Source organism: Lotus japonicus, chromosome 1, assembly GCF_012489685.1.
Source record: "Lotus japonicus ecotype B-129 chromosome 1, LjGifu_v1.2".
Lineage (NCBI taxonomy): Eukaryota > Viridiplantae > Streptophyta > Magnoliopsida > Fabales > Fabaceae > Lotus > Lotus japonicus.
The window spans coordinates 119855945-119928033 of NC_080041.1; the positions used below are offsets into that span (position 1 = coordinate 119855945).

The 72089-nt window shown below is 34.6% G+C and overlaps 4 protein-coding genes, 1 long non-coding RNA gene, 3 other non-coding genes and 2 pseudogenes across 15 annotated transcripts; 7 read left to right on the forward strand and 3 right to left on the reverse strand.

The window, feature by feature from the left end:
• The first annotated feature begins 22070 nt into the window (after positions 1 to 22070).
• Positions 22071 to 26532, forward strand: LOC130729864 (uncharacterized). 8 transcript variants are annotated; one of them, XR_009016156.1, is made up of 11 exons: positions 22071 to 22686; positions 22812 to 22969; positions 23140 to 23306; positions 23464 to 23524; positions 23665 to 23766; positions 24311 to 24444; positions 24618 to 24676; positions 25131 to 25215; positions 25391 to 25512; positions 25789 to 25884; positions 26059 to 26532. It is a non-coding gene; the product is annotated as an uncharacterized LOC130729864 (long non-coding RNA). The 8 variants fall into 8 exon arrangements; XR_009016160.1 differs by having other exon boundaries at positions 24392 to 24444; positions 25801 to 25884; XR_009016157.1 differs by having other exon boundaries at positions 22816 to 22969; positions 24392 to 24444.
• Positions 26533 to 27942: 1410 nt separating this feature from the next.
• Positions 27943 to 29976, forward strand: LOC130729866 (uncharacterized). Its single transcript, XM_057581707.1, has one exon. The coding sequence runs from the start codon at positions 28447 to 28449 to the stop codon at positions 29701 to 29703; it is 1257 nt and encodes a 418-aa protein (XP_057437690.1). The 5' UTR covers positions 27943 to 28446; the 3' UTR covers positions 29704 to 29976.
• Positions 29977 to 31103: 1127 nt separating this feature from the next.
• LOC130722251 (protein PLASTID TRANSCRIPTIONALLY ACTIVE 14-like) lies at positions 31104 to 36191 on the forward strand (annotated as a pseudogene).
• A 4302-nt stretch (positions 36192 to 40493) lies between these two features.
• Positions 40494 to 41821, reverse strand: LOC130732542 (12-oxophytodienoate reductase 1-like). The gene has a single exon (XM_057584567.1). The coding sequence runs from the start codon at positions 41761 to 41763 to the stop codon at positions 40684 to 40686; it is 1080 nt and encodes a 359-aa protein (XP_057440550.1). The 5' UTR covers positions 41764 to 41821; the 3' UTR covers positions 40494 to 40683.
• Positions 41822 to 43584: 1763 nt separating this feature from the next.
• LOC130722266 (disease resistance protein RFL1-like) lies at positions 43585 to 44663 on the reverse strand (annotated as a pseudogene).
• Positions 44664 to 45734: 1071 nt separating this feature from the next.
• LOC130729867 (LEAF RUST 10 DISEASE-RESISTANCE LOCUS RECEPTOR-LIKE PROTEIN KINASE-like 2.8) lies at positions 45735 to 48751 on the forward strand. The gene is made up of 4 exons (XM_057581708.1): positions 45735 to 46566; positions 46990 to 47022; positions 47111 to 47134; positions 47249 to 48751. The coding sequence occupies exons 1-4, from the start codon at positions 45744 to 45746 to the stop codon at positions 48508 to 48510; spliced, it is 2142 nt and encodes a 713-aa protein (XP_057437691.1). The 5' UTR covers positions 45735 to 45743; the 3' UTR covers positions 48511 to 48751.
• Positions 48752 to 51443: 2692 nt separating this feature from the next.
• Positions 51444 to 54842, reverse strand: LOC130729868 (rust resistance kinase Lr10-like). Its single transcript, XM_057581709.1, has 2 exons — positions 53855 to 54842; positions 51444 to 52794 (listed from the first exon to the last, which is right to left on the reverse strand). The coding sequence occupies exons 1-2, from the start codon at positions 54558 to 54560 to the stop codon at positions 51683 to 51685; spliced, it is 1818 nt and encodes a 605-aa protein (XP_057437692.1). The 5' UTR covers positions 54561 to 54842; the 3' UTR covers positions 51444 to 51682.
• A 1510-nt stretch (positions 54843 to 56352) lies between these two features.
• TRNAL-AAG (transfer RNA leucine (anticodon AAG)) lies at positions 56353 to 56433 on the forward strand. The gene has a single exon. It is a non-coding gene; the product is annotated as a tRNA-Leu (tRNA).
• Positions 56434 to 62324: 5891 nt separating this feature from the next.
• Positions 62325 to 62397, forward strand: TRNAA-UGC (transfer RNA alanine (anticodon UGC)). Its single transcript has one exon. It is a non-coding gene; the product is annotated as a tRNA-Ala (tRNA).
• A 9117-nt stretch (positions 62398 to 71514) lies between these two features.
• TRNAL-AAG (transfer RNA leucine (anticodon AAG)) lies at positions 71515 to 71595 on the forward strand. Its single transcript has one exon. It is a non-coding gene; the product is annotated as a tRNA-Leu (tRNA).
• The last annotated feature ends 494 nt before the right edge of the window (positions 71596 to 72089 follow it).

The window sequence follows — 72089 nt, forward strand, 5'->3', positions numbered from 1 at the left end:
ATGTTTTTTAAAATAACACCCTAATTTTGCGGGTTAATTTCAACGCCCCTGTCATGATAGTTTTTTCCTCCAAAAATTTTATTTTTAAAGTTATTAACATTAATACACATTAAAATACTGTCAAATGAAAGACATATTCGAATTTTAAAGATTTAAAAAAAATGACAACAATAATAATATTCCGTCTATTCTTTTAATAATGTAATTCAATAATTTATCACATAATAAATTACGATATTAACAACTTAATAAATCATATATTTTTCTTTTGTGAAAAAAGAATGAAAGTACGTGCAAAGGAAACTTAAAATTCTTCTATTAGGCAAGCTTAGTAAAACTCCTCCAAGTGGAGGTTCAAGTTCAATAGATCCACAGCAAGGCAGCATCCATTAGAATTTCTTTATAATCTTAGTCATCAGAAAGCAAAGATATTGAGTCACAAAACTAAGATGCTATTAAAATATAAATAAGTGAACCTGAATAAATTAGAACCTTCGGAGCTTTCCAATAAGGGCTTCCTTTGAATGCCAATGGACCCTGATCTGCAAATTACATAAGGTATAAGTAGGAAAGAAGAAAATAAAGAACCACTTTCGGGTTCAGTAAGTCTCATAAATTCAATCTCATAAATAAAACTCAACGGAAAAAATGAAGCTTAAGAAAAACCACTATTAGAGTCTCCTTTTTTCATGTTAATTGCATCCTGATACATAATATTTACAGCTACTGGTGCGTGATCAAGATTGCATTTGTATATTTTCTCATACCCTAAGGACATTAAGTTCAGCCACTTGTCTTTCATATGGTTCCTGTTAGTTGTATCGACCTCTGATTGGCAAGCACATCCTCCTTACGTACTCCGAGCAGCATCCTAAATCACATTCTTATTGAACAACTCTGATTCAAAATCATGAAGAGAAGGGTTTTTTATTTCACAAAATAGAGAAGAAAATGATAACAAAAATGCCATCAACAAATATCAAGGACCATGGTGGCGGCTCAGTGTGGTTGTGATTAGCAGCGACCCAGGATTTCACTTTTCAGCCTCCGATCTGCTCGAAAATTAGGGAAGAACTCAAAATTATCAAAATAGTCACATCAGATATTGAGTAGCCTAGAATTTTATATTAGTTTTAGCATATTTTCTTTTAATTTACATATGAAAGTATTTTCATGTAAAATGTTCGTACTCATAGGAGCTTATTACTTACTAACTTAAACATAAATAAATAGATTATATGTGACCTCATTTTGTATTGTAGCTCCTGATTTTAAACTTAATTTAGTCGTGTTCTTTCAGTTTTGTTACTAATATGTTATGGAAGGCCAAAATCAAGTTTGTTGTTCCTTTGTTGTGTTGTCTGCATTTTAGCTAAGTTAAGTTTTTGGCCAACATGTCGGACCCGATGTCACAACATCTTGCCTGTGACATCTGTCCCTGCAAAACCTGCAATAAGTTGGCTAGGTTTTCTGTGAAGCTTCGTTCTGATTACTTGGTGATTAAGATAGGGTATTTCTGGAAGCTTCTGTGCGCCGTTCAAGGATTATATTATTATGTAATCAAATCAGTTTCAAAGATTTGATTTGAAATTTGTGGGAGTTTTATTTCTGGAATAGGAAACTTTATAGGCTTAATCCTCATATTAGTCCCTGTCTTTGTGTCGCCGTCTGAACCAGGTCCCTGATCGGAAAAAATTGTGTATTAAATCCCTCTCTTTTAAAAACGTATGGAGCCAGTCCTCGCCGGAGCTCTGAGCTCCGGCGAGTGATGATATGGTATGCTGACTGTGTAAATGAAGCTGACATGGCACTAAAAAAAATAAATTAATTAATTTACACATAATATAATTAACATAGTTAACCTAACTCTAATTCTAAACCAAAACTAATTAAACAATCTTAATTCCCCCCAACTAATCCTAATTCCCTAACCAATTACCCCAACTCATCTTCTTCAGACTCAGAAACACAAAAGCTCACTTGTTCCACCTTCAACTGAAACATTTGACCCACAGTTTATCATCATCGTTTGTTCCAGTCAAATCAACAAGCACAGAAAGCACAAACCTTGTTCTTCCAATTAAGGTTTTGGTCACGCTTTTGGCAACAACAGCAACAACAACCTATGAACTGTTATCACGAGATCCAGTTGAAATCGAGAAAAAAATGAAGAAGGAGAAGAGGAGACAGTGTGAAAAATGTTGAGGGTGGGGGTGGGTTTGTTTGCTCCGGTGAGTGATTTTTTTTTTGAACAGCCAAATTAATGAATAAAAAAGGTAGCATTAAGGGATGCTACAAACCCATATACACAGTAAGCGCCAGATCATTACAGGAAAAACAAAAGAGTACATGGGCTAGTAAAGAGAGAAGACACTAGACTAAAAGAGACAGCAAAAACCAATAAATGAAGCTCCCGTGGGTTTTTGGGGTTCGGTTGGGGGTTTGATTCTGGGTTAATGGGTTTGATTTGGAAATCTAGATTCTGGGTCATGCTCTGGTCTTCCTTCTTCCTCTCCTGCAAGTTCTGGTTATGGGTCATGCTACTGCAACCTCTTTTCATCTCCTCCCCTTCTTCATCATCTTCATCCTCAATCCCTCCCTCACACAAACCAAAAAAACCCAGATCTGAGCAGATTGCATCCAATGCAGATTTCGTGTTTTTGTTTTCCTTCGCCAAAGCTGGACTCGGTGGTTAGAGAAGAGGAACGAGTGAGGAGAAGAAGAGCGGAGGGGAGAAGAGAAGAGGAAGTGGAACGCGATTGAAGATTTTGTGTTTCGTATACCTCAGATTGTGGAATTCCAGATTGTGTTGTGTGAGGTATACGATTGGGCATTGGGATAATTTGGGGGAAATTAGGAAAAGATTGGGAGGAAATTAGGTTATGTGAATTAGTTTAGGGTTAGGATTAGAAATACTTAATTTATGTTGATTAAACCTTAACTTTTTAATTTTTAATTTTTTTTAAAACCACATCAGCATTAGTAATACAGTCAGCATGCCAAATCATCACTCGCCGGAGTTCCGGGCTCCGGCGAGGACTTGCTCCAGACGTTTTGCATTGATGAGGACCTTTTCCACAAATTTTTCCGGTCAGGGACCTAGTTCAGACGGCGACACAAAGACAGGGACTAATTTATATTGAAGATTTTTCTGCAGATTTGTTTCCTACTAACTCCTTGAGTGTTGTGTGGACCTTTGCTCGTCCAAGCCCATCGAAGACAAGGCCTGGATGACTGCTATATATGAAGACCGAAACCTAGTGTTAGGTAGAGAGCTTCTGTTGAGTAAAACTAGGGTTTACTCTTGTCTGTGTTCACACTTGTTGTTCTCTCAACTTATTCATGTATTGATTCTTTTGCTGAGAGTTGATTTTTATTTGTTTGATCATGAGATCTGTCTTTGCTCTTGTTGTGAGTTGTTAAATCATTGTGGCAGTGATTGAGAGAAAGTGAGAGGGGCTCTCATACTTAGGGGGAGGACTAAGTATTAATCACTTGTAGAGATAGGTAGAAAAGGCTGGGAACTGGGACAGTTCTGTTAAGACCTTTTGTGTACAATTTCTCTTAATAGTGGATTATCTTTCTCTTGGGTGAAAACCCTCCAGACGTAGGTGATTTTGCACCGAACTGGGTTAACAATTCTGTGTGTCTTGTCTCAGTTTATGTTCTTTTATTGCATATTCAATTAACTGTTTTGTATCATGTTGTACAAGATGTCTTAGACATCTTGTAGAACATCAGTCCACGTGTGCCAGAATTTCAAAGTTAATTTGTTTTAGCTACGGAGTCTGGAGTTTTTAATTCTTCACAATTGAGGCTTAGATATTTTGCATGTTCTCCACACAAAAAAATTACACATAAAACTAAAAGATTGGTTATTAAGTAAAGCTTTATACCTTGTTAGCTGGAAAATTTCCCGAATTATCTTACCGGATGAGTTAAGGAAGGAAAGCTCTAAGGATGAGAGCCGGACACAATGGTTAATATAGAACAACCAAATCCTATGTTCGTTCTTGATGCTGCATTCTATAGAGATCCCATTATCTCCAGTAAGAAAGAAATCAAACATCTCAAAAAATTTAAGTTAGCAACATAGATTGAATCATTGGAAAATTTCGATTTCTTTATCAAATGAATCATTGCAGACAATTTACGTATTAATGGCATTATAAAAATCATTCAGGAAAGGATCCTCATTTAAATTTCGATTTTCTTCAAATATTATGTTGTAGGTTAAACTGTGAGTACTGATGATGATTCATGATAGTGAGGAGAATCCGATCTTCACCATCATAGAACTTAAGGCACACTTTTAAAATACTTTTAGCAGTCAGAATCAGACAATTTCATTAAGAATCAAGCCCAATGCATGTATAAACAATGCAAAAAATGATTGAGAAAATATTTCCTTTTCCTTCATCAATAAATCCACATTGCTATGGAGCTCCTTGTTTCTCTCATTCAGCTTCTCTCTATCTTCTCATCATGTAGTAGCTGTAGCTGATAAGCTCCTTTAAGAATTATTCCATGAAGATTGGGAAGAACGTTTCCTTCCTTTTGAGAAGAAGAAACTTGATGTCCATGGAATTTTTAAAAAGTATCCATATCTTAATTCAATTTGCTATTGATTGCAAAGTGTGTTTACTTCTTTGTTGGAAACAGTTTCTCCACATTTTCAAGTCTTATAGTTCTTGAAAGAACACATAGGATGATCAGAATGAGTGTCACCATAATGTGCGGAACTGATGTAATTAAGATGACATTCTTATTATTCTTACAATCTTCCAGGAGAATCAAATGGGGCAATGAGATGGATTACAAATATGCCAGAATCAAGTCTTCAAGCAATTAACCATGACACCAACCATATCTCTACTTTTAAGGACCATATTTAATCCTTGCTGCTAATATCAAATTAAGAGTAGATTAAAAGCTCCTTTTTAATGTCTCTACAATTTTCACTTAGGGAGTTTGATTAGCGCGCTCCCAGTTCAAATTTAATTTAACTTAAAAAATAAGTTTGAACATCATATCAGTTATGGCTTCACATATTCTCTTATGACCTCACAAGCTAAAACAAAATGGCTCACGAAGTACCCCAAAGTGAAGGGATCTTAATATCAATTGCTGATACTGCATTTCTTGATGCTGGAGAAGGATAATAAGAGTCAACAATAGAGTTCCCATATGAAATCATGAGAAACATAAGGATAACATGCATTAAATAAAAATGCACATTTTTGTTCCTTTGAACTCAACATGTGATTGGTGATCTAACTCTTACTTTCTTCTCATAAATGCTAGCTTTCCTCTCTCACCTGGATAACATGGACCCTAATGTGCAAAATACTTTACTCACCTGCAACATCTTAATCTGCCAAAAAAATTACCCCATCAATTTACCTTGGCATTCAATTTAAGAAAATGCTGAAATGCAGTGGATAAAGTAGGTCATACAATTGCATTGATTGGGTTAATATTGAAGAACATCGTCATCTTTCTGTGCAATCTTTCACTTGCAGAAAATATTTGTGCAAATGTATGAAAATATTTTCATGTAAAATGTTCACTAATGTGAGAATCTAAATCTTTAACTTGTACATATAAGTTAAAATTACAATGAAAACTTTTGTACCATTTTGTCACTAATAACTGCCATTGAAATAAACAAATGCCATTGAAATAAAAAAATGATTGAAGTGATCGTACCAAAATAAATAACAAAATTTTGTATTTTTTTAATAGGCACGGCTTCATGAGAGATATTTATGAAACTATATCTTCCACAAAATATTTTAGTTTAAATTGCTGATTCCCTATACAACAACGGGACATGTCTAACCGCTCAATACTTGCAAATAGAGACCCAACCAATAAGAACAAACCAATTTTATTTGGGTGCCATTATCGGCGGCTAATAGAGTTGGTTAGTTGAGTCATGATATTTAGATAAATTATTGCACCATAATATACCTGATAACAGATTCTAGGCAATTTAAAGGATATCGATAAATAAAAATGTACTATAAAGAGTTAATTATAGATTCCATAAAAATGCTAGATTCCATTATCATTTACAGTCGATATATGATTGCATAACGAGCGCTGAAAAAACCAATAGCAATGTTATAAAAGTTGATCAAAAATTCTGATACCATAATGCAAGGGGTCTCAAAAATCCTTTAAACCTTCATTAGCATTGGTAGACATAATTAAAGCCTAAAATACCATTTAAATTGGACAAATATGAGTACATACAATGAACTAAAAAAGATGGAAAATGGGCACATAGATGAAAGCATGTCAATTGGTTATATCTGGCACGCATTATCTGTCTCTGAACATCTTCAGCATTGTCCTGTAAGAAGAATGAGCCTCCACTAATCGTGGGCATTTTTCAGCCTTCCTCCTACGCTTTATGAGCACCAATTCCAGGTCTTGAATAGTAAGTTTTTGTTCTTCAATTTCATAAATAACTTTGAGATGCTGCAGCATGTAACCAAGGACCAAATTCTTCATTATAACTATCACAAAAGATGTGAGATAAGAATGAATATATATATTGATATCCAACATTATTTCCCTTTACTCAGTACAACAAACATAAATTCATTTGAAGAACTAAGGAATCACATGAACTGAATACAATATAGACATAGGTACCCTTCCTTAAGATATATTTCATGGGGAATTAATTAGTAAAAATAGCTTTGAAGTACCACTTTATATTATTTCAAAACACCAAAACACCGGGGAGACGAATGAGATTTGTGAGCAAGACAAAAACTAAAGGTGAAATTGGTTGAAAAGGGGTGGTGGGACATAATCGTTGCTGAACTTACATTTGTTTTTGAGATGATAATGGTTCAAAGGGGGTGGTGGTTCGTGGAGGCTGCCAAATTTTATCCTTGTTTCTGAGAATAACAATGCTTTCAACTTAATCTGATATGTAGTGAAGTTTAATCAAGTAGAAAACACTTAATTTTGAGCACCCTAAGAAACAAATTGATAAGAAGAGTTCCTTGAGGATTACACAATTATCACAAACATGAAGACTCTAGCCAACAATAGTTATTACTACTTACTATCATACTAGGGAAAACTTCCAAATGTAGCTATTATCAAGACTTAAGTCTGGAAATAAGCATTGAGAATATAAACATGAAGATCCCACACAACTTGTGCACTGAACATGAAAATGAGCATAATTGTAGCAAAATTTGGAACTATGAAGAATTAAGAAATAATTCAGACCATATGTTTGAGAAAGCCAGAGCCTCACCTTAGCTTAAAATTTTTGATGAGTAAGCCTCTTTTGTATAACCCCTCCAGATTGCGGATGCATGCTGAGCCATAGAATCACTCTACTGCAAGCTAAAATTTATAAAAGCAAAGATAGCATAACTAATCTAGATCTTAATCATTAACAATTTCGTTATCAAGATAAAAATATGTAACCTTCTTTGCTGATTATGGATGATACATACCCCCTCTTTCTTTCCTTCAATATGTTTCTCCAACCTCAGTGTGTTTTAAAAATAATATAATTCTCTCATTTCTCGAAGTGTGTGAATGTGTTTTTGTGAAGATAGGAATGAGACGCAAATCATTGAGAGCTCATTGGTACAAAAATGGATACAAATCAATGTCCATTGAGAGCTTTACATACCTATAAGTCACAGAACACAACACAAGTAGTCCTCTCAATTTCTTGTTCTCATACAAAGTTCATCGACAAAATGCAATAAGATTAAGCAAGATGTTTATAAAATGAAAAGGCTATATCATGAGGGATTTTTATACATTCAAAAGTCACAAATAAACTGAGAAATAATTAAAATACATCTCAAGTAGGATTGTAGGAAGATTGGACGTGTACATTGATACGTGATTTATAATTTCCCTTCATACATTTACATCTATATGTAAAACCCCCTTCAACCTCATTTCAACAAACAACTCAAATGCATAAAAAATAATAATAGAGTCCTCCAACCATCTCTAATGACTCACCTCTACAAATCATGCCCCTCTACACATCTAGGAAGTGGAAGCAAACAAATAAAGAAAAGAAAGGAATACCTTAAGTCACAACACAATAAAAAAAAAAAAAAGAATACCTTCTCGAGTTCTCCTTGGACTGCTTTTACAATTTCATTCTTAGCTCAAAAGCAGAATCTAGTTCAAGGCTTGATCTGGCCAAAGGTAACATAATATGAAAAAGAACATGACTGGAAAAAGAATATATATGACCAAATTATATCACCTTCACCCAAAGGTAAAAATTTCCTATCTGAAAACATTGAGACAAATGTTCGGCGAATATTTCTCTTTGGACAATGAAAAAGAATATGATTGGAAAAGAAAAAAAAAGCATCTGAATATCTACTATTGCTGACCCAACTAAGAGTTTAGCGATGAAGGTATCCTCAATTTCACCACTACATTAAAAAAATATGAAACACATCTGAGCAACATAGAAAAAGAAAAACAAAACAAAATGGGAGTTGTGGGAGCAACAATGAACGTTCAATGCCCGTGGTGGCTAGCCATGACTCTCCGGCTAGCTGTCTTAGTAATTTTACAGCTTCAATACTATCAATTACACTGCCAATTTGGTTCATCTATAGAATAGCTGGTAAAAAATGAAAATTTCCTCATATAGTTAGAACATAATATGATAGTAGTATTTTCATATTGAAATGAAGGAACTTCTGAGAGGGAAGTCATGCAAATCTAAAGATGGAAAAAGCTAATTTACCTTCAACAAAAGAACATTGCAAGCCTCTTCATGAGTGGAAAATCACAGATCTTCTTAGGTACTTAAGTTTTGGTCCCTTCAAATGGGTGACATGACGCTGATCACCAAAGATAATTTTTGCGGACTCATTCTAATAAATCGTTCTTTTCCAGCAAACACACCATCAGAAGCAGCTCCTTCTAAATAGCCACCAATTTTCCTAACACAAATGTACTCTGCAAAGTCAAGTATCTTTCAGCACATATTCATAGGGTATGATAGAGAGAGAATTGATCTTTCATGGTGCTTTCTAAGCTTGATATGAGTTTTGTTATTGTTTAAAAAATAGATGTATAAAAGAGTTAAGTAAGATTAAATAGAGGACAAAGAAGCAAACCTGATTTTGAAGGGGTTCATGCATGACAGTGCCTTGAAACCAAGTCATGCTAAGGGCCAAGATATTTGCATTTTTATTGTTGACATTAGTAGATAACTTTTTACTGGAAGCAACATTCCTTCTCCTAGTTCTTGCTTCTTTGCTTGATTTTAGACTGAAAAACGTGATTCTGTCCATTTAAGCAAGTATATCTTAAATGGATATAAGAAGTTCAAGGACCAAAATGGGGCAGAACTATAAAGGAACCAATTTAAACAATACTAACGTGGAAGATAAGTAAAGTTTGAGCTATGATGAAACAGAGGTTGAATAAAGCAAAAAACTGAGTTAGAACTCCTAGCTAATAAGAAATAACGTGCAGACAATAGCATACAGAACATAAACCAATACTTATGATCATTTTGAAATGAATCTATTCCCTCAAGTCCAATTAAAAATCAGAAATGAGATTTGCTTCTTTCTTCTATGAGCTCGCAATCACTAAAATGTGTGCTCAACTGCTCATGAGTGCCTAAAATACAAAAGCGATTAAGCGACAAACATTCTAAAATTTTGAAAAGAAAAAAAATCTGTATAATAGACAGGTTTTTCAATAATATGATGGGGTTGTTGTTTACCCTTGATTTGGGATCCAATTTTCCAGCCAATGCCAACAAAAGGGTCACTTTCCTTGTAGAAGGGGACCTAGCAAAAGGGCCATCCTGCACAATACCACAAGGGTTATAAAATGAAGAGCTGTATAGAAAAGTCAAATAACATATAAAAAACTACTCAAAAGATTGTTCAATTCCGACCACTCTAGATTAGAACTTGTCCGTAGTACCTTCCTAGTTTAACAATCCTAGAGACATTCTTAAGAATTATGAGCTTTTCTCTCATAGAAGTACTAATCCCACATTCATCGAGAAGTATTTCTACAATGTTCAACGCAGAGTTTGCTTTTCCTAACTTGACACACAACTACATAAACAAAGAACATAAAAGAAGTAAAAAATGAAGCTCTGCTGCCTTAAAACAACTTCTTAGAGAAAGAGAAAATAAAATTAAAAAATAAGCAGCTGCAAAAATAAACAATCAAGAAATTCAGTAAAAAGGCATAGTACCAATCACAGAGGAACATATAACCTTATAATTTCTATAACCTTTTTATCATATATCCCCTTTAACCATATAAAGTAATCAAGTAATAAGACATGGGGAGTTAATATTCTAAGAGAAAAAATAAAGTAATATAGTCACCGGTGTGTTCCATTTAAAATGATGAACTTGACAGAAAGAATTAACAATGGAATTTCAGTTCCAGTACTGACAGAAAAAAAATCAGTTACCGACACAAATCAGAGTCTACAAAATCATGCATGGATGTGTAGTTGAGTTGGATCAAAATCATAACACAGATGTCAGTTATCATATTTTTACAGTAAAAGAAATAGAATGTTTCTGGTGCTATTGGAACTTCCCTTCATTCTTCCCCTTCATTATGATTCTCCTGATCTCCTCTCATATACATTACAAACTAAAAGATTATATGAGAAATGAGGCAGGAAAAGAGACAACATAAAGACTCAAAGCATTAACTAATTCTTGCCTAAACCCTTAACTAATTTTTCAATTCACAGATTGCAGCAAAACTTCAAAATCATAACTGAGATTAAACATAAGATGATAGCTTAGAGACAAAACATTGTTTGTCATTATCAATTTGAAGTAAAACATACACACTGAAAGGTAATTTTTCCCAATAGGAAACTTGAGACTCTTAACATGAAAGACTCTTAATTATCAAAATTATTACTCACCTGCAATCTTTATCAATAGCCCAAAAGCTCATTGCTGCAATTTTTGATATCACAGAAGGCATAATTGTGAAAATAAAAGTTGGGAGGACCCTCAAGTTCATGTCTGCTGTCAAGATAGAGATATTGGTTAAATCATAAACATAAGTATTCTAAAATGTCATATGAATTAATTCCAATAGAGCATGATCAGTGCATATGAGTACCCTTTAAATAGTATAAGGGGAATCTAGTCCATACCTATATAGCAATTGAAATTCAAAGTGGAGTGTAGTCTGAAATTCACTCGATTCTCTTCAGTTTCAAACACATCCCAATGGAGGCTCTCAAATAATTTGCTAACATGTATGATGAATTGTGAAGAACCGACCCTACAAAGAACCAGAGGAAGACATAAACCATTTTGGTAAAACATAAACCAACTTGGGAGCATATATCAACTCGTACCATCTAATCAATATCAACTCTCAATTAGATCCAGGAGTAAATTCAGTCAACAGGAAAGAGCAGGAAGCCATGAACTGCAAAGCCAAGGAAAAAAAACAAAATCTCCATGAAATAACAAAACACATATGAAAAACCAAAGACTGAGATTGTGAGGAATTTTCTCACTAAGAGAATCAGGATTTGCTATAAACATCAAAGCTCTTACCTTTATGGAGGATATGATGTAGAGAATCGGCCTGTATCTGATTTAAGGTTTCTACGAAATAGAGGGTATTGTATCTGATTTAGAGAATCGGCCTGCAAACCCCAAATTTCTCAAAATCAAAATAGAGGCAATAAAATCTAAAATTAGGGTTACTGTAAACCATACATTAATTAAGCCCTGAATACCTGCGATGTCGTCGTCGTGCCGTGGAGAGGAATGAGGTCGGGAGTGCTTGATTTGCGACAGGAACTTTCATGATAGGAAGACATGTTTGACGAAGATCGCGATATGGAAGATGGAAGAACTTGAGATGGAAGAGAGATACAGATGCAAGATGGAAGAATCGAAACGGCGTCGGGTTGAGAAATAGGATGCAAGATGGAAGAACTTGAGGTAGGACTTTTCATGAGATTAGCCAATCAGGAGATGCCACGTATGCGATGACTGGAGTGAGATCTTTTCCTGAATGTATATACTATGGATAGGATATATGAAATATAATAATCTTTGAAAAGTGGACCACCCAATCTAAGCTATCCAACACATACAATGGGCTTCTTCTTTTTTGAAACTTACAATGGGCTTTATTTTGCACATAGATGGGCTAAAAATCAAGAAAATTAGGGCCTGTTTGATTTCTGTTTTTAAAAACAGTTTTCTGTTTTATAAAATAAAAAAAACAAAAAAACTTGTTTGACTAATCTGTTTTTAGAAAATTAATTTAAAAACTGTTTTCTATTTATCTGTTTTAAAAACAAAAAAATCAAAACAGAAAAAAGTTGTTTTTGTTTTTTTATTTTCTAATTTCTATTTTGGAAGGGAGAAAACACGGAGAACTACCTGTTTTGTGTTCTCTCATTAACTAGTGTTTTTGCCCGTGCGCTGCACGGCGAAGTTTATTATTATATTTGACACATCAATAAATTTTTTATTTTGATTATAAACAATTTAAAATATAAAAAATGAAAGAACAATCATAATAAAGATGTAAATATTCAAAAAACATAAATTCGGACACATATAATATTTATACTCATACACCGATTTAAATAATATAAAAATTTTGGAAAAAAAAGAAATTAGTCAAAATCACCAATTCTGCACATGTGACATATAAATGAATTTTGCCTTGAAGATTAAAATACATATATTTCAATTTATTAGATTCTGGACTTACAAAGTGAATCAAAAATACATAGATATATATATAATTGCTCCTAAATTTCTCTTAGAATTATTAACAGTGCACTTAAATTATTTAAAAATAAATTTTCCATGCAGCAAAAAAATTATTCGAAAATGAACCTTTAACATGAAAGTGATTTCAAGTAGAATGTTCTTACCCGTGCACGGTAAATTTTACTCTTATTATTAGGCATGTACCAATACAACGATTCAAAACAAAATTGATATACTAAAATCAATATTTGCAAATGTTTTAGCTGCTATAATAAGAGACTAAAAAAAATGAGCATTCAACTAACCAAAACCACAACGAATATCACACAACCCGCAAAATTTCACACAACTTTTATATATATTTACTCCTAAAATTATTTAAAAAATTATGAAAATTATATATATTAATTTTTATGTCAAAGTATTTTCTTTCAAAGTGTGTGACATAATTTTACATTCACATTAGTTAAAATTGTATATACTTATTCATAAAATTATTTAATTTATTTTTATTTTTTATTTAACATTAGTTATAATCTTATATTTTTATTAATGTCAGTTTACCAATTTTAAACAATCAATAAAAAAAATATTATTACTGAAATTTATTAGAAAATTAATTCTAATTTTAGGAAATTTGCTATTATTAAAAAATAATAGCTTTGAAGTGTGAATTTATTCTAAGAATAACAAATTTAATGTAGTTGATTGTAAAATGTTCTTTCCCGTGCTTTTTCCCGTGCGCTGCACGACGAAGTTTGATATTGTATTAGACACATCAACTAACGGAGTCCTTATAAAGGGAAAAATGAATTTGATAGAAAGTCATGAGATTGAGATAAATTATAAAGCGACATAATGAAGCTCAAAGGATAATTTACATATATTCGTTTAAAGTAGTCATTGTACAATGGATTTAGCTCTTATTATTTAAGCATGTATCAATACAATGATCCATAACAAAATTGGTATACTAAAACCAATATTTGTTAATCTTTTAACTGATAAAATAAAAATACTAAATAAAGATGAGCATTCAACAAAATAAAACCAAAATGAATTTCATATAACCTGCAAAGTTTCACACAACTTCTATAGAAAATCATTTAAAAATTATGAAAAAACTTAAATCAAGTGAAAATTTATTCTTTTATATGATTTAAAATATTTTATTTTTGTCAACAAAAAAATTAATTTCTTCTTAAAAGTTTTCATTATCTGCTAAAACCAAATATTTTCAAGTTTGCATGATCTGCTCAAACTATAGGCAGAGGAAACGATAGACAGGTTTAGTTATTTTAAAACATTAAATTAAATTAAATTTTTTAATCAACTCATTTTACAAAATAATTTTCAGGAACAATAAAAATAAGTCTTTTTTTTTTCCGAAAGAAATCTAACTCCAATATAAAATTTAAATAACGAATCAACCTTTAATTGGGAACTACTTAAGCTAAATCAATTAAATTAAACCATGTGGGAATTCCAAACGTATACTAATGGATAAGCACTCCCATTGAAATGCATTTATGTAGTCGAAGATTAAAGGGTAGTGAAAAATTCAATGGAAAAATTCAATAGAGAAGTTATTGGAAACCCAAAAGATATGAGTAAAGATTCAATGGAAAAATTAAATTGTTTGTAAAGAAAAGATACATAGTGGGACAATTCGAAATTTTATAATAGCAACAGAATCATATTGTTATGATTTGGAAAAAATAACACAATGTCATATCAAATAGATATGATAAGCTTTGGAAAGAAGTTATAAATTTTTTTTTGAAAGTGAAAGAAGTTATAAATTGAAAATAAAGAAACATAAATATTTTAATTAACGTATAAATAGAAGCAGGAAAAAAAGAACAATACTCATTTATTTAAAAAAAACAATAACTAATCAAATAACAAAAAACTTAAATTTCATAAAAAAAAACTTCTTTAGAAACAAAAAATTGTTATGATTTTCTCCCATTATTGGGGAACTTAAAAAAACATGTCATTGCAAATCATATAATAAATAATGATTTTGTTTTATAAAACATGGCAAAGAGAAATTGAAAATACATAGAAAAAACTTTTGTTTAATGATTTCAAAAAAAAAGATAACCTACATGTTACCGTAAAAATAGGAAAAAAAAAATGAAAGATACAAAGTAGGAAAAATATCAAATAAACAACTTTTTGTAAAAAGTTTATTCAAGAACAGATTTGGAAATATAACTCTAAAACATATCTAATGATTTAAAAAAAAAACATATCTAATGAATTTAAAAAAAAAACATATCTAATGAAAATAATACAGATTGACAACTGTAACCATTGCATCAAACAAAAGGATGAACATAATATCAGTTGAAACATTCATTACATCCAGGTACACAGCTCATAGAGCAACTTGAAATAGAAAACAAAGAAAAGAAGAAAAACTAAATCAAGGATCTTAAAAGGGTAACCACAGCTCAAAGAACCAACAAAATACATCAAAAAATAAAAGCAATATCAATAATAATACATTTCCTCCTTGACAATCTTCAATGGCTACTTGCTTGCTAAATCAGTTGCAATGGCTTCAACGTCAATAGGGATGAGACATTTAGAAGGAGGAGAATCATGATCCTCAACTTGAAGGGAGTCCTGAGAGTTGCCATTGACTGGGACAACAACTTTCATATATCCATCAACTTCAACTTCCTTTTCCTGAGTCTGAAAACATTAGGGAAAAAATTTAATAAGTATATAATGTCTAGCAAAAATTAAGTAATTTGAAAACATAAGTAATCATAGGACCTGCTCATTTTCGGATTTTGAGATGAACATCCCTGCTATTTTAATCTGATTAAAAGCAAGAGGGAAAAACACAAAATCTAATTAGTAAAAATAGAACACACAGGAACAACACTTTAAAAAAAAACTCATCTTTTGTAACATTGTTTCCCAACAAAACAAATATGAAACTAATATACATCAATCCTTATAGATAGAAACCTATAAGAGATTGAATGAAGGAACTTCTGCAGTAAAAAAAAAAATACACTACAGTAAAGAAATGAGAATGGAAAATAAGAAATGTCAAAATTGAATACCTATAAGAAATCACTCCTGCATATAATTCCACCGCGACGGTTTTGTTGGAAGGGTAGGATGTGTCAATTGTTGAGTCATCATCCACTTTGAAAGCCATTGCAAAATTTCAAACAACAGAGATTAGGAAAAGGAAGACAGGGTGGCAAGAGGACTGATGAGCAGATGAGAACTAATAAGGGTCTTATATAGAATTATCCAGCCAGTGCAACATTTGGACTTCTTCAGGGTTTAAGAAAATGTAAATATAATTTGGGGTTTTTAATAATTGGGCAGTAGGGTCTGTTAGTGGGAATGAACATCGTTTATTGGACAATAAGGGGGGCAGATCCAATTGAAAGAAAAGGAATACAAACAGTCTAGGAAAAAAATTTAAACAGGGGAATAAAGGGAAATCCATTATGTATTTTAGGAATTTGGCAACAGGAACTGGTAGTGGGAATGAACAAATGTTACTGGACAATGAGGGCGGCAAATTAAATTAAATTGAAAAAATAAGAACACAAACCGTCTGGGAGTATCTATAAACACTTCAAAGGAAGAAGCTAAATGCTACTGTTCACTAAGAGAGTTTTGTAGCATGTATGCTGGTGCACCGTAAGATCCAATGCTGGCAACCTTTTTGATATTTTTAAATGTTTCTGGTATCCTTTTTGTTACTTTATGAGGTTTATATCATGTTTCTGCTTTCTTTTTTCTACTTTATCTGAATTTGCTGCCCATTTTTTCTACTTTCCTGAACATGATGAGCTTTTGCCTGAATTTTACTTTTCTCTTCTCAGACTACTACTTTTCAATACCTGATTTTACTTTTTTGCAACTTTGCCTCAATTTCCCTATATAAGGCACTCCAATTAAACCTCTATCTCCTTCCTTCCCTTCTTTCTCTCTCTACTTTCCAGCACCTTCTGGCTCGCATCCGTAAACACTCACGCAGAAAGGGAACCGATGAAAACCCTTAAATGTCCACAGTATCAGCGAGACCAAAATCGCCGTCACTCCGACCAGTTGAGAGATGCTTCCTTCGATGTCCATATCTGGGAAACTCCAAATTGAATACTGTGTACGATAATGATCTCGCTGAATATAATCCTCTGCTTGAAATTGTGTTTTTGTGTCATTAGTTTTAACTCAGTGAGGGGTCGCAGAGTTCAAGAACATTCCTGGACCAACCCTTCATCCAATCCTTGCAGCAAAGTTCTGATTACCCGATGCAAGGGATGATCAGTTCAGTTTGGTGATCCTTTTCAGATATGAAATTTCACGGATACTTCACATGGAGACTTAGAGGGACTTTAGAAAGCATATCTTGAGGCACTTCTTACTCAACAAAAGCAGCAATATGAACTCCCACTCAACAGGTAAGAATAATACTCATTTTTCTTTCCTTATCCCTTATTACTTAACCATTGATTATGTTCGACATTGATTTCATTGTTTTGTTGGCCTATGACAGCATCATGACAACTAATAATGCCATATTTATTCTTACATGATGGGTCTTCAGCAATGTTACTGCTTTAATTGTCTAAAGGGCTCTAATTTTTGTTACTGCTAGGTAATCCAAAGCATTCAAAAATAAAGAATTTCAAAGAGCTCTTATTTTTATTATTCATTTTCTGATAAATTTTGTTTTTCTGGATTGATTTTTGAATGGATTCTACAACCAAGCCAGAGATTGTTGAAGATGCTACTGCTTTTGTAAGTGGTGAACATGTGATAAATTTCAGAAATTATCACATGTTGGGGTTGTTTATAAGTCAGTGGACTCGACTATTCCAAAGAAATTTCCTATAGGTATCTTCTTTGTGCTTTTTGTGCTTTAGTGTGTGTCTTGAGGTTTATGTTTCCATTTTGATGGAGTAGCTGATCTGGAAAGTACAGTACATAAGCTCTCAAAGGGCCTAGAAGAGCATGCAAAGGAATACCAGGTAAAAGAATCTGATGAGATAATATTACCAGCTATATGATATCTACTGGTGAAGTTCATTAGATAAAAGTTATTTCTGCTGTTGCTCAAGATTATTCATACTTCATAGGGTGTTTTAGCTGCAACAGCAGGGGTAATGACGATAATTGCTTGGAGGATCCTTTAATTTTTTTCAAATTATAGGTCCAGTGAAAAATATATCTTCATTTTATGACTTCAACCTGGTGTTTCAAATCATTCACAATCTTCTTTAATTGGTGAGAGAATGTGATATAAATGATTTAGTATCAAATGACACCAAGTTCTTATTGGATTATTTTTTTAAAATGATAATATCTGGAACAGTTTAAAGGCTAGAACAACCACATATATATGCTTCTATTGCATATGTTCACCTTATTACAACCCAGGCTAGATTAAGAAGAAGAATTATTAGGAAGAACAAATCTTAATTTATCTGTCCTGTTCAATTGAGATTTAGATGTTTTATTAGTTCCTAATTAGATTCAAATGTTTTTTGGCCTCTTGCTTTTAACCAGAGGAAAATGTTGCTCCTTAACTTGTGTCAGTGACATTTAAAACCTCCCGTTCAAATGCTACATGTATAATTAAATCGGGTTTTTGGGTTTTGAGATACAAGGTGGTTCCAAGTTTGATGGGTAAACCACTGATTCATCCCTCTTTAGCAAAATATAATACCCCAGTGGATCAGAATTTGCTGCGATTGAAATGGCATCTTCTTCAAATCTTCAAGCTTCTTCTAGAAACATTTGTACCTTGAATGGGAGATAGTATTTAAAGGCCAAAGAAAAGTTCCAAGTTGATTTTTTTGTCTACTTGCATCTTGTGAGTATTTTTAAGTGTTGAGTTGGATACTATTTAATTATTGTTACAAGAAGAGCTAATTATACGGTTCCATGGAATCTTGATACCCCCATAAGATGTTCATGAGACACTAATGCTGATTGCTCAAATTCTACTGCAATTATTCCAAACTGTCATACATTTTGACAATGATACTAACGACTTGCAACAATGGGAGTGATGGGACCAGCGGCAAGTGGAACCGCAGATTCTACATTATGTGATATTGATGAGCATGCTCCAATAGAGGATTCTATGACAAGCCACCAGTAAGAAAATTCAGAACAACGTCAAAATTACCCTTAAGAATCAGAGGTAGGCATCGACAAGAAAGAGTTGTCAAAAACTATACAACTTGGAGAGACTAGCCTCAGGTGCTCAGAGACTGGCCATTCTTAAAATGGCTCTACATGACTTGACGAAGAAACCAGAGATAGAGAAGAGAAGCAAGGAGAGTAACAGATCAGGCATGAAGAGAATTTGGAAAAATAGGAAAGTTACAGTTTGAGGTGCAAAACATCCAACATATTTTGCTGAAATGGCATATGAGACGAACAACAAAGGGAAAAGCAGGTTTTCTTGAACTAGCTCCCTGAAATTCTCACATCAGTTTTTATGATTCAGGAGCATATATGTTAATTATCTGGATCTTTGGCTTTAATTTTGAGATCAGGTGTGAATCGTACACATGTGAGAATTCTCTCATATTTTCTCATGTTGGATTTTTTGTGTATTTCTTTCTCTTCATGTGTATTAAATAGGTTGGACCACATCAATGTTCATGAGAAGAGAGATAAACACAAAAACTTCGACATGAGAAAATTCTTAAATGAGAGAAACCAAATCCATCAATTCCTAGCTTTGAAGATGTCAATTTTCGAAAACATGTGTGCAACTTTTTCATTTGTTCAGTGACATCTCTGATAGAAAATTGTTGATTCTGGTTGTTGAAAAAAGTGTGGATTAAGACTAATGCTTAATTAGAAAAAAATGAAACAGGGACTAAGATCAATGCAATAGGTGTTGTAAAAAGGGAATTGGTTAATCCGTGACCAATTTCTCCACACGACACGCACTATCGTAATCCCACTAATGCAAAAATTACAAAATAAAAATATAACTCACGGGAATTAGTTTTTATAAATTTGTTAAATCATTTTGAAGAATTGTAATATAACGCTTTATTTACATTTTCAGCTTTTAATTTCTTAAAATTAATGAAAATTATACATTTATTTATTTAAGATTTTAATTTTAATAATTTCACGAGTAAATGATTTTAGAAAAGCAGCAGTTCAAGCGTGTAAACCATGTTGTATGGGGATAAAAGTTATAAACATAAGCATGGGATATAATAAATGTTTTTACAAATATTTTTTTTAGAATTCTAAAACTATTTTTAATATTAAATATTTAACAAATATAAAAATATTACCGAATTTAGCAATAAGTTAAAAAAACAATTATAATATGTTTTAAAATTCCAATTGTATTTTTAGTTATTCGTATGTTATTTTAAATTTGAATAATAAAAAATAAAGTCTCCGTGCATCGCAAGGGATACTAGGGCGTTTGTTATAAGTTATCAAAAATCATACCCGGGTAAGTGGATTCCCAGGAATATTATGATGAGAATGTTATTCCCGGGCATCTTTTAAAAAAGTGTTTGGTTGATAAATTCAATTCCCAGGTATGTTTTTAAAATTTATTTAATTAAAATATTTAAAAATATAAAATTTGAAATAAAAATTATAGTTAGTGGGAAATAACTTCCATTCCCATGGGAATGCAAGATAGCCATCCTTGAAGCCAGGAATCCTGAGTTGCTGAAATGAACTAAAATCTTTTCCCCGGGAATGTCCCATGCCTGGGTATCTTTTTTCCTAATCTTATACCAAACAAAGGAATCTGCATTCCCACACCCATCATTCCCGGGAATGTTTTACATACCCATGTAACAAACGCCCCCTAGTTATTGAAACAATGGGGTAGAGGGAAATAAATAGATTGGGGATGAGAGCCGCATGTTTAAATCAAATGGAGGAAAAAGGTTGTTTAAATCGATTGGAAATTGGGAGAAATTAAAGGGGAAGGTTGATGGGAGAGAGAAAACATAGAAGGAGAAAGTGTGCAGTTAGAGAATGAAAAAGGAGAAGCAACGAATTTAATGGGAAGGATCATGAGAGAGAGAAATCAGAGGAGAAGAAATTGAATTCAGTTGCTACATAAAGGGATCTATTTGATTTTTTTTATGAAAAATCTAAATGAATTCGGTTACTACATAAAGAGTTATATTTTGTAACAAAAAAATGAGTTATATTTGATTTTTTTTGTGAAAAAATGAATTCGGTTGCTACCTATTATTATTTTATTTGAAAAAAGTTATATTAAAAAGAGATCACATATGATGAAAGTTAAAATTTTTGAATTCGGTTGTTATTATATCTCCGTAAGATTTGATTGAAAAAAATGATTTAAAAATTGGGTAATTGGGATGTATATTTGAAGGGAGAAGAGAAAGGAATTAATGAGGGGAGATAGTGGGAAAAAAAATTGAATTGGGGAAAGGGATGATGGGAATGGAGCTACGTTTAATGCTGAGTGTGTTGTTAGCCTTGAAGATAGAGAAACGTACTGAATGAGGGAGTGGTTTATTTATCATGTGAAAAATAAATAATACTGAAAGGTTTGGAGAGAAGGAGAAAATCACTTCTTATTGATTTGATTTTTTTTAATTTGAAAAAGTATTTGTTTATCTGAATTTCAATTACTAATTCAAAGTTTCCAAGAAATCTATAACAAACTATTAAGTGCATGATATCTGGAAAGATGATGGAAATTTATTAATAAAAAATAACCTAAATTTATTTAAACCCATAATTTTCAAAGGAAAAAAGATCCAAATATATTATTTTAGGAAACTATATAGTATGAATTTATTTATTATCATTCATTATAATTAAAGTACAGATAAATATTTATTAGTAAAAAATAGCCATATGAAAGGCTTCATCGTGAATGGGGAACAATTAAGAAAAAACAAATAGTGGGATTAAATGTGAAGATAATCACATGCATAAAATAATAGAGGAGGGATAGTGGGAGAGAGAAATGGATAAATGAATGAATAAAAACTAACAAAATAATAGGGGAGAGATAGTGGGAGGTTGGGAGGAGAAAAAGATAAAACACATTGATGATAGAGGGGATAAGAGAGGTTGTATGAAATCAATACATTATCATCAATCAATCATCAATACATATATTAAAACAGAATCACTCCAAGAGGTTTTTAGCTGATGTGTCAGCTCCTCAAATATTTAGCAATATTTTATTCACCCACCTTGAATAAACTTCAATATTTTATTCCCCACTCATTATTTTATTAGAGTTTATTCCCTTCATCCTTCCTATCATCTCTCTCCCACTATCTCATTAATGCTTTTTCTCTTTCTCATCCCCCAACCTCATCAAATTTTTCCCAGACTGTTTGTATCCCTTTTTTTTTCAATTTGGTCTATCCTCATTGTCCAATAAACAATGTTCATTCCCACTAGCACCCCACCCCAATCCGTCTTCCATTTACTCCTCTCCAGTTTCCAAACGTCCCCTCCTCGATATATTCTGCCACCACCGCCCCTTTGCCCTATTGTCTGTGTGCATTCCCACTATTCTCTCTAACTGCCATTTTCCCTCTCATCTCCATATCAGAACCCTTCTCCCCCATACTCTACTGCTAGATTACATGCAACCTCTCTTCAAGCCCAAGAATTAATTTCTCTTCTATCGGTGGCTCTCCTCCTCATCCCTCCGTTCACTTCTCTGTTGCACAGTATCCCTTCCCTCAGATTATCTCCATTATCTCCAAGCCCCATTCACGAGTGAGAGAGGGAGACAAAAAATGAGAGAACGGATCGAAGGTGATTCAGAGTTTCTGGGTTCGTTGGCTTCTTCTCTCGCTAGCAACGAATATGAGATCTCCGTTGGGTTCAAGCTGTGAAGGTTTTGTTTTGTGCTTCCCTCTGTCGCTGCCAACATCTCTATTAGGTAATTTCCCATTTCACCATGATCTACTTTCTTCCCTTCTTTTCTTGCTTCCATGTTTTTATTCTCTAAACCCCTTTTGTGTTTAGTTTGCTTAACCCTAATTGAATATGCCTTATCCTTCGTAGTTAGACCCAATGGCTCTCTCATCTGTTAAAGCTTTAATTTTAGTCTTCACATAAAGCTCTGCTCGCGATTGGAAGGGAAAGGGACACATTTTTGGGCAATTAACACCATGATTATTCTCCTCTGGAATTGTATCAATTATTTCCTTTCTAGAGGAAAGGTATAGAGTTATCTAACCTTGCAATTTAGAATTTTTCATAGCTTTGGATGTTAGGATTCTTCTACAACCTAATATTTATAGATTAGTTTTACTTTGGATTTGCTGAAAAATGTACTGTAAATCAATAAACTAAGGTATGTATTAACCTTTGAATGATGGGCCACATTCAGGAGAACAATATGGCAGATCTTCCATTGTGACAATTGGTCCATCATAACTTTTCCAATCACATGGGCAAAATCTGCGGTGTATCAGCAGGCCGGAGCATTTTCAGACTCAGCAACTTCTTCCAGAAGTTGCTTTTGCTCCGTTGAAACACAAGACTGATTTTCTTTATGTATATCTTTCACTTTTTCTGAATTGTAATTTGTAAATCTATGTTTATTTTTAAAAATACTCCTATCTAAACCCTAGGTTGTTCTCCTTTCTTCCACGTTCTGAACCTAACCTACCACATTATGCTTTCTAATGAACTTTTCCTTTCCATGTTTCAGGAACTACAAATTTGACAAATCAATCCATTTGTAGGATTACTGGACATGTGGCCGATTGGAGGTGAGAAAATGACACTGAGTTTAAATTATTTCAATACCTTTTTAATTCTTTGAACCTAAACTGACAATGATAGATTTATAAAAAAAGTCAGCATTGCAGCTACTACACTTCCGGAAAATTTATACTTTTCTTTCAATCAGTTTTTACAGAACCAGAAATAACAGATAAATTTATAAGGGTGATGCTTTATGGGCATATGGATAGGACTACAGGATCAATGGTGTGGCTGTGACTGCCTAGGGGTAAGTATGTGCAAGTTATTTAGTAAAATCTCCATGATAATGCTATACCGGCATATGTAATCTCTTTTTGAGTTGGGACAATAAATCCCATCAACTCTTAAATTTAACATTGAAATTTCTAATTGAGAAATTGAAAGAGCAAATTGATCGGGCAAAATAAAAGCTAAATATCTATTGCCGCCCCCCTTCTTTTGAATAAAATCTCTATGGCCGCATATAGTATTAATCACTCATTTCTCCACCTCTCAGGAATTTGGAGGTATCCCCATTATTTTATGCCAAAATTAATTATTGAAACAGATTGTTTAGTTCAATGAAAATTGATTGATTGTTTTTATGAAGAAATTAAAGGTAACTAAGAGAATGCATAGGAAGATTAATACACATGTTGAGCTTCTCTCAAGTTCTTTCCATGAATTATCTTTGGATCTGTTCATCTCATTGGGTTAATTTTTCATTTGTGGTATATCAAATTGTTTTTCTCTTTTTGTTTGGTGGTCACACTTGATGATTTCTTTATTTTTTAAACTTCATGCTTGGACAGGTTAAAATTCAAATTAATTTAGTATTTGCTTGCTGTTCTGACCACTGACAACTTCATCATGGAAAATGTTGCTTTGTGTAGTGATACTTTTTTTCATGAAGAATGATGTGCAATTCAAGACCTGGAAACATATGGTATATTTTTGCTTATGGTTGCTGGGATTAGTGATAAAGATTCCTATATTTTGGGCTTTCTACACATATTTTTTTTCCCTGTTTGTTAGAAACTGTTAAAGCTATTTTTATGTTTTGAGATATGTTTCATTTTGGTTAAATGGGATCTTAACGCTCTTGACACTACCTTCTAGGTATACTGGGGAAAATGCTCACTGCTTTGAACCCTGTTCTGTTTACGGAAATGAAACAGGTAAACTTCGTCATGGTCTTCCCTGATTTCTTTCATAAAATTTGAAGTTTTGATCATTTTTTCTGATTGTGAATTCTTTTGGGTCTTTGAAGGTGGACCATGTCTCATTCTAGAAGCTCAAAGCTTAATATAACATAATTAAAGAGAACATATCTATAGAGTTTTCAACGCTGGCTTCTTTATATATTATGGATTTTTAATTGCTCTGTTTAAAACTGGAAATTGACTTATCTCATTGTCATATTTTTTTCCACTGGTAATTGTTACAGAATCCTTTCCAAAGGTTTGCACGTAGTTTACAACTAATACTCATGTAGTTTATCCATAGAAGGATAACAAGGAAACTCATACCTTTCTTTTTTTATTAATTAGTCTTAAAATTTCCAGAGTTTGAGATGAGGCCTTATCAATAGGCTTAGAGTGTTTCCTTTATTATTGATATCGTTGCTTACAGGATATTATCGATGGGTGTTTGATTTCTAAAGGGGCTTGGAGGGATTCATTTTGTGTTTGGCAGCACTCTTGGAGCTTTTTTCCTGGTAAGGTCTCTAGACAATTTAGTTTTGAATGTCAAGAAGTTGCCATTTTTTGTCTGAAGCATGGTAGTCAAAATCATTATTTTTCACATTTTCAGTTTATCACTCCCTTGATTTTGATTTTGTTTTCCTGGAATGCATTAATCTGAAGTCGTTTTGGGTTGTTGCATTGAATCAGTTGTGGTATTCGCGAGATTCACCCTGTCCACCATGGCAGACGCCACCGTGCTCTCCTTAGCTGGATACTGCTACGACACTGTTTTGGACTGGCTGTTGTGTTTTCACGACATAGTAAACCAAGTACTACTACACTATACACTGCCACTGCATTTATTTTATTTTAATTTCATTTTTCTTTTGTGGTTAATTATTAATTATTCCACAGAAAAAACCACCTTTTAAGAGCAATTTCATGACTGTTAAGAATGTTAAAAGGTTTTGAAATAAGCACTAGAATTGGTATGATTTCAAAGTCATTTTATTTACTTTAGGACAAATGCTCTTTTGGCAATACTAAATGATTAATATGATTTCATACCCATGTATCTTACGCTCCTTTAATTTTCTCCCATTGAGTGTGATTGAAAGATGGAAAAAGGAACGGAAGCTCAATGTTATCAGAATGAAAATAAGAGCTTAGAGGAATGCATATGATGGTTGAAAGAAGAATATGTGAGAAAAACTTTTTCCTTCTGATATCTGCTTTTTGTTTGCATATATAATAGTGCCAAAGATTTATATGTAGTGATTGACATGTTATATTATAATATGTATTTGTTTATATTTTTTAAAGTAAGATATATGGCCTGTGATTTATATGCTTTTTGCTTCTCTGCAATAATCCAGGTAGTTCCACATGAGAAATAGAGGGAGTTGGGTTTTGTGTTCAGGTTCACAGCTACCACCCCAAGAGCATGTTTTGCTGTGAGTTGACTTGGGACACAGCTTTTTCCTCTTCCCCGACGAGCTGCCACAGCTGCAGAGAAGAGAAGTTGGACCTTCTCTGAATTTTTAGTGTTCTTGAATGTTTTAAGAGTTCATATTTTGTATGTGAAAGAGAAGAGAAAGTCAAAGCAACATAACAACCAATGTTTAATGACATCTGAAAGAGCAAGAGAAATAGCTAGATCGTGAATATATTAAGAGCAATTGTTGTGGGTGTTTTGATTTTTTAAGCTATGGGTGTATGCATATGCTGACACCTTTGAATTCAGAGGAGATGATTAAAGGTAACTTTGTAATTATGAACCATGGTGAAACTTTAATGACGTATGAGAATATTTGGCATTATTCTAATAATATATACTAATTTCTCAGGAATCCACTATGGGTAGTCATTATGTTCTCATTTCTTAACTATACAATGCTTTGATTATAATTAACTAAGTCAATAACTGTTCTCATTTCTCAATCATAATACAAAGCTTATTATCAATGAAAGAGAAATGTAAATAGTGTTTTACTTTGCCAAGAAAATTATAATCTTTTAGTAAGGCAATCACCACTATATTTCATTCACTTATGCGTCACTTTAGGTGTATGTTGGATTCTAAGTTTTGAATCTATATAACTATATATACTTTATAAAAGAGCATCAAGAGAGATTCTGCTTATGTGTCGCTCCCAGATTAATTCTCTTCAATGAAAGTCTTACTCAGCCAAAAATTCTGCGTGTAAGGCTGTTACTGGTCACTTTTGTTTTCTGACGTGTCGCATTCTCCTTCAATTGAGTTATGTGGGCTCCACTCCCTTTCTCCTTCTCCAATATGCTTTCCCTTTCTCCACTCACTGCTATTAATTCGTCGGCATCCCTCTTTTGCATGCTTTAATCCACCGAATTATTTAAAGCTTTGGCCAATGAAATTGGTTCTTTCCCCAATTATTCAAATCTCCATTAACTCTTTATTACCTCTGGATATATGCCGCCACCCTAATCTTCCAATCGAAATTTCCTGTTATTTCTTGATTTTGATATCACGTTGGAAATTACTCTCTTACTAGCCGTCACTGTTCTTTCTGGCCAATTAGAAGTTGTATTTTCCACTAAACCCTTTATGCTTCATCGATTATCTATCTGCAACAGCTTAAAACCCTAATCCTAAATTGGTTGTCCTTCAACGCCCTAACTGTCCAATCTAATTTCTTCCCTTAACATTTCAAAATTAAATAATATATTATTGGCATTAAACACTAATCCTATATAGTATATTATTATTTTCTTTAGTGTTTACATTTATTATTTTTGATAATTTGAGGGTAAATACATATAAAAGTATGGAAATTCGATACTAAAAATATGCCTTGCAGAGAGAATAGAGAGTATTAATATATATGAGCAAAATTTACCGTGCACAGTGTGTCTAAAATTGGTTAAATTGGTGTATGAGTATGATTGTTTTTTTATAATCAAAGTATTCACTGATGTATCAAATACAATAGTGAACTTCACCGTGCAGCGCACGGGTAAAAAACTCTAGTAAAATATAATAAAATAATGAGTGGGGAATAAAATATTACAATTTAATCAGGTTGGGGGAATAAAATATTCCTAAATATTTAAGGAGCTGACACATCAACTAATCACTTCTTGGAGTGATTCTGTTTTAATATAAGTATTGATTGATTGATGATGGCACAAATGTAATTATTAGCCATTAGAAAAATAAGATTTCTAAGTTGAACGCTCCTTCCTCTGCTTTGCTTCTCTGATTTTTCTCCTGTTTCAAAGTCCCCTACCCAATTTCACGGTCTGATTCCACTCTACCCAATTTCTCAAAGATCCAGGTTCGTCTCCCTCTCTCTTTCTAGTTCTACTGCTTTTCCAAAAAAATTAACAATCTTCACCTCTTTCTCCTCATACACTACTTTTCAATTTTCAGATTCCGATTAATGTTTTGGTCCTTGTATCACGTTTTTCTTATTTCAAAATCTATTTTTAGAACAGAGTTATCAAACAGATTTTTTCATCGTTTTTTTCTCAAAAGTAGTTTTTTAAATTTGATTTGTAAAACACTTTTCAAAAACAAAAAAAACAAAAACACAATCAAACGGGCCCTTAGTCTTTTTTCCAACTAAACCCTATATTTGATTATAAAAAAAAAAACTAAACCCTATTTTTTTTTGCCTATATACCTTCTTCTTCTTCATACCTCATCACTTGTTTGTTAAACCCTCACTGTCTCATCGTTTCTTCTTCCCGCCGCCGCAGCAACAGCCCCCACCAACCGTTACTCCATGGCTTCCGAAACCGTGATAAGCCCTGAGACAGTATCGAAAGCCGTCACCTCCCTCCTCAAATGGCGAAAATCCCAATCGGAGACGCAAAAACCCAACCTCTTAGGCCCAGACGAGGAGTTCGTGTACCTCGTTCTCACCCTGAAGAAGGTCCCTCAAAAGGGTCGCGTGAACCCTCACAAGCTTCCCCTCCCTCACTCCCTCCACTCCGATTTCTCCCAGCACTGCCTCATCCTCGACGACCGCGCCAACAAGGGCCGTGTCACCAAGGCGGACGCGCAGGCCAAGATCAAGGCCGAGTCCATCCCCATTGCCAAGGTCCTCAAGCTCTCCAAGCTCGCTTCTGATTACCGCCCCTTTGAGGCCAAGCGGAAGCTCTGTGACTCCTATGATCTGTTTTTCACCGACAAGGCGGTCGTTCCGTTGCTCGCCCGCCTTCTCGGGAAGCAGTTTTTCAAGAAGCGTAAGGTGCCTGTGCCGCTGGATTTGACTAAGAAGAACTGGAAGGAGCAGGTGGAGAAGGCGTGCTCGTCGGCGATGATGTTTTTGAGGACCGGGACGTGTAGTGTGGTGAGGGTTGCGAAGGTGAGCATGGAGAAGGATGAGATTGTGGAGAATGTGGTTGCGGCGGTTCGTGCTGCAGTTGAGCTTGTTCCGAAGAAGTGGGGGAATGTGAGGTCGTTGCATGTTAAGATGTTGGATTCTCTGTCTTTGCCGATTTATCTGGCTGTTCCTGATGTGAGGTTGAAGATTGATGGAGGGAAAGCTGAGGCGGAAGCGAAGGAGAAGGATAGTGTGAAGGAGAAGAAGAAGAGTGGTGAGGATGGGGATAGGGAAGTGGGGAAGAAGAATAAGAAGGGGAGGATTCATCAAGTTAAGTACATGGATGTGGATGCGGCGTCAGGGAGCAAGGATGAGGATGGTGACAATGCTGTGACCGAAGATGATGCTGAAAGGAGTGATGGAGGAGTGGAAAAATTGGGGAGTAAGAAGAGGAAGAAAGGAAGCAAAGTGGGGAAAGAGTCTGCTAAGTTGACTAGTGTGAAAACATTGGGGGAACCTGAAACTCCTAAGGAAGGGGTCAAGAGGAGGAAAAATAAAGATGGGTCGTCTACCAAAGTGACAAAGAAAGGTTTGATCAAGAAGGGTGGAGATAAATTGCATGCTAAAAAGGAGGGGTCCAGTGAGAAGAAGAAGAAGTTGAAAGGAGCTGATGCGAAGGTTAAGGCGAAGAAAATTAAGAAGGCGGCGGCATGAGTTAACTGTTGATTGCAGGGAATTTTTGCTTTTAGAATTTACTGCTTGATGTAGCTCTGTGCAATACTGTGAACTTTTGCTTTTTGAGTTCTCTGGCAGATTTTGTTTTTGAGCATTTTATTATGCCTTTGTTTTGGTGATAATTTAATTTACTATATTTGAGCTTTAGAATGGTTCTCTCACTCTACAGGTACAATCAAAATATTGTTTCTCATCTCAGATTGATCTGAAGTTATTTAGATATTATATGCTTATCAGAAATGATTCAAGAAATTGTGAGATCAAAGTTGGTGCTTTACTTTAAGCAAGAAACTTATCAATAAATAATAGGAGATTTGCATAGCATGTTCAGTTTCAGTTTTCCATTTCTTGACTGCTAAGTTTAATGGAAAATCCATTCTGCTGTACGCACCAATTGTCAAATGTTTCAGGTTTTGATTTTTCAGTGCAATAGGAGTAGAAAGGTTTATGGGATTAAAGTCAATTTTGTTTTCCAATTTGTAGTATCATTATTTAATTAGTGTTAGGAGTAGAAAGGCTTACAGGTAGTATTTTAACCAGTAGTATTATGGTGACATAGCTATCTGAGGCTGGCTGGATTCGGGTCTATGTTTTAAGCAGTTCCATGTGTTGGGGATTGACATTGTCTGCTCATTGTTAGTTGTGATGGGCACACAATACTTTGATGGGTGGGAGAATGCACCGTCAGATTGCCCTGTTACTGATCTTCTGCAGATTATGGGTTGTGCCATTGCCAGCGACCTTTGGTGGACAATTCTGGAAAATGTGTAATCTTGTGCCGTGCACCTAGTAAGGAGTACTACAAGAAGTTCTTCTATGACGCATTCCTGGTTGAAAGCCATCTTCATCACTTCTTGCATGCTAACTTGAATAATTGTTGCTGGAATTGTTGAAAACAAGCAAGATGCTGTAGTTTATCTTACATAGACATCTATAACTACTACAAAGGGATAGCATTTTGCTACTATTCATATAAGGGTTTTTATTCAATGTGGTGGAGGTGCACCATAAGGAACTATTTTTACTCAATGTTTCGCAGGACCACCATAAGGGAGGAACTAATTTGCTTTTATTCTGGTTTTGTGTCAGAAGGTTCAATTTTAAGTTGATTTTTATGTTCCGCTGTTGCAACAAAAGTTAATTTGGAAATTTGTAGTACATATTACTTTTTGGACAACTTTTGTTATGTTTTGTTTTAAGGACAACTTTTGCTATGTTAAAGTGATTCGAATTGTGTTCTGTGTGATTTTGTGTTGAGTTTTTTGCTATATAAGTGCCTGGTTTCGGTTTTCAATGCCTAAAACTCATTCACAAAATTGTGCTATCTACTATCTACATTGCTATTTGGTCATTTGGTGTGATTTTGCAAGGTTTTCTCGATGGCTTTCTTGGCTGCTGTTGGCAGTGTTGCATCGCTCTGTCCTCCAAATCACCTTCCTGATTCCCTCTCTGAAGCAAATCTAAGGTGAAGATTGCCAGGTACAGCAGCTTGATCTTCTTCCAGATTTTGCACCCTAGCACACATCATTTATATTTAGCTCTAGCCTGGGTGTGGCAAGAAAGGCTGGGTCTTTGTGAGTAGCGATTGAAGTCTGGGTGTGGCGACAAGAAAGGCTGGGTCTTTGTAAGGGTCTGTTGGAGAAGTATGTCCCTGAGAGGGTTCTTGATTTTAAGGAAGGGCCAGATGGTTTTGGTGTGTATGCTTCCAAAGATGTAGAAGCTCTTTGCCGGCCAAGGGTGAGTAGCTTCATTTAAGACTTTTGCAATTGATGGCACTATACTTACAATCTACCTGATATAAAGCCTTTGTGACTGCTGGCTGTGGCGCATGAGTAGATAATTGCACACATAGTACATAGTTAGTTATTTGCATAATGTCCTTTATTAGGAGTTGTTGATGGTTGTTTTTCCTAATGATGTACTTGGACAGGTTATAATGGAAATTCCTCTTGAATTGATGCTAACCATAAGCAAGAAGCTACCGTGGATGTTTTTCCCTGATATAATTCCCATTGGTCATCCAATATTTGATATTATCAACTCGACAAATCCAGAGGTAATTGAAATTCTCCTCTAAAGCCATTAGTTCATAATAAGATATAATTGATATGCTTGATTTTCCATATTTTCCATTTTCATTCATTGGAAACTGAATCTTTGATTGTTTCTCTGTCTCACACAGGTGAAGCAGTTCCCACCCAGATGTCATTAGAGATGAAAATGATAGATATTATGATTCCATGATTCGTCGTGTAATTGAAGCATACCGGGTTGGTATTTACCATTCGTTACTATCATTCTTTCACTCCACTCACTGCCATATATATAGCTTAGTAATCAAATTTCCACCTTCATGGTTCATTCTTGTTGACTGCAGATGCTATCCAACTTCAGCCCTTCACAAATAATTGAAAGGTAAGTCCTTTTAATCAATAAAAATCTAAGGTTTATTACATTTTGGTATTGGAATTTGGAAGTGAGTGCATGTTTGGAAATTGGGAGAAGCTTGTGTAGGTAACTTCTGTGTTTCTGAATTGATTCTGAGGAGATAGAAGTTGATTCTTCACATGATTCTAACTCCTTATTGTTTTTGACATTTACTGCATGCTTTCTTTTGCAATGCTGACATTTGGTGCTGCATTTTCAGGGAATGCTTAGATCCCTTTGACACACCAGAGTGTGAAGCTTTTGATCTTTTTGTTAACGAGCTTTTTTGTGTTGGTAAAGGTATCACAATGCCTCTGAACTTTAGTTTATGGTTTTTTCCCCCTTCCTTCTTGTAGGCATTAGCAGCCAGCACTAACGCTTAGCATATTTTCTGCAGCGTGCTCAAATTCCTGTGTGGAAAGAGCCCCTCATTCTTTCACGTATGTCTCTTCAACTGGAACAGCTCGTGCTTCTTCTCAAGGTTGTCTTATCTAAAATTCATTTTCTTGGTTTTTAGCAAGGCATTCATGTAAGGTTAGGCATGTAAATTTTCGGTAGGTTTAAAAAGTCTGGTGCAAATAACATTTTTCATCTCAGTTTTCTTATAAATACTGTTATCTTCACTAAATATTTAAGGTCGCAGGGAGGATTACCAAGTTCAACAGGCTGTTGGACAGTGTCCTAGAAATTGCATTCTTATGTTACCCCCCATCACAAAGAATTCTCTTGGAGGAGCTGTTGGACAGTGTGAGCTGCTTGATAATCCAGGAGGAACTTCTGGAGCTGCAGGATCCTAATCTTGCTTCTACTATGAGAAGTCAGCAACAACGAGCCTTAGAATTCTGGGAGAAAAACTGGGTAAAAAGCAAAGTGTTCTTGTTGAATTTGTTAGTTTTCCATTATGCACATGCCTTATTTTGTGTTACTAACAAATTGTGTTAATCTTGTCAGCATAGTGGTGCACCCCTTAAAATAAAGCGTCTTGCTCGTGATCCTCAGAGGTTCATTTGGGCAGTAGGTATTGCACAATCACGATGTATTAATATGCAAATGAGAGTTGGCGCGTTAACTCAAAACGCAAACATGCTGGTTCCTTATGCTGGTAAGCTAAATTTACCTTAGATAGTCTGATTAAACATGATAACTTTGTTGTAATATTAATATAATAAAAAATATATTTTACCTTCAATTCTCACCTTAGCTCTACGTTTTACTATCATGTCCTTTACATATTTGAGGTGTTCGTTAATATTAAAACTTGATGACAAGTACCACAAAATTATGCATGGAATAGATATTTTCTGCTCTACAGAAAGAAAAGTCAAAATCTTTGAGCAGAAGGGCAAAATGTGTGCAAGATGTTACACACCCTTCTCATGGGGGAATTTTTTATGTTACACACCCTTCTCATCGTAGTAGTACTTATTTTCTCCACTTTAAATGTATAGTTGTTTTTCTAAGTTGACAGATTAACTTAGTCTTACTTTTCAGATATGCTGAACCATTGATTTAAGCCAAATTGTTTTTTTCATTGGCCTTTTAAGGACTGGATGCTTGAAGTTCTTATAAATGCTGGAAGGCAGATTAAAAAGGGAGATGAGGTAAATCATTTGAAAACATAGCTTAAAGAAAAGCAATATTAGCCCAAGAAGGATGTTAAATTTATTGCATATTTGCTAAAGAAACCCCCTACACAACCCATACAAATAAGAATCTGTGGCTAAAAATTCTCATGTTATACTACAGATATATTGGTCTAAAACCAGCAAAGAGAGCATAGGTCCGCAAGTCCTCTAAATTTCCGAAACCTCTAAATTGAATGAGGGGGGAAATGGAAAATTGAAGTTGAGAAGGCAAATCCATGTTCCACTTGAATGCTGAACTTCTTATGTCACAACTGCCAATTCATAGCTATTGTATCATTTTATCTTTATATTTGTACATCATATCTTCAATGTTATGCTCTCTTTGAAAGTCACAATGTCTTACTTTTATTTAGATTACTTTGTAGGCTTAATAAAACCTGATGCGAAAATGAAAGTTGGTAGCGACATGTTTTTGGTATCAGTTTCATTGGCTTTGCTAGCTTGATTCATGCTTTCATTAGTTTCATAACTTCTTTTTTATAGGTATATGTGTGTTGTCTTTTGTTTTGTCCTATGAATTGTTGTCTTTTGTTTGGTTGGTTCCTAGAATGGTATTTATGAGCATGCAACTGATATATGTCTTGGCTTTGCTTTCATTTGCAGATTTATATTCTGAAGTTTAATATCCACTTTAAATGCGAAGGCTGTGAGCAGAAAGTAAAGAAACTGCTGCAGAAAATCGATGGTACATACATTGATCATGTCATTTCTTTTGCAATTTGAAGTTTCAAATGGATCTCTTCTGAATTTTCTTTAGACAGTTATTACAGTATCGGCTTATATAGCCACTGGCCACTACTCTCAACTTATCAGGTTCGCTACTTCACTTTTATCTTTACCTTCAATTTATTTTTTTTTTCTTTTTCAAATTTCATTCAAACACAATTTCTTGTCATTTTGGAACATTGAAATTTTCACTTTTGTTTCCTCTTTTTGATATTCCCTCATTATCCCATCTCATTTCAATTTCATTTGAGGTGTAGACTACTAATATATTTTTGTTCTTTGGTACTTTTCTTTAAGAGCTCATTTCTATTTGTTCTTCGTGTAGTATTGATCTTATGGTTCCAATTCTTAAACACTTGAGAACTGATATGTGTGTTGGGGTCTGTTGTTGGTAAGCAATCTGATTCTTTCTATGAATAGGTTTTGGTATTTAGCCACGTGTCTATGTAGCTCTTATTTTATCATTGTTTTTTTCTTAAATCATTTTGTTAATATGTCCTCTTTAGGTTGACTTTGGCTTCTTAGAAATTGAGAACTTGAAAAAGGTAGACCTAGAGGAGAAAGTTAAAGAAAACTTACAAGCAACATCGTATATCAAGGTAGAACTTGACATTCATATGTTCATGTTAATAATTTTTGTTCTTTCGTGTGGTTCTCTTCTCTCCTTCTATAATGCTGTGATATTTTGCAAACGATATTGAGTCTCTCACCACAACACACTAAGTTGTCTGTTATCAGTTTTATATTGAGTTTTTGTTTTCTTACACTGTATTTTCCTTTGTCAGGAAACACACAGTTTAACTGTAGATATGTGGGGGACTACACATTTAGGTGGGGCTATCTACATCCTAGAGTGTGCTTTCATTTCATACGAAAAAATTATGCTTCTTTCATGGAATGGGATTTGAGTGCAGAAGAATTTTGGGTGTTAAATGGTAGGTATGAATAGTAATAGTACTTTTGTTTGTCCTACTTTCAGTAGTTAGTTATTTCTTCTCTTATTATGTTTCACCTCATGACTCCTTAGCATTTTGTAGATATTCACATCATCTCCTTCCAAACTCTGCCTTGGTTTGTTTTGCATCATTTGACTTGGGAGTTGGGTTGTGGTAGTTGATTATTGTTCTTGGTTTTTACACTTTTGTAGCATCATCTATCACCACAATCCACATGAAATAGATATCCCACATAGAAACTTCTAATTTGATTTTGGCGATCGTAATATTTTTATTGAAGCATATAAAGAGAACCCAAATAGAGCAAATTAGCGTTAGACAATCTTCCTTCTATTAAGAAAAATTGTCAACTATTTTATTGGTTGCAGAATCGAACCTACATTGGAAGTTTCTGCTGCTACCCCAATTGCAAGGTCAGAGCATTATGCTGCTAATAATTTTAGCTGCTCTAAGAACAAGTTTGACTTTAAGGTTTGCTATAACCAATGTGTAATAGTTTGTAATTATTACAAACTTAGAGTAGATAATTCATCTTTGAGAAGCTTGCTGGCAAATGGCTATAACCAAAAGGCAATTTCAATTGTGATAGTGGTTTGATAAACTAATGTGTAATAGTTTGTAATTGTTTGTCCTATATAGCATAGAATGATGGGATGTTAATGTAAAACTCATTTACATTAATAGTGCATATTTATTAAACTTATTTTATTAAGTATTAACATAAAATGAACAACATTAATTTGTGCATCGCTTTCGATTTTACAGTTTAACTTTTATTGTAGAATAACTAAATTTTAAATAAATAATGTTAAAGAAAAAAATGATAAGATATGAATGGATCTGAACATTTTGGTCTAATGAAACATGTAAATATATTTTTTAATATTGTAATATATTTTAAAATATGAGACGATATTTTGATTTAAAAAACAAAACAAAACAAAACAGTAGACATCGCACGGGTATCTACCTAGTTCATGTACATGCAGCTAACCCAGAATTCCAACGAATTTACAAGGAGTTAGTCTCTAGCATCTATCCTATCACCTCTCAGATTTGGTGGAAAATCCATTGAGTGGTTTAGAAGTGAGAAAGTGTGTGTGGCTATTGAGGATGATATGGACCTTTCTCCTCTCAAGCTAGGAATGGTAGCATCATATTATTAATACATCAGTTACACAATGATTGAGAGGTTCAGATCATCTTTGACTTCAAAAACAAAAGTGAAGGGTCTTTTGGAGGTTCTATCTTCAGCTTCAGAGTATGATCAGCTTCCCATATGGCCGAGGAAGAGGTGGTTTATAGGTTAATTAATCACCAGAGGTTTCCCTTTGGAAGGTAATGGTTTGCTTCAGGTTCATTTCTAGGAAATATGTAGGTGCTTCTTTCTGCAAGTTGTAGACTGTTTCAAGGTGTAATATTGGTCAATGGTTGGCTCAGCTAGGCTCTTGTTGCTATGCAAGTTAGTGAAATGGCGACACAGGGGTAGTGGGAACATGACTCCATGCTGCTGCAGCTTCTTCATTTCACAAAGGATTTGGCTAAGAAATGCCTAGAGAACCCGAGGAAGAGTGTTGAAACTGTGTTGGATTTATTAGAGAAGGAGGATTATGCGAGGCGTAAATTGTTGAGCATGTAAGATTCACAGTTGTTGGAGATTGCTTGCTTTTGCAATTGTTTTCCTAATAGTGATTTGTCGGATGACATGTCCTGTCCTGGACAGTGCGATGTGCAGGCTGCAGGATATCACAATACAGGACCTGTTGATGCTCCTAGGTATCCAAAAGTCAAGGAGGAAGGATGGTGGCTTGTTTGTTGGTGATACCAAAGACTTCTTGCTTACCATTAATCAGTTTTTGCTGCAGCGGAAGTTGAAAGCCAAAAGAAATACCATTTGCATTAATCAGTTTCATACACGGATGTGATCAGGAATATGGTATCATTGTTGATGTTAAGGAAGCAAATGGTGGTCATGAGGATAGTGGCAGAGATTGATAAGGTAGTTTCTGAGCATATTTTGTTTAGCAAAGATCTAATAATATGTTAGGAGTTTGGGCTTTTGGTAGCGTATAATATCTTTAATTTGTTATTTCGTTCATTGTGCTTAGGTACAGTGAGTGGTTTTGTTAGTGATTCAGTGGCATATGGATGGTAACTTAAAACAATTTCTGATGGTAGCTATTAGGTGGCTTGTTATATGAGAGAAATCACATGATATTTATTCTAATGCAGCATCCCTTCTTGCAACAACATTGGTAATATGTTGAACAACTTTTTCTACGTGATTTCACAAGTTAAACCGTTAATCTCATAGCCACTAGCAAACAGTTGAAATGATGTCATTAATTTTGTAACACCAGCATGCTTTGGTCCATTTTTCAATTTGATGCATTGGAAGATGAACTAAATATCCATGAATTCATTTAAAACTTGGATGCTTAACAAGCTGTGTGATTATGCCTACTTCCAATATGTCTGTCTTATGATTCATGGGATAATTGCTGGAATGATTGTTGGATTCCAAACAACCGTTTTTGTCAGTCGGAGATATTGCATTAGCAATCAGCCTAAGGAAATTAAATATAGGGTATCTGTTTGTACACTTCCCTTATTTTGTCGTGAACTTTCTGCATAACAATATAGTCAGGTCATGCATGGCGTGGCTTCTACTTGGAATGGATTAAATCCTTATTTGGAGGCCGCTAATTCAATGATCTTATAGGATACTTTAAAATCCAACAATAATAAGACAAAAAAAATTCCAACAATAATTTGTCAATTTTATAATTAACTTAAAAAATTTCACCATATTTAATATTTAAAACAGAAAAGACCAAATAAACAATAATCATATGGTGCATGATGCTCATGTGCTGCTGCCTGTGATTGTGAAGGTGTTTCCTTCTATAGTGACTCCGCAAATGGAGTGTTAGGCTCGTTGACATCTTTCATGTACCAGTTTCACTACCTTTGATACATATGGTAGCTAGTTGGGCAATTCGAGACAGTCGGATTTTGGTGGTACGGTCAAGTCGAAGATGATATTTGGCTAGTTGGCTATGCTAGTCATACTGGAGCTACTTACAACATGTATAATGAGTTATTGGCAGTCCTTCACGAGCTGGAGGTTTGTTGGCAATGAGGCTTTAGACAAATAGAGCCCTTTGTTGATTCTAAGCTCGCATGAGGCCTTGTGAATGATGTTCATCATCCTACGTTCCATCATTAGTTCGGTTATTAGTCGGTTAAAGAGATTCCTTCAACATGTCTGAGTTGTCTAGTACCGTAACAAGTGAATGCTACAACTAATTATTCATAAACGTGTTCTTATTTGAATAAGGAAGCATATACTTTTTTTTTTTTGACAAATTATAAGGAAGCATATACTAAAAGAACCATGAGCATGTTTCGACATTATATTATATGTATTTAGATTTTCATTAAACTCATCAAATGAAAAGATACATAAAACTATGAAATGATACACTCATAATAATTTTGGTTAAACAAAGCCACCATTGACCCGAATGACTTGACCATTAACCCATTCAGCAGCATCAGTGGCCAAGAACCCAACAACAGGAGCCACATCCTTGGTCTCACCGAGCCGACCCATCGGACTCTCTCCGACAATCCTCTTCACCGTCTCCTCCGTCTTCCCCTCCAAGAACAGCTCCGTCGCTATCGGCCCTGGAGCCACACAGTTCGCCGTGATCCCCGTCCCCTTCAGCTTCAGCGCCGCCACCAACGACGTCGTCAGCAGGATGATGAATGATGTTACACACAATATTGTTATTGCCTATTGGAGCTCAAAATTATTCAAAATGGCTTTCATGTTCTGCTATAAATAGACTATGCAATGCAAGTTAATGCATATAATTTTTTTCATTCATTTTTGTTGCAGATTAATTGATATTTGATAGTGATACATTACGTAAGGACATATGTCATACATGGGTTGACTTTGAAATGCAAGTTCTTTTTCCCTTTCTTTTTTGGTGATTATGGTAGAAGAATTGATGATGTTTTAGGTGCCAGTTAGGATATGATGGTGCAGCTGGAATGATAAGATATGTAATGAGGATACTATTACTAGTTTCTCTTTATTTTACAGCATGGGTGAGGTGATCAGGGGTGTCCAAAAACAGAGCAACTAGCAGAAACTAGCAGCAGGGATACATCCAACACTTCTGCTGTTGTTGATGGATCATGGAGCAATTGTGATTATTTGCCTTTTGTTTGAGCATAGATCATATTGCTTTCAATTAAGTGACATCCTTCACCGGTTTTGTGCTTGCAATTGTGTTTTTTCTTTCAATTCTATCATAAAATCCTTTCAACCTATAATCCTTATTTGCTTGTATATATCAATAAAATGTTAGTAGTGCCAATAAGATATTTAGGAATTATTTTAACTGCATTTAAATGAAATACTTCAGGATCAAATTGAAAACTAGCATATAAGCAAATACTGAATTGAATATAAACGGTACTAGTGGTTAAGTATAGAAGCTAGAGATTCAATGATACCAGAGTTTGGTGACTTACCATCCTCATCTTTAGTTAGAATCACATTACGGTGCATGAAAGTCTTCATTGACTTTGATTTGTCCATTTTGAACTTCTTGATTAGATCCACGTGAGGGAATTAGTGACGGGAGTTTAGAGAGAGATTTCATCCATCGCAAATTTCATCATCTGTTATGATTGTAAATTAGTGACTACATTTGCGACAAAAAAAACTTCCCCCCCAATATCAAATTGCTAATTTTATATCCAGCAAACCAAGGATTTCGTGACCTATTAATTTTTCGTCACAAACAATCAGTTTCTCTCTCTAAAATTACCCACGTTGGTAAATTAATTTATTAACGTAAATTGTTTTAATTTATATACTATTAAAAAAAGAACCAAAATATCAGATATTGTGCAAAATAATATAGAATTAGAATCTCAAAAAAAAATCTCAGAAAACATACTGAGAAACAAATATGAAAGAAGAATGACATGTAGAAGGATGTGGTGCTAGACTATTATTAAAAGATCACATTTTTTTTTTTTTTTTTTGAAGAATACATCAGTAAAATTTCAAGCCTCATAATACCTATTACAATGACCAGCCAACTTGCAAAAATAGAAAGAATGGAATGTGCAAGGAAAGAAAAGCTTATTACTATATGCAGTATGCTACAACATTGATTTCTTCATTCAAGAAACGGGTAGTCGGTGTAACCAACAACCGGGTCAGAAACGTAGAATGTCTCCCGCTTGTACTTGTTGAGAGGAGCATCAAGCGCAAATCTCTTTGGTAGATCTGGATTGGCTAAGAACAAACGACCATAAACAACAAGGTCTGCCCTGTTTTCAGCTATAGCATTGATCCCATCTTGTCGTCCATAACCTCCAGCAACTATAAAAGTTCCATTGAAAGCTTTCCTCATTGGCACCAGGCTGTGAGGGGTTTCAAACTTTTCTCCAAGAGTTTTCATTCTCGGCTCTACCATGTGACAGTACAGAATATTGTATTTATTGAGGGCATTAGCCATATAAAGCCCCAACTCGTCAGGACTAGAGTCTCCAGATTCTGCATAGTCTGCAAAAGGCGATAACCTAATTCCAACTCTTTCTGCTCCTATCTCACTCGCCACAGCTTCAACAATTTCCAATGGAAATCGACAACGGTTCTCAAGCGAACCACCATATTCATCTGTTCGGTCATTCACTTTGTCTTTCATAAATTGGTCAAGCAGGTAGCCATGAGCCCCATGGATCTCAACCCCATCAAAACCAGCTTGAATAGCATTCCTTGCAGCGAGTCTGAAGTCATGGACAATCTGAGGAATTTCTTCCTTCGTTAGGCGCCTTGGTGGTGTGAATTCCATGCCATCTTGTGGCGCGAGTGGCTTGTCTGTGGAAGATATCGGTGCTTGCCCGTTTGGCTGAAAAGATGAAGATGAAACCCTTCCAACATGCACAATCTGGCAGAAGAATAGAGCGCCTTTGGCATGAACAGCGTCCACAATGGGTTTCCAGGCTAGTACTTGTTCCTTTGTCCAAATGCCGGGGGTGTTTGGATAGCCTTGAGCAGTGTCGGAGACGCCAGTGGCTTCAGCTATGAGAAGGCCTCCTTGGGAAGATCTCTGAGAGTAATAGAGAGTAGCATGGGGCTGTGGAACATTGTTGTAGGATCTCATTCTGGCAAGCGGCGCCAAAACGATTCTGTGGGAGAGGTTGAAGTTGCCCATCTTGTAAGGAGTAATAAGAGGGTTATTAGGAGAAGCCATTGGTATTATTGCAGTGCAGTGGATTGAAGAATGAATGATAATGTTGTTGATTGATGATCGAAATTGTGTTGTATTTATAGAAGAAGATTGATTCAGGTGGTTGAGGTTGGTTGACGTGTGCCATTGCGTTTTCATACAGTCCACGGTGGTCTTTGATTTTGATTCTCACAAGATTTATTATTTATATAAAAGTCCTTGAAGCCTTCGAAGAAAACCAATGAATAGGCACAATAATATTATAAAGTATAACAATACAACAGTACAAGAAATATGTTAAAAAATATAAAATTTAGAAGGTATAAAGGTTGGTTTAAATAAATTTGAGATATAGAGTAGCCATGTTTGTCCACGCGTAAAATTCAAACGATTCTCTTATCAAACAATTATTTAAGATTGGAGCTATGTTTCTCAATCCAGGTTCATAAGCTACTTTAGGAAGCTCCTAATGATATCTATTGCGAGGTTGAAGACGAAGTATGACTAATTGCCTATGGAGAACGGCTAAATATGGGATAAATAAAGACTTAAACAACAGAAATAAGGCTAAAGATAAAGGTGTAAAGACGGTAAAGAAAACTGAAATAACGTAAAGTGATGAATGATTAAAGGTAAGAAAGTAAATAACAAAGTTAAATGTGAGAAATTTGTATTTATCGTTTGAGTTGTGCGTTGTTTACAAATGTTTATCCCTTATTTATACGCAGTAATTCAGCTAACTACAACGATTGACAAACACTTAAGACTAACTCACGATCTGCTTGCTCATAAACCATGGGGTGCTAGTGATCTATCTCTCTAGTTAATCTGTAAGCTTTTGCTAAGTCGTTCTTCCTCACTTTGCTAGTTTACTAGTGACAAACCACCTTCCCTATTGTCAAGGAATTGAACCCATGGTAATTTCGCACGTAAAAATATCTTAGAAGCTCAAAAAAATCATCTTCCTTTCTGTCCAAGTCTTTGAATTTTTCCACAAACTCTATCCAAATGCACACATACTTCCAGCTAGCCGCTTCGGTATATTGTGCCAATGAGTAATCTCCTGCCCCGACTGTTCCTCTAACAGTTAACCACATTAGAGGAAATTGTTTACCAAGCTTGTTACCATGTCTACCGAGTGATGATCTCCTTAGTACATATGGCGTAAGATGTGATTCTACCTCTCTAGTTTTTTGCTGTTATCATTAGCATGTCTTTTTAACTACCTAAAGTAGTTATTATGATTTATGGTGCCAACAATAAACAATAATAATCAGTATAAATTATCAAAACATATGTTGATTATACTGAAAAAATAGAAAAGAAGAAAACTTTTTTTCAAGATTAAAAGAAGAAGATAACTACGGAGCTATGAAGTACATGCACCTATGAGATATGAAGTGTCTCAGTGTCGGACACCGATATGATACCGACACTCGTATGACACCGACACGACACGTGTCAGACACTTCTCTAGAGTGTCCAAATTAAATAATATTTTTTTGCGGCTCTGACACTTGAGCCGACACCTCTTCTTAGCTCGGACACCTGGACACTTATAGTTTAAAAAAAAAAACAGAAGTCAAACCATGAAAGAAATTACATTCTTCACTTTATGAGCTATATTAAAGGTTATACTTTTCAATAGTGATGATCAAGAAGGAGGTGAAAATTATTAGATAGATTAGCTTTTTTTGTTTTAGTCAAAGAGATTACTTTGTAAAATGGTTCCTCTAAGTATTTTTATGAAGCTCACATAAAGTTTAGGAAATTGATTTCATGTTTTCTTTGTAAAGAGACTAACTTATATTGACGTTGACAATATCAATATATTTATCTGTCTATTTACAGGCACGTAGCACGCACACACACATTTATGTATATAAGCGGTGTCCCAGTGCTATAATGCATTCCAGACAAGCCGACAACTTCAAACAAGGCAGACCTCCATCTCTACACCTTCTCATAATTATTCACGAATCTATTTTTATTTTCATGTGCATTCATGGCTTTTCCATAACTATTTCTCTGATACCTTACATCTGATGGATTCACTTTGTAAAAAAATTGCCATACTAATTGATTTCTCTTCTTCATACACTCAAGGATCTTCACAAGCTCATCACACCATGAGGAATATGCATATTTTTCACATAGAACAATAATGGAAAGTCTTGATGCTTCAATTGCATTGATTATAGATAGTGAAATTTGATCGTCACCCTCCAATTCCTCCCTCTCTGCACAGAGCATCATGGAGAAAACCTGTAAAAGAGTAACGGGTATCTTCACCCCTAAAGCTGAGAAAAATGTGGTACCGAGCCGCTGAATGTCTCATGCTTTCTGTACGGGGTAGCCCTTCACATTCATAAGCAAGTCCTCGTGTCACGGTTATTAGGTCAGATGATGACTCATCATTTACGCATGAATGCTTTCTGAGCAAAGTCCAAGCTTTCTCTTGAGACAAGGGAAGCAGTGGAATTTCTCTATGACATTAAGGTGCATTCTTGTTGGCTACAGGTGGTCAAAAGGACCTTGCATCTATTACCATCAATAGGAATACCTATATCCTTTAGTTCAAGCTTTGCTCGAACATCATCTAAAATAACAAACAAAAACTCGACGCTTACTTTCAATTTTTGAAGATATTGTTCTTGCTCTAGCAGCTTCAGAATATATTTCAAATGTGAGATCCAAGGAGTCAGCAATTTGGTTTTGAATCCTTCAGCCAATATTTACATTTTTTGATACAGTGACAAACACAACTTCACTAAAAACCATTCAATATTTCACTTTCTTACCCACCGCTTCTACCAATTTTGTTTTGCCAGAGCCCTGCTTCCCATACAACCAATGATATGGTTACTATCATCATTTAGTGCTTCCATAAGTTGATCTAAAGCCACTTTTACACGCATGCACATAGCGCACACACATTTATGTATATAAGCTATGTCTCAGTGTCCTACTTTTTGAAGATTAGTTGTGTCAGTGTCATGTCGTGTCGGTGTCAGTGGTTCATAATTAGAGAGAAAGAAAAACTACAAATTAAGATTAAATTTATATTTACCACTTTATAATGCATATGAGTAATTTAATATAGGATATTTTAAAAGTTGTAATCAATTAATTAAATATTTATTTATTTATTTATTTTCTTGATAAAAAAGGTTGATATGGTTTAAATGAAAAATTAACTTTTTGTGAGGAGTGTCTCATTAATGAGAATGATGTCGTTTATTATAAAATAAAGTAAATTTATATCACATCATCTATCATATTTACTCATTTCTTCTTCATCTCACAAGATATGGAAATGAATTTAAGTTGTAAATCAAACATTATTCTCATCCTCAAGCAATATCTATCATCTAAAAAGTTGCGGCATGCAACAATCCCCCTTATCAAATACTAACTTAGTAACAATTTCCATTGGCCAAAATCCAAATGTGTCTTATACGTTTCTGCAAAGCTTTCAAGAAAAGTCAAGCCAATCACTATAACGTTGATATATTTGAACTTTTGTTTCGAGTACATCAAATCCCACACGTTTGTGGAGGTATATTACCACCATAATTTATGAAATATTAAAAATCCTAAAATATAATTTAAGAGACCAAATACCCGCACAAATTACTTTCAAGCAAGTAAAAATTAGAGTTGAAACTTGAAACCAATCTTTAATGTCCTAATATAATTTTGAATAAGTTTTAACCATCACAAAATCGCTTATGAAAAATTTAAGAAATTATTTGACGATTATATATAAGAGTGAGTCTCTGTCAATCTCACTACGTGCCCACTAACGCCTTACCCGATAGTTTGAAAGTGTTTTTTCACCATTCTTCAATTTCACTATTTTCATTCATTTAAATCTCATCATTTTATATTATTAATATTCTTTTATTACAACATCATGTTTTATAAAATTCAAAATAGAAACCATGTATAAAAGCAAGCATAAGAATGGGTCCAATTTTGTAATCTTCATCATCTTGTTGAAAATGTGGAGGGAAAACACCATACTCCTTCTCCTCCTCCTGTTCCAACAAAACTGCCTCGCCGCCAACCACCACCAACCACCATGTCCCCCGTCATCATGCGGCAAACTCCTCAACATATCCTACCCATTCCGCCTCAAAACCGACCCGACCCACTGCGGCGACCGCCGCTACCAGCTAGACTGCGACACCACCACCACCGGTCCAACCCTAACTCTTCCCTCAGGAAAATTCTACGTACAAGAAATCGATTACAAGCGATTCACACTCCAATTAACCGATGCGGGTGCAGTGGAAGACGCTGCGTGCTCCTTCATCCCTCGCAATTTCCTCTACCAACGCAGCTTCAAGGATTTCATCGGTCCAGATGATTTCGGATCAGAACCGTTCGTTTTGTCCTCACATCCTCCATCAATAGCTTACCTGAATTGTTCCAATTCCGTCGCTGATGATGATCCTCGATACGTGAAGGTGAAGGTGGACACGAATCGGTGTGGTGCTCCCGGGTATGAGAATGTCTATGCGGTGGTGGAGCCATCTGTGAGTGACATTAGGGTTGGGTGCGGTCTTGTGGTGGCTACGCTGGGTCGTGGTTGGAGGAAGGGGGAGATTGAGAACGGGAACGTTTCCTATGGTGATATCCATAGGATGCTTGTTGAGGGAGTTACGGTGTCGTGGTTGCCTGTGATTTGTGAAGATCGCTGTGGAAAGAGAACCAGATGCGAGGTTGTCTATGACGGTGATGGTGATGAATTGGAATCAGAAGGAAAAGTTCAGTGTGATAAGCGCTATTGCCATTACACCTACCACACAACTGACAAGTGTGGTAAGAAAACAACACCTTATGCATTTCAACAAACACCTTACACGCGCGAATTCGGATCGATATAAGTCTTTTCTCGCAATTCCAGAATTTCGTAATAAATTCTGTGTTTGTATCAGCGTTAACAGAATTGAATTGATTATACTAAAGTTATGTATAGTAAACATGAGTTAAAATGGTTTTGATTTATGTTTGGATAACTTTGTGAAAAAAGTGGGTTTTGTAGGGTAATGTGATTGAAACTCAGTTGTAAAATCTCTGTAACTATTTGTTGTGGCATGTAAAATTGATTTTTCTTTACTACTACATCTGAATATCATTTTAACATTATGATTGATTTTAACTGGTTAGGATTGATTTTAATGCAGTAGAATTGATTCTACAAAATTGACTATGCTCTAATGCTATTGTTTTGGGGTCTTTCAGGACTTTCGCAACAGATTCTTGGTTATACTCGAGGTATGGATTACTGTCTAACATATCTGTATTGTATTCTTTCTCTGCTACTTCTAGTATTGACTCAATCTTTTTTATTTTTGTTTTGCAGCTTATCTTAAAGGCATTATTATCGGTAAGACCTTCTCCAACAAATTAATTTACATATTATGATCAATAATTGCCTACAGATTTTATATAAACTTAACATGTTGCTTGCCCTGACACTTATGGTGAAATATCCCGGCAGGAATTGGCAGTAGAATCACATTTAGCACAAAACAACTAGGCAGGCCAGTGGACCTTCAATATTTTGATGAAGGAGTGTTCATAGGACGAAATATTCTAGCACCATTAATTGCAGCCAAATATCTATTTGGAGTTGCACTTCTCCTTGCGTTATTGCTCTATAAGTGGCGAAGAAGGCACTTGTCAGTGTATGAAAACATTGAACATTTCTTGGTAGACAGCAATTTAAGCCCCATTAGGTACGAGTACAAAGAAATCAAGAAAATGACCAGAGGTTTCAATGTGAAATTGGGTCAAGGAGGATTCGGATCTGTGTACAAAGGTAAGCTACGAAGTGGACTTGATGTAGCCATAAAGATGCTGACCAAATCCAATGCTAATGGCCAAGATTTTATCAGTGAAGTAGCTACCATTGGAAGAATACATCACATTAATGTGGTGCGTCTTGTTGGATATTGTGTTGATGGAAAAAAGCGTGCTCTTGTTTATGAATTCATGCCTAATGGGTCATTGGACAAGTACATTTTCTCTAAAGAAGGAAGTGCCTGGTTAAGTTATGATCAAATATATGAAATTTCTCTTGGGATAGCTCGTGGGGTGGCGTATCTTCATCAAGGGTGTGATATGCAAATTCTGCATTTTGACATCAAGCCTCACAACATTCTTCTAGATAAAGATTTCATTCCAAAGGTTTCTGATTTTGGACTTGCCAAGCTGTATAATGTGAATGATAGCATTGTCACTTTGACAGCAGCGAGAGGAACTTTGGGTTACATGGCTCCGGAATTGTTCTACAAAAATATTGGAGGTGTGTCTTACAAGGCTGATGTGTATAGCTTTGGAATGCTTTTAATGGAAATGGCGGGTAGGAGGAGGAACTCAAATCCTCATGCAGAGCATTCTAGCCAACAGTACTTCCCATTTTGGATCTATGATCAGTTTCAAGAAGGGAAAGATGTTGAGATGGAAGAATATGCGTCCGAAGAGGGAAAGGCTTTAGCAAAAAAGATATTCATGGTTGCACTTTGGTGTGTTCAGTTTAAACCGAGTGATCGTCCTTCGATGAAGAAGGTAGTAGAGATGCTTGAAGGGCCAATTGAAAGCCTTGAAATGCCTCCAGCAAGGCCTTCTTTTTATCCAAGTGAAACATTTAAACATGATGGTGGAAGCAATTCTGACCGAACATCATGGAGTGGTTCCACTAGTTCTGATAGGTATCTTGGCGAAACCTTAACTAATCAGTCATTGGAGAATAGTGCTTGACAAAATCTGTCTCAAATTTAGTCTGTTATAAACTTATTAGTTATTCAAGTTAGATCCAAAATTAATTCATATTAGATGGCGGTAGAACTATTGTATTAGCGCCAATGTATTTAGATATAAGAATGATTTTGTAGAAGTTATTAGTTAGTGTTGGTCTAGATCATGATCCTCTTTGATTTCATCCTGGGGTAAAGAAATGTAGTTTTGCTGCCATTCTTCAATACACATTACACTTTACTTATTGTTTGTTTTCCTTGTCTCTTCTTGAAGTGCAATTTATGTCATTTAGTGATACTTATGACTCAATTTTTAATAATGGTAAATGTTGAATATCTGTTTAGATTTAGTTTACTATTAGTCTTATCTCATTGAGATATAGTTTAGATTTGTTTCTCTATTTTAGATTAGTATCTATTTAAATAGAGATAATATCTATTTAAATAGAGATAGGTTTAGATAGATTTAGTTTCTTTTTATCTATTTGTTAGTCTATATATATTGTAGTCTAGTCAAGTATTATCTATGAAATACAAGTATTATTTTATCAAATTCAAGTTGGTATCAGAGCTCAAGTTTCGATCCTACCGCTGTGAGGGGGCTCCTCCCCCGTGAGCCCCCTCATGGTGACTTTCCAAATCTTTCTGGATTTATTTTTCGTACTTTGCTTCCGCTTGTTAGTTCTAGCCGTTTTCTTACGGCCTCGTTTCTTTCTGATTATGGTCCCCTTTGTCTTGGAACCCTAGTAATGTTCAGCCACTATCAATGTCCTTCCACGCGCCGTCTTCTTCTCAGCGAGTGAGTTACACTCGCGCCACCCTCCAAGCATCCTTTCGCCGTCGCAATTGCACAGACAAGGTCGTCTACCCCTCCTGGTGCTGTTTCAGGGGTCCTTTTGCCCAGATCCAGAGTATTGTTTGTTGTTCTTGGATGCCTACTTCAGATTTTTCTATTTATGTGCATGTGTGAACTTACTTTATCGTTATGTGGTGGTAAAGCTTCAGAAGAGGTTTTTGTTGGAGCTTTCCTTTCTATTTCATCAACAGCAGTGGTATTGAAGTTTTGATGGAAAAGAACACTACTAATGCCCTTCATCTTGTGATTCTCCTATGATTTCTTCGTCAATTTCCTTCTTTGCCAATTCATATACTGAATTTTCAGTATAGAAATCACAAAAAGATCATTACATTTGTGGCGATCAAAATCAGTTTTTCATAAATTAATGTGTTCACAGTGATGAAGTGTTCGACCAACATCATTACAATTCTGGTTCATGACAAGGTTGAGATTTCCTTGATGCAACAGTTTGAGCAATTTCAGATTTCGCAGATTCACTAACATTGTGTTTGGCAGCAGTAGCTTTTCTCCGCAAGTTAATTATATTTGTTGCAAGCTATGCATATGACATATATGCTCTAGCTTGAGGGGAAGATCTGGAAATATCTTAATTATATTTGTTACAAGCTATGCATATGACATATATGCTCTAGCTTGAGGGGAAGTGTTGGATATTGCTAAATATCCTAATAAAGACCACAATCAACACCTTCGACAATCGTTACCCTTTGTTGCTGGTTTGGTGGAGGTTGTATTGAAGAAGTGTTTGGTTGGATCTAATTGTATTGCGCTGCTACACTATTGATAGTCTTTGAATGTTGCATAGAATTGAAATTCTTCTCCTTGGCAATTGGCAATGGTAATTCGTTTGTTTGGTGAAGGGTTGCATTGTTTAGATCTCCGGTGTAAAGGATTTTATTGTTTGGCTCTGTTTTGAGGTGTTGTGCCGCCACCGTGGTGATCGTCCGGTCCAACTCTTCTAGTTTGGTTCGTGAGTCTGCTGTGTTTTCTCATCTGCAATGTTTCTTGCTGTTTGAGTTCTTAGTTTGCGTCTCATGGTTCGTGATGCTCTTATTATATTGATCTTGGCTGACTTTATGCAATTTGGTTTTGTTTGGTTTTGAAGGTGACAATGTCACCTTCGTTTGTTTTGTCTCGATTGTTTGGTTTTCTGGTTTTAGGGCTTCAGCTGCAAGTTGCTCTGGCCCACTCTCTAGTTGAGAGTTATTGGTTTTGGTTTTAGGGCTCTAGCTGCGAGTTGCGCTGGCCTGCTCTCTAATGTTTGAGAGTTGTCTGTGTCAAAGTTGACACCATTGTTTGTCTTAGAAGCCATCAATCGATCGACCTCAAGTATGTTTTATTTCTGTGTGGTTGTTGTTGGTGAGTTGTTGCTTCAGCCTTGTTTTGTTTTCGGGCGTATTGTTGCTGGTTTTTCGCCCTTGTTTGCTGACTCAGCTACCCTACGATACTCCAGAAGAATTGGTTTTTGTCTTGCATCAATTTCAGCCAGATCAAGTATGAGAAGTTGTCTTTTGCCTGCCCATGGATTTAGCAGAAGTTCGAAAGATTATTCAATTTGAAGTATGAGAAGTTGGCTTTTATCGCCATGGATTTACTAGAAGTTTGAAAGGTTATTCAATTCAGAAATTCGCCAAGACTGTCATTATTAAGGGATATCTATTAAGATAATTTTCTTCTTGAGTTCGATTTGTTACAAGCTTAAAGCTAAGTAAGCTTTAGCTTGAGGGGGAGTGTTGAATATCTGTTTAGATTTAGTTTACTATTAGTCTTATCTCATTGAGATATAGTTTAGATTTGTTTCTCTATTTTAGATTAGTATCTATTTAAATAGAGATAATATCTATTTAAATAGAGATAGGTTTAGATAGATTTAGTTTCTTTTTATCTATTTGTTAGTCTATATATATTGTAGTCTAGTCAAGTATTATCTATGAAATACAAGTATTATTTTATCAAATTCAAGTGTAAATACCAATCACAAGTTCAGCTGAAAGTGATACAAAGCAGCAAAGAAAATCTAACCAAGGAGAATGTTTTACTCATAAGTGTAAAATATAACTTACAGCAGAAAATGAAACTGAAAGAACAAATGAATCTTACAACTTCAATAAAGTTCATATTATATTAATGATACCTACCAACAATATGTTTGTGAAGTGGTGAGCAATCTAGACTCATGTAGGAGTGAAAATACAAGTTTGAATATCGGGAAAGTTATTTGTTAAGAGAGATAGCGATAGTTTCCCAAACGAGTGGGGACATCCGTAGAAGATAAAAAAAAAAAAACATTAGATGAATCTAAAAATAACCTCATAATTTACTCTATCTCCTGAATAACTTCCAACCCTGAATTCAGATGTCTGGCTGGAATAATTGCATTTATTCTGAAAGAACCAGGAGAATCAAAAGGAGTAGGGGGTGCCATTAACTTGTCTCCCTCCCCTTCAAGCATCTGCACCACAGTTTTCATGGACGGTCGGTCCACCGGGTTCCACTGAATGCACCAAAGACCAACAATGGCAAGTTTCTTGGCAATGCTAACATCTCCCTCCTCCTCAATATTAACCTGCACATCTTTACCTTCAAGCAAATTATGGATCCATTCCGGGTACAGAACCTGGAAAGTTTCCTCAGCTGTCATGTTTGTGTTCTTTCTTCCTCCAACCATCTCTAGCAGCAACATTCCATAGCTGTAAATGTCAGATTTATAAGACACATTACCAAAGTTTCTTGAGAAAACTTCAGGTGCAATGTAGCCCAAGGTTCCCCTAGCCGCAGTCATGGACACTGTGCTTTGATTTTTGGGACACAATTTGGCTAAGCCAAAATCAGTAATTTTGGGAATGAAGTGATCATCTATTAACACATTGTGGGGATTGATGTCAAAGTGGAGTATTCTATGTTCACAACCCACATGGAGATACTCAATCCCTCTTGCAACACCAAGAGCAATCTGCTGCAACTTCCTCCACCCAAGGAAAACATCCTTGTTATCTGGTGGAGCTAAGAATCTCTGCAGTGAACCGTTTGGGAAGAAATCATAGACAAGAGCACGGTGGAACCCGTCCGCGCAGAATCCGAGTAAGCGAACCACATTGACATGGTGAATTTTCCCCATGGTTCCAATTTCATTGATGAAATCCTTCCCATCTCCCTGTGTCTCATTGAGTATCTTCACAGCAACAAGAATCTCTTGGGAGAGCATGCCTTTGAAAACTGCTCCATGTGCCCCTTCACCTAAGCACTCTTTGAAACCATTTGTGATTCTCTTGATATCAGCATAGGTGAATCTTGTAGGCTTCATTGCCCTATAATCCTCCAAGAACTTTTCTATCCTTGCAAAGTCTTCTCCTTTCATCTTAAAGTAGCGATAAATCCGGTGCAATGCAAGGACCAACAGCAGCAGTAGAATCAAACCACCAATTGCCGCTGTTGATGAAACATCATACTTTTATCTGTTAACATTCTCATGATGTACATATATAAATCCACAAACAGAAATAACAAACTGTAAAATCATTATTACTTTATTGATTTTCTAAACTAACTTTATTATAAATTCACAATCTATTTACGAAAGGTGTGTTGGTCTAGTAGTAAGCAAGTTAGATTCCCGCAAAAATGAGAGCATAAGTTCTTGAGAAAAACATACAATTATTTCCTAAACGAGTGTGACATATATGTTTAAGACAAAAAAAAATCACAATCTATTTCCTAAGTTCCATCTCTCTCTACATAGTCAAAAATAGAAACAAATTACGTACCAATGGACGTGGAATATTTTTACTCCCCATATATAAAATTCTCAAATGCTAGTTTTTTTTTTTTTTGAAATGTCAAATGTTAGTTTTAATATCTCATTTAAAGAAAATAGTATGACCTTAGTCTCTAAAAGCATATTATAAAGAAGCAAAAAATAGGATAAAAAAGTTACATTACTTTATTTACTAACTATGTTGTTACTCAATGAGAAGCTCGACCACCCACTTTTTCAATTTATTAATGTAATAATTTTTCATTTTTTTAACTCATGTTGTGATTGGATAGTAAAAACTGTATGTGTGGAACTTCATATAAGTTTTACCCCAAAAAAATACTATTTTTACTCAACATAATTAAGGATTAAAAAATGGAAAAATAGCATGAAAGTGTGATTGAAAAAGCTTATATAAACTTATCATATAGCATAGACATTTGACTTAAGTATGTGTTTAGTTAAGTTTAAACTAACATATAATCTACATATAAGCTTTATTGAACTTATTATTTTGATAAACTTCTAAAATTAGTTTATGTATAATATTTAACCATTTGTTAATTTTTTAACTTATTTTAATAAGCTTTTAGAATAAACTTGTGAATAATATGGTTAGTAAATAAGTGCATGGTCAAATCATTCTCCAATTAATTTTCAAGCTAACATGTTCAAAAGTCAATTCTGACGATTGATGAATACAAAGAAAAAATGACTTAGGGGATCATTGCATACCTGCAACAATTCGCACAATATCTGAAGTTGAAAATCTGCTTGTTTTGCAGATGAAACATTCAGTTTCTCCTTCTCGTCCTCCACCACTGGTACCATTTTTCCATCTACATTTCAGCCCCTGTTCTTCACAATAACCACACTCAGGCTCCGACCACTCCATAACCAAACTATTCTCCTCCTCATTCCACACATCATCCCAAAGCCAATCCACCGACAAAACATCACGCAACTTCGTGCACGAAACCAGTTCAGGATCAACAAAATCAGCTTCAGTTCCACGCGCCAAAATCGGGCATGATCTCGAATCGCCGCACCGGAAGAACGAAGCGTTCAACGGCCCGCCCAACGGTTGGAACTTGAACGGAGATATTGAAGCGTTGCCGATGGAGAAGAGCTGGCTCGAGAGGCAGTTCTGAGGATCGTAGATTTCAATCTGCTGAGATTTGTAGTTTATGGATTTGATGAACAGTTTTACTTGAAGGGATGGTAGATTCAGCACGGTTTCTTGGTTTTCGGTGCAGTGGAGATCGAAGCCGCGAGGGTGGTTGTTGCCGGTGGTGGTGTTTTGCAGATAGAAGGGGAATTGGATGCGGACCCCACCGCATTTTTCTGTGCACCGCTGGGTGTTGGCTATTGCAGGATATGCTAGCAGTGACAACAACAACGTCAACAACAACGTGAGTGGAAATTTGTGAAAAGTCGACATTGTTGTTGTATATTGTGGTGTTGAATTGGAATGGCTTTGCAGGTTGTTGTTTTGAAGAGGATGTGTGTTGTGTTTAAAGTCAGCGTACACGGTTTTGACAGCAGCCGGGTGTAGCCAGTGTTATCAGATTCGGACCGGTGATCGACTCGGTCGAGACACTGGGTCAATGAGTCAATGGTTCAACCACTGGGTCATTGGTTCGATTGTTTGACTCGGTTTATATTAAAAAATTATAATAATTTAAAATATTTAGTATATCATATATATAAAATAATATGCATTCTTCCTAACAAGAAGCAAAGTGGTGTAGTGGAAATTTGGATTAGCTTTCTTCCCTCTAGGTCCTGTGTTCAAGTCCTAGCTATGATAATTTTTTTAAATAACTCTCAATTGAATATCATTTGACCAAATAATTAACATTAAATATAAATTAATTACAGTTTGACCATTAAAAACAATTTTGAAAAAAAAAAAGCAAAATCAGAAAAAAAAAAAAAAAAAAAAAAACTGACCGGTTCATAAAAAACCGGCCGAGTCGCCGGTTTATTCCCTGAACCGACCGGTTCATACCGGTTGAATTGCATGGCCGATCCATTAAATGGCTCGGACCGATCAGGGGTCCGGTTCTCGGTTCAACCGATCGAACCGGCCGGTCCGGTCCGAGTTTTATAACATTGGGTGTAGCAGCTTCTATTCTATTCTATTCTAGTGGGATATTGTAGGATATTGCTTTCCAATTATGGCTATGACGTGATGAGTATGGGTGATTATAAAGTTATGGGTAAGTGTGAGTGAATGATAGCTAAAGTGATAAGACTTGATGAACATATAGGTTCAGGAGGAAAATATGAGTTGGGGAGGGGACTAGGAATCAACCCTAGAGGGTGGTAGTTTTCTCTTTTCGATGTAAAAAAAAGTTATGGGTAAGTATTAAGTAGGAAGATATGAGATATGTGAAGGATGTGTTCTTAATTTATTGTAAGTACATCACATCCACTCTTGGGATGAAAACCTTTGTTTCTGCCTTCTTGTTCTTGTCTCATTAAGTCATTTTCATGTTTTGCCCTTAGAATTTTAATGAAACAAGTATCACCAATTAAATAGTACATACTCTTTTATTTTGTACACTATTTTTTTTCACACATATTACATTTATAACTTAATTATTTTCTCTTCTTATCTTTCTCGAGTGGTTTATATTCATTGACAGTATAACAATTTTTATTGACAATTTTATTAGGGCACTTAAAAAAGAACAGTTCCAGACTCGTGTACATAAATAAATGTGGTACACGAGTCTTTATTGAAAAAAGGAATTATGATAAATAGACATGTAAATAGTATAAATACCCAACAGATATCGCACTTTCCTTTAGAAAAGGAGTTAAACTAAACACATTTTAAAAGAAAGTCCTAAAAAAATAAGAAGCTTCTTTTTTAGGAAGAGAAATGGAAAAACTACTTATAAATTAAAGTAACTAAGAGGAGTTATTGTGAAAGTTACTAAGTTAAATTTGCAAGTTGTGACATATATTGTCACTCTAAAACTCATTTACACCTGTCTTCAAAATAAAATTCCACATAACGTTATAGGTTCAGAGCATTGACATAACTTTTTATTTCAATAAAGCTAAAACTTCACTTTATGACATGGCGACAAACTGTTGGATATTCATGTAAATGAAATTTGCACTGTTTTGTATCAATTGACAATATTCTCAAAATAAAAATGACAATATTCTAAAGAGGTTTTAATGGCTATAAATGACTGTAATCAACAATTTGTCAAAAAGTTGAGATGGCCGAGTTGGTCTAAGGCGCCAGATTAAGGTTCTGGTCCGAAAGGGCGTGGGTTCAAATCCCACTCTCAACATTCTTTTTTTATAATCATAATTTTTTTTTTTGGTCAAAGTATTTTTTGTTTATTTGTATTGTACTCTCTCTTCCTCGTTTATTTTGGACTGGGCCTTCGGAAGCCTTTTAGATAAGTATATGAACAAAATAAAATTTTGAAACAATTCAAAACAGTGGATTATTTCATAGTTAAATTGTGATTGCAATCAGAAAGTAATTTAAAATGTAAATTAATTTTTATTTTTCTATCTTCTTAAAACTGAAAAAAAAACATCATTCTTCTTTAATCTCTTTTTAGTTTCTTAAGGGTATCTCACAACCGACAGTCATGAAACTAATTCCCCAAAACTCTAAAATCACGTTATATAGGTAGACTTCAATCTTCTTTAATGAGTATTTTTTTTTTAGGCAAATATTAGTAGTTAGTTGTTAGTAATTATAAATGCTCCTCCTTAGGGTTCGAACCCTGGACCTCCATCTCCAACACCTATTTCTACCCTTAGCTGAACCAAATGAGTATTATATTTTCTTGAACCTAACTAGCTTTTAAATTCTTACTTTTATATCGTAGTCTTTTATCATAATCAATATTATGAAAGTCAAATGCAATCATAATCGTTCTATAACTAAATATAATAATTACACAACAAAAGTTCACCTAGCTAAATTCTTTCCTCTCCTTTAGTCTACCATGCAGTTGACTTGGTCTCTCCCCTCCATGTGGTTCCGACCCTTTTCTGGTGTGGTGAAGATTGATGTCGACGCATCTGTCTTGCGTGACAATCTTGTTGGCTTCGATTTCATAGCTCGAGATCGAAATGGTGATGTGCTTGCTGCAACTACTTTAGGTCCTGTATTGATTTTGACCCTAACGGCGGCGTAAGCGCTAGCGATGGGCTATATCTCTCGCAGCTACCCTTTGCTTTCGGTGTATCGTTTTTTAAACTTATTGTTTGCTTTTTTTGAAGTTTGGAAGCGGTGTGGTGATGACATCTCTTAGACTATTACTGTATGTGCTCCGTGATTGTCGTTTATTTTTACCACATTTTGATGTTATTAGTCTCTCTTTTGTCTGTAGGACTAGTAATGGTGTCGCAGACGCTTTAGATAACCTTTATGTTAGTTATGGTTTTTTTTTTATTGAGAAATTTCCTCTAGAAGTATCCTCTTTTATCCAGCTTGATGTAACGGCCTATAAGCCTACTATTTCTTCTTAATGCATACGATTTTCAATTTCAAAAAAAAAAACTCTTTCCTCTCTATCAGTGCATAAATAGGTTCAATATGACAAGTACAGGAAGTTAGTTTGGATAAATTTACTAATAAGTATTTATAGGGAAGAAGTCAAAATGATTTTATCTCATACTATAATCTAAATTTGAACCCAAAAAGTGGTAAATCCTTATAGGTGGCACCCTCCTAGGTTATGCCTTCTTTGACCCTGTTCTTTTCTCTTACTATTAATAATAAGATGATGACATCATAATTCAAATAAACTCAATAATTCAACTATTAATTTCAAAGACTAATAATTCCTACTAATTGCACAATTGAATTAGTACCCAAAGGTTTTTTTTTTCCCATTCAAAAAGCATATATAGAGAGAAGATACAGTAGATAAAAAGAGGAAAACTCATATTAAAGCAAAAATCAGAACATAGTAAACAAAATTCTTCATCGCCTAATACAAAATAGTCTAGCTAGCTACTCAAACTCATGAAAAGAGAAAATGAACAAGAAAATCCTTGCAAGTCATGGCTTGATGATAAAGTAGGTCTCCAAAACCCTAACCGGGCTTCCATCAATTGCTTCTATCCAAAACTGGATTGTAAGTGTGTATATGAAAAATGCTTCCTCACACTACCACAAAAAAGGCCTTGGGTAGCGGTTCTGTTATGAGTTGGGTAGCGGTTTTGCGACCGGTGCTTAAATCAGCGTTGCTAAAGTTGGGTAGCGGTTCCGCGAACCGCAACGCATGGCATTAAATGGGCAGCGGTTGAAAACCGCTACGCATCAAGGAAAAAACCGCTATCCTATATTTAAAAAAAAAAAGGAGAACCGCTGCCCAACTTATTTTAACTTTTTTTTAACCGCAACCAAATGAATCAAAACATGCAACCAAATGAATCAAAACATGACTAAATTAATATTGATACCCAATCTATATAACTGTGCTGAAATCAAACAAAATAAATTCAACAATTTTGAGATCCCAACAATAAATAAACTGTATCAGCAAAAGAGGTAGAACACTCAATGACATCCTCTCAAGAATCTTTCCCCACCAAAGCTTTGCTAGACTTTGTCCGCCCAGTGATATCAACTTCTGCAACATTTGAACAAATCTTCCAACCTTCACTGCATAGAAATCATGCAAAAAAACCACAATTAATTATGATGAATCTACTGATCCAGAATATTAGATGAATCATGATGTGCTCAGAATCATGAGAAGCAAAATAAACCTACATTAGACCAAACAACCAGCTGGCTAGCTCTATGAGTAACACTAAACAACCAGTTAGAAGATAGACATTGCACACTTCTAATAGATGTCTTATCTATATTTCTTAATGCTCACACTCAGCCAAGTAATTATGCTGATGCAACACATAGAAAAAGAAAAGCTATCGACATTAATAATTTGGGTGTCAATTACCTGATGTAAAAATCCTCCAAAGTTACTGAAAGGTTTATATTATTTTAGATGAGCATAAACAACTAACCTGATCAAAAACTTCTTCCCCTTCTTTATTTTTCCCCTTCTATATTTTTCTTCTTAACCAATTCTAACTCTTCAGCATAAAAATCTCCAGCTTTGGCGCTCTCTTTTCTTGTACTAGAACTTGCTGTGATCACCTATTTTATCTCATCAACAATGGATCAGGCCTGCTTTCATTCAAAAGAACCCAAGAGATTTAAAAATGGAGCAAAAAGATGAGAACACGTACAAAAAGAATTTTTTACTGAATGCACTACTAAAGACAACTAAGGGACGAAAGGACGGAGATAAAAAAAAGAGCAAATTATGACCAAGCATTTCATAAATAAAATTATTAACCACTCATGCACAACAATAAACAAAACCAATCAACGCACATGAAATTGAAGAAACAGAGAGCAATAAATATAGTGAACAAAGTGACATGAAGACTGCATGAAAGAGAAATAACTCACCTAAAAAAATGCAGATGAGTGTCAATGGTTTTACACTTGATGATTTCAACCCTGCCATTTAAGACAAAGTTCACATTCACATAACCATTGTTTTGCTCTCAATTGGTTAAATTATGCTGAAGATATCCGTAGAAGCTAGTTTTTTTTATACCTTGAGTGAGTTACCACCAAAGCAAAAGGGTGATGCAAGGAATTGTTGCATTCCTGCAACGGAACAAGTTCAATCAGATAAATGTTAATAGGACTTAGAAATTATAAAAAAAAAAGTGGAAACTTTAGAATAGGAACAATTTTGTTTTATGAGCAAAAGCACATACATACCCAAGTAATTGAAGAGTGTCTTGGATCACTCTTCAAAGGATAGCAATGATCTCAGGTTTCTACTCTCCTTTCTTGGATCTGCCTTATAGGGCTGACCTGCTAGCATATAAAAGTGATGTGCTCCATATCAGCAACCCAAGAATATGAGTAGGAGAACCCCTTTAACTTGCATCTCAACCAGTTCCAGGATTTCAATTTAATTAATTCAACTGACTTGTCCTTATTCACAACAGCAGTAGCAGATTTAAACACAATTTCATTCAACTAACCTGTCCTTAGCCTCATATAACAGGATCAGTATTTTGCGCACATCATCTTTATAGACAAATAATTGAAAACCACTATGAACAGTAGGCCACATTGCTCCAGGCTTAGGCTTTATTTCTTGCCACAGCAGCAGAAAATCAGATTGGTGTTAGTCGCATTAAGGAACACAAGATCAGACATTATTACAACATACGAAACTTGCAGTAGCAAATAGCAATTAACATATTTATTGTAGAATGTCACCCAATTATTTAAATGTATTTACCTTGACTTGATCCAGGTCAAATACAAATAGATCATTGTAGTACCTACATAACTGATGAAATTATGGAATTGAAGTTATAGGTTATTAGATAAGGAAGGAGGGAAAGGAAACAATAAAGACTTCAGATTGTAAATTGTAATTATAGTTCAGCACAAAAAGTCGAAGGCTAACCCTTATTTAAACTAATACTAGACTCCTAATTCTAAATAAATATGTATTGCCGACATTAAAACAGATTTTAGCCCCTCTTCTGACAAAACACATAAATGAGACAATTCCCTATAAGAGAACATAATCAAATAGCAGTATAAAAAAATAGCAAAATCACTTCAAGTGTCTATAAATAAGATGAAAGTAACAAATAATACAGATATGCACAAGCAACCAGCCAAAAGCAAAATCAAGCCAGGCAATCTTCTAATCATCAAATGTGCTCATGATTCCTCTAAGAAAACTAGCCAAAAGCAAAATCTTACCTTCTATTCAGTGCCGGTGAACAGAAACAGAAGCTAAAACCAAACGAAATCGAAATCAGAGGGAGATATACACTTCAAAAATTAGTTGAAGACAAAGTGAGAGAGTAAGGGTTTCGCAAGAAAGGGAGAGTGAAACCTGAAAAGCTGATGAAGCTCTCGAATGTCCTAAGCAAGTGCTACCGTAAGAGTCCGCAACTTCGTCGATCTAGAACCAGAGCTACCCTGAGAAAGCACTTCGTGAAGAACAAGAGCTACCATCACGATGGAGAACGGTGAGGGTTTGGGGTGCGAGATCAGATGAGATGTTCGATCGTGAACGGTGAGGGTTCGGTGGGCGAGACTGGAAGAACGGTAGAGTAGAGACAGAGAGGGGGAAAGGGGAAAAGATTGGCCCAAGTTAGGGTTCCAATAAATAAAAAACAAAGACTTTGGGTAGCGGTTCCAATAACCAATACCCAACACCGATAAAATATTATTTGGGTAGCGTTTCTATTATGAGATCCTCTTCTTTTCCTATTTTTTTCATTTTTACAACACTTAGGTAGCGGTTAACAAGAACCACTACCCCGAAGGCGCTGCCCAACGGCTTTTTTGTAGTAGTGTCAAAATTCGTGCTAACTTTATTTATATGGGTGATTTTAAGCAGTGCCTCAACATATGTAAGTGTCCAACATTAAACGATACAGTGTTCAAAAGTTGGTTATTTTTAGTATTTTGGCGTTGTGTCAATCACAAACCATTGCACTATCTTCAACGCATGAACGTTATGACCGCTTGGAATTCAAACGTTGACTTTCTTGCACCTTAAATTAAAACCATACCATGAATGAGTAAAAAGTCATCCAAATTCACTAAAACTTCTAAAGTCTAAACTACTCTATGAATTTTAAAATTCTTAAACTATCTAAAAATGAAAAGTTAAGAACTAAAATAACCTAAAAATACCTAATTAAACTAGAAATAAAAAAGTAAAGCACCATACATGGTTAGGTCAACAATAACCCCCACAATCATTAACCATTCACAATACCTAAATGACTTAATCCTAAGAGACATACTTAATATCCTATAAGAAGACTAAGATAACCAAGGTTAAATCATGTTCTCTCACCACCAGATCCGGGAAGTTAGGCTTAGTGTCTTGATCATTGAGTCCAACCCTAGGTATTTGGATACAACACACAGTTTGTTATAAAGATGTCTAACTAGAATGCCTAGACTTGACCGAAAAAACCCAGTGATAGGATATATCAGTTATGATTTTGTAAGCAAAAATGTTATGTATTGTACCACTTCATGAATAAGTATTGATCTTGTTTGACTTCTCTTTTAGTTTAAGCTAAGTGTTGCTTAACATTTATTTTGCCATTACTATGATGTTCCTTTCCGAATTGACAGCAACATGGGGATGTAGCTCAAATGGTAGAGCGCTCGCTTTGCATGCGAGAGGCACGGGGTTTGATCCCCCGCATCTCCATTTATTTACTTTTTATTTGATAAATTTTTTAAAAGATATGTGTATACTGAATTATAAGCATTTGAATACTTAATATAATTTTTTACTCATCTAATTGAATATCGTCAAATTATAAAATATATTTTTTATTTTGATTAAAATTTAAAATGATAGTAATTGTTCCTCTCACATAACATAATGTAATTAATTGTCAATGTAAAATTATTTTACAAAGGAAGTGCACAAACCTTTAATCCAAAATAACTACCAACTTCAGGGAGGTGCTATGGTACCTAAATATGTATAGTATTCAAGATAAATTAAAAATTTATTAAGTATCAAATTTTGGGATTGAATGTCCGATGAATCCGAACCAACCTAATGATATTGGGATTTTTTTTCCTTACCATCCAGCTCAAAGAGATCCAACCCATACATTTACTCATTTAGGTTCTACAACCTAACACATTTACAAATTTACTTTTACCTTGTTTATGTTGGATTATATGAATTATGGAATATATTGTTTTTTTTGAGATGTTGGATTATATGAGGTTTCTATTTTTTTTTATAGTTTTTCATCTTTTAAAAATGAATTTCGCGCAAATTTTAAATTAATATTTTTTATCCTGATTCCAACCATCGATCTGAACCAATCCAATTGAGTTCAGGTTGGTTTAGTTTGGTCTATAAGCAAAAATCCTGAAATCTGAGCCAACTCAAACCGAATATAATTTATTGGTTCGAACATTTAAACACCTCAAATCCGAACCAATTAGTTCCAATTACACCCCTACAAAAAATGGTTGCATATCTTTCCCTACAAATGTTATCGAAATTCGAACTTATCTTTCATCCTTACCAAAGTTACCACTATATCAGCATCTTGTTACAAATTATTGAGCAAAATCGACATTACAAGAGGAAATTACGTAAAATTAAATTACTTTTTTTTAATAAGCCAGGCCATTCCATTTAAAACAGCACAAGGGGTGCTAACCCGGATACAATGAAGAGAGGAAGAGACTAGTAAAAAAGAACTAAAACCAAAACAAGAAGTACATGAAACAGATAAATAGAAAGGGAATGGATATACAAAAATACAAAAGAGGTGCTTTCCAGAAAATGAGAAATTGAAAATCCTCCACCTTTATGCCCATAAAAGCCACTGGCACCAAACTAGACCAGTGCTTAAAGGGGTGCTAACCCGAATACAATGAAGAGAGGAAGAGACTAGTAAAAACGAACTAAAACCAAAACAAGAAGTACATGAAACAGATAAATAGAAAGGGAATGGAAATACAAAAATACAAAAGAGGTGCTTTCCAGAAAATGAGAAATTGAAAATCCTCCACCTTTATGCCCCCATAAAAGCCACTGGCACCAAACCAGGCCAGTGCTTAAAGGGTGTTTGAAAAGATGGACTAACCTCGTGTTTATCATAAAAGCCAACCACTGTTCTCTACACAGGTTTTGAAGTTCAAGAGAGACTCTAATTATGTCCACAAATGGCAAGTCTCACATGGGTAGCATGAGACACTTGATCATCTCGACCATTTTATCAATCATTTAGACCATTTTATCAACAGGTTTTGTAAACAAAAGCCCACTTTTCACACCAAAAGCATGTACTTTAGAGCTAAGGATTTGCTCTTCTCCCCCTCTTCAATCAACCCCTCAAGTTTCAACCCCATGAAAGTGTTACCAAATTTCTGTGTTAAGTGAGATTCAATATACGTAAGCCTTTCCTGGTAGATGAACTTCATGGAATTCTCCCTAGCCCTTAACTTCATCAAATTATCCTCTTTTTCTTTCTCCCCTTTACTCATGTTATCCACAAAAGGTTTCCTGAATAACGCAATCGCAAATCCTCTGCTAAATCCTGTGCGAAATCCTCTCAGCAGACTCTCCATCATCTTTAAACAACCTAGATATCAGTTTTACAAAAGTGTAAAGATCATTTGTTTTGTCTCACACACACTTTACACTTTACATAAATTTTCCATAAATCAATTCATGTTCTTCCAAAAGTGGAAAGTTGTCACTAGAAGTGGCGAATCTCATCACCAAAGAAATGAGGCACACAAATCATAAATACTAAAAAAGCAATCCTCTATCTGTCTTACGTGTCACTCTACAAACAACTCCTAGAAAAAATGCTGATGTGTCATTCTCTCAACAATTCATATATTCCTATCACTAATATAAAAAAAAACCACTCTGTAGCAGTTATCTTCTTTTCTGAAAAAGATGTTTCTAACCACCAAAAATAACTACTCTACACCACTTATCTCTTCACTTTTTAAATTGTTTACCCGACATTTATCATAAACAGTTTCTTCTTCTCTCTAGCACTTTGACATTCACTGGTTTTTAATTTCTCGAACTCCCTCTCAAATTGATTTACATTTTTGTTCAACCAGAGTTCTTATTTCCAATTAATTGAATCATATGTGAGCACTTGCATGACAAATTCTCCATAGCAATTGGACATTGGTTGTGAATCATGAATGGGTAATCCACAATAACTAATTTGTCTTCATCGGTACGAGCAAGGTATTTCTTTTTCCTCTACCCATCTCTTCTCCTCCATTAAATCCCACTCATCACTCAACAAAGTGAACAAATGTGAGAGAACAATAAGAAAAAAAGACAGAAAACATATGAAAAAAGAGGTTGTAAAGGGTGAGAATATATATTTTTCATTTGAGTTAGGTTTGATTCTTAGCGGTAAGCTATAAAAAAAAATCGTGTTTGATTCCCTCCAACCTCCCTGATGCGAGGTTGTCTAAATGACCTAGGATATAGTTTGAGTTAAATAACCCATCATCCAATCACATTGGAGATAAGTGAGTTGGAAATAAATTAATAAATAAAATATAGAAATTCCAACTTACTTATCTCCAATGTTATTGGATGATGAGTTATTTAACCCAAATTATATCATAGGTCATTTAGACAACCCCTTGATGCACAAGTCACTACATTCATTCTCCCTTAACCAAGTTGCAAGACACAACATGGACCTTGATTTCTACTTTAATTGCAGGACTTATTTTCTGGGTTTATTAAAAAAAGTTCTAACGTGACTTTTGATCATAAATAAATTCACTTCACAAAGAAAGAAAGTCCATACCGTGTTAACTATCATATTACGAATTTTTCCTTAAGTTGGTCACTAGAGTATGCGACAACCAGTAAACTAATATAGTGCACATTTACCGACAATGTTTTTTACTGGATGTCTTTTTGTCCATATTTTCTCCATTAACATTTGCTTATCTTTCATTTTAACATCTATCATATTGCATCTACAATTTTAATAACATTGCTCCATCATTTATGAGATTGGATAAATAGATATCACTATTTGTCAAATTTGTGTGCCATATTTTCTCCATTTACACACTAGATCATGAAATATCTCTCAGATGGAGAAGAAATCCAAAAGAGGATAAAATGTGATCGAAACTGATTCAGGTGAGGATGTGGAATTGGTTAACAACAAGGGTGAAAGGTTTTCAATCATCACTGTTTGAATGCTGCTCAAACCCAACCCTTAGCTTTAAAGACCCTTAATTCCTCAGGTCCTAGAAGGTAGCAGGTAATCAAATCAGTTATGCTATTAATGGTATGATGCAGTTGTTTGTTTAAGGTGTAAATGACTTGGTGCTAGGTAGGATATGCACTTGGCATATTTATTCTGTGCCTCCGTGGTTGATCATCTGTTGATGGGGTCAAGAACGGATCCAGAAAATTTAGCTTGTGGGGACAAAATACACATAAATTGCTAACATTAAAAATAAAATATATTACTATTCATTTTTTTATATGGGGCATGTAATATTGTTGGTGTGAGAGAATTTGTCAATGAGTTGTAGGAAAATAAAATAGTTAAAATTATGTTGTTGTACACATTATTATTGCATAGAAAAATCTCGTGGGGGCAAATGCCCCCATATGGCTTAAAGTAGATTCGTCCCTGATGGGGTTGATAGTATTGCAAGCCCTTTAGAATCCTATGGATGAATAGGGAAATCGATGGAGAGATATAGTGATGTAGGAGGAATTTCTAATGATATGTATCAAGAGTGGCATATGTTAATTCTTAGAAGGGCTTAGGTAATCATTTTTTGACCCAATTTCCCATCTAAATCTTTTTTTTCTGTAAATTTCAATCTATATTTCTTTTTGTACATTGTATTGGGTTGAGGTACCCCTAATACTTCTATTCAATAAATCTTAATCTTGGCTTATAAAAAAAACTAGATCTTGATGAATGAATTATTTGAATAATCAATTAATCAAATATATATATATAATTATTATTTTTACTTAGCACATTCATCCATACTCACCAAATCATGCTTAAGCATTAATGCACCGGTATAAATGCTAGTTTGTACTCACGAAAGAAAACTCCCTAGTCAAGAAAACAAGAACATACAAGCAAGAGTAGAAAATTGTGCATACAAAGGCAGAGGCGCTGTAGATTAGACATGGAAATGCATCAAGAAAATTAGAAAGAGGCTTCACACATGAATGTTGAAATGAAAATCGATGAAAAAAATCACATAATAACAAGCAAACAATGAAGTATGAGTACCGAATTTGCTTTAAATTCGACATAAATCCTAAAAGGGATGAAGAAAATAACAAGCACATTGAGTACGAATTTGTCACATACCAAACATGATTGAAGAACAAGATCGATCCTGTAACAAAAGATCCTGCAACAAAACAAAGATGATGATGATGAGAATGAGAATGTGTAGAATGCAGCGTGATTAAAAAAGAAGCAACCATTGTAGCAATACCTAACTATGATTTGAGTTTTGAGTTCCAGCAGAGAAGTTCTTGCTAAATCGGTGCTCTTTGTTTGTGAAGAAAGAAACTGAGGATGGTGGTGGTATGAAATGAGGAATATATTACCCAAGGTACCCCTACCACAATACCCTACCAAGGTGCTAAAATTGTACAAAATGATTTGGGAAGCACAACATGTTTGTGGGTGCTTTTTCTTGACGTGGACATTCTTCCCTTTGTTTTCCTACATCTTACACTCTCGTGTATATAATACTAGCACTTATACCGGTGCATTAATGCACGATGCTTAAGCATGATTTGGTGAGTATGGATGAATGTGCTAAGTAAAAATAATAATTATATATATATATATATATTTGATTAATTGATTATTCAAAGAATTCATTCATCAAGATCTAGTTTTTTTATAAGCCAAGATTAAGATTTATTGAATAGAAGTATTAGGGGTACCTCAACCCAATACAATGTACAAAAAGAAATATAGATTGAAATTTACAGAAAAAAAAAAAGATTTAGATGAGAAATTGGGTCAAAAAATGATTACCTAAGCCCTTCTAAGAATTAACATATGCTACTCTTGATACATATCATTAGAAATTCCTCCTCCATCACTATATCTCTCCATCGATTTCCCTATTCATCCATAGGATTCTAAAGGGCTTGCAATACTATCAACCTCATCAGGGACGAATCTACTTTAAGCCATATGGGGGCATTTGCCCCCACGAGATTTTTCTATGCAATAATAATGTGTACAACAACATAATTTTAACTATTTAATTTTCCTACAACTCATTGACAAATTCCCTCACACCAACAATATTACATGCCCCATATAAAAAAATGAATAGTAATATATTTTATTTTTAATGTTAGAAATTTATGTGTATTTTGTCCCCACAAGTTAAATTTTCTGGATCCGTTCTTGACCCCATCAACAGATGATCAACCACGGAGGCACAGAATAAATATGCCAAGTGCATATCCTCCCTAGCACCAAGTCATTTACCCCTTAAACACACAACTGCATCATACCATTAATAGCATAACTGATTTGATTACCTGCTACCTTCTAGGACCTGAGGAATTAAAGGGTCTTTAAAGCTAAGGGTTGGGTTTGAGCAGCATTCAAACAGTGATGATTGAAAACCTTTCACCCTTGTTGTTAACCAATTCCACGTCCTCACCTGAATCAGTTTCGATCACATTTTATCCTCTTTTGGATTTCTTCTCCATGTGAGAGATATTTCATGATCTAGTGTGTAAATGGAGAAAATATGGCATACAAATTTGACAAATAGTGATATCTATTTATCCAATCTCATAAATGATGGAGCAATGTTATTAAAATTGTAGATGCAATATGGTAGATGTTAAAATGAAAGATAAGCAAATGTTAATGGAGAAAATATGGACAAAAAGACATCCAGTAAAAAACATTGTCGGTAAATGTGCACTATATTAGTTTACTGGTTGTCGCATACTCTAGTGACCAACTTAAGGAAAAATTCGTAATATAATAGTTAACACGGTATGGACTTTCTTTCTTTGTGAAGTGAATTTATTTATGATCAAAAGTCACGTTAGAACTTTTTTTAATAAACCCAAAAAATAAGTCCTGCAATTAAAGTAGAAATCAAGGTCCATGTTGTGTCTTGCAACTTGGTTAAGGGAGAATGAATGTTGTGACTTGTGCATCAAGGGGTTGTCTAAATGACCTAGGATATAGTTTGGGTTAAATAACTCATCATCCAATAACATTGGAGATAAGTGAGTTGAAATTTCTATATTTTATTTATTAATTTATTTCTAACTCACTTATTTCCAATGTGATTGGATGATGGGTTATTTAACTCAAACTATATCCTAGGTCATTTAGACAACCTCGCATCAGGGAGGTTGGGGGGAATCAAACACGATTTTTTTTTATAGCTTACCGCTAAGAATCAAACCTAACTCAAATGAAAAATATATATTCTCACCCTTTACAACCTCTTTTTTCATATGTTTTCTGTCTTTTTTTCTTATTGTTCTCTCTATTGTGTCATTCAACAAAGGAGCATATATAAAAACTTATGTTAGAAATATCTAGTTTACATTTGTTCACTTTGTTGAGTGATGAGTGGGATTTAATGGAGGAGAAGAGATGTGTAGAGGAAAAAGAAATACCTTGCTCGTACGGATGAAGACAAAGTAGTTATTGTGGATTACCCATTCGTGATTCACAACCAATGTCCAATTGCTATGAAGAATTTGCCATGCAAGTGCTCACATATGATTCAATTAATTGGAAATAAGAACTCTGGTTGAACAAAAATGTAAATCAATTTGAGAGGGAGTTCGAGAAATTAAAAACCAGTGAATGCCAAAGTGCTAGAGAGAAGAAGAAACTGTTTATGGTAAATGTCGGGTAAACAATTTGAAAAGTGAAGAGATAAGTGGTGTAGAGTAGTTATTTTTGGTGGTTAGAAACATCTTTTTCAGAAAAGAAGATAACTGCTACAGAGTGGTTTTTTTTTTATATTAGTGATAGGAATATATGAATTGTTGAGAGAATGACACATCAGCATTTTTTCTAGGAGTTGTTTGTAGAGTGACACGTAAGACAGACATGGGATTGCTTTTTTAGTATTTATGATCCTAATCATAACAAATTAACAACTTCTTTTTATTGTAAACTTAATTAACTGCATTGGTTTATTTTTCAAACTTTCTAAATAAACTTAATTAACAAATTTTTTTTTGAAAGGAACTTAATTAACAATGTTGAACTAAATAAGAATTATGAAGAACAATTTAAGAAACATTTGTGAGTGTTGTGTGTCAAAGATAGAGAATAGTGGGTGTGATGTTAATGCCACCGGATCCCAAAAGGATGCATTGACTATGTGAAATCTGTGTGACAGTGTGAGTGTGAGAGAAAACAAAGAGCCACTACCGGCAGGAGCAACAGACAATGAAATCACACCCACTACACATTCTTCCACCATCATCTTCACAATTGTACCCCGTCCCAACTTTACTGATTTCATCACAACAATTATTAAATACACTCTTATTAATGGTTAACTTAACTTAAGTGTGTTTTTCTATTGTAAGAGTCAGTTAACTGTCTCTACTAATACTACTACTTCATAAATTTAATTAAATGATTAGTTAGAGTTTGTAAAATCTTACTTTAAATGATTAATTAGAGTTTGTAACAAAAAAAGATTAATTAGAGTAATGCTATCCGAAAGATTTTAGCCGAAATATCATCCAAACCATCCCTGGAGTACACGTGGCCATTCTGCTTCATTTCAGAAATCCTTACAAACCATTAACTGGTAAACTGTGTAACTAATCACATGATAAATAACTAATCAATTATTAACTCTATCCCTAATAAATACAAATACAACAAAGATTTAGAGTTTTCGTATGTAATTTTCTACGACAAATTGACAATCCAAATTCTCTATTGAAAAATTACCAGATTCAACACGACGGGTCGGAATTAGAATTAAGAATTCATTTGAAAATCACTAGATTTAACACAAAGTTACAATATTTCATTCATCTGATCGAGCAATTAGGAATTTTGAAGACTAGGGAAAAGTAAGAAATCAAACTTCCAGATTTGGAGTACAAATAGATGACGATGGTGCAATGTCAACCCTTACCACAAATATTGCACTTTCCTTTTATAACTCTTCTTATCACATAATATCATTCATCATAAAGGTGTTTTGTGTTCATATGTTGAGTTGATTATAGTTTGAGACAAAATAGGATTGAAACTGAATAAATTTAATTGATTGGTTTAGTTTTCTTTTTCATTGCTTCTTTAAAAGAAAGTATTTTACTATTTTTTAGAAAATGTTTTTTTTTGTTTAAATGAGAAAAGGAGTTAAACTACACACATTTTGAAAGAAACTCTAAAAAATAAGAAGCTTCTTTTTTTAGGAAGAGAAATGGAAAAACCACTTATAAATTAAACTATTAAAGTAACTAAGAGGAGTTATTGTGAAAGTTACTAAGTTAAATGTGCAATTGCAAGTTGTGACATATATTGTCACTCTAAACTCATTTACACCGGTCTTCGGAAAAAAAATTCCACATAAGGTTATAGGTTCAGGAGCATTGACATAACTTTTTATTTCAATAAAGCTAAAACTTCACTTTATGACATGACGACAAACTATTGGATATTCATGTAAATGAAATTTGCACTGTTTTGTATCAATTGACAATATTCTCAAAATAAAAATGACAATATTCTAAAGAGGTTTTCATGGCTATAAACTAATGTAATCAACAATTTGTCAAAAAGTTGAGATGGCCGAGTTGGTCTAAGGCGCCAGATTAAGGTTCTGGTCCGAAAGGGCGTGGGTTCAAATCCCACTCTCAACATTCTTGTTATAATCATATTTTTTTTTTTTGGTCAAAGTATTTTTTGTTTATTTGTATTGTACTCTCTCTTCCTCGTTTATTTTGGACTGGGCCTTCGGAAGCCTTTTAGATAAGTATATGAACAAAATAAAATTTTGAAACAATTCAACACAATGGATTATTTCATAGTTAAATTGTGATTGCAAACAGAAAGTGTTTTAAGATGTAAAACAATTTCTATTTTTCTATCTTTTTAAAACTGAAAAATATCATTCTTCTTTGATCTCTTTTTAGTTTCTCAAAGGTATCTCACAATCGACAACCATGAAACTAATTCCCCAAAACTCTAAGATCACGTTACATAGATAGACCTCAATCTTGTTACAAATTATTGAGCAAAATCGACATTACAAGAGGAAATTACGTAAAATTGAATTGTTTTTTTTATAAGCTAAGTCATTGCATTCAAAACAGCACAAAGGGTGCTAACCCGAATAAAATGAAGAGATGAAAGG

Excerpts from the sequence above, each read along its gene's own strand:
- LOC130729866 (XM_057581707.1), top strand. The coding sequence starts at position 28,447 with ATGGCTTCCGAAACCGTGATAAGCCCTGAGACAGTATCGAAAGCCGTC.
- LOC130732542 (XM_057584567.1), bottom strand. The coding sequence starts at position 41,763 with ATGGCTTCTCCTAATAACCCTCTTATTACTCCTTACAAGATGGGCAAC.
- LOC130729867 (XM_057581708.1), top strand. The coding sequence starts at position 45,744 with ATGTGGAGGGAAAACACCATACTCCTTCTCCTCCTCCTGTTCCAACAA. Across the intron at positions 46,567-46,989 it reads CCACACAACTGACAAGTGTG|GACTTTCGCAACAGATTCTT; the intron begins GTAAGAAAACAA and ends GGGGTCTTTCAG. Across the intron at positions 47,023-47,110 it reads GATTCTTGGTTATACTCGAG|CTTATCTTAAAGGCATTATT; the intron begins GTATGGATTACT and ends TTTGTTTTGCAG.
- LOC130729868 (XM_057581709.1), bottom strand. The coding sequence starts at position 54,560 with ATGTCGACTTTTCACAAATTTCCACTCACGTTGTTGTTGACGTTGTTG. Across the intron at positions 52,795-53,854 it reads TATTGTGCGAATTGTTGCAG|CGGCAATTGGTGGTTTGATT; the intron begins GTATGCAATGAT and ends TTTCATCAACAG.